Here is a 62,262-nt window from a genome sequence, read left to right on the forward strand (position 1 = left end):
CCCTGTAGCCCACTTTAGAGCCTAGAACGGAGAGGCCCCACCCAGGGCACGCAGGCTGGCAGCCCCGTGCCCACACCCTGCAGGACTTCCGGCCTTGGGTACCGGGAAGTGGCCGGCCCTCCCTCCCCCGCCAGGCGGCTTCCTGCCCACCCTCACCCCAAAGCGGGGAGGGGGCGTGGGAACTGTTCCGGGACGCGCCCCTCCCCCCGCTGGGCGCCCTGGGAGCACGTTCCGCCTCCCACTCCCTGGTGTGGCGGGCTACCCCAGCATCCAACCCGACCCTCCTGAGACAGATCACCCCCTACCGTACTCAGCCCACTCTGTGACAGCCAAGACCACCCCGCCCCCCGAGATGAGCAGGCCGGAGGTTCACTCGTTTCATTTTGTTTATTCCTTGAAATCACGGTGTTTGTGGAGGCTTTTTTCTTTTCCAATTTCATGTTTTCATACAGGAAACTCCCGCAAGGTGCTGGGACACCCCACAGCCCGACCCCCCGAGGGTGGGTAATGCTTTCTTGGGGGGGCCCTGGAGAGGGCAGAGAGGGGTGGGCGGTTCCTGCTTGGGGCCTCCACTCTCAGACCAGTGGAGGCACAGACGTTATTTAAAAATCGTTAAAAAAAAAAACCCCATCAGAACACACATTAAATAGATATCCAAGACAGCGCTTCAAAAACAAACCCGCCCCTTTTTTTCTTTTTTCTTTTTTTTTGGAAAAACGAAAACAAAAACAAAGATCCTTGACCCCTACCCTCTGACCCCTCCCTGCCCACCCCCCCCCCACAAAAAATGTACAGAGCTACAGTTAACACAAGATGTTCACATCTGAAACCATTAACTTTAAACACATAATCGGGGGCAGGGTGAGGACTTGGGGTTCATCTAGGAGGGAGGGGCAGGCAGAGGGCGAGGGGTGTTGCGCAGCACAGAGGGGCGGGGCCAGGACGAGACTGACAGGTGGGGGGGCAGGGCCCAAACATCTCCTTTATCAGTAAAAAATAAAAGTGAATGAAAAAAATCCTCCACCCCACTGAAATGGCCCCAGTAAGGGGGGAGAGGTCTGTCCCTCTGCCCTGGGGGATGCCCCTGGGGCATGGGCATGAGTGGGGAGGGTCCAAATTAGACCAGCAGCGAACCCCCCCCAAGGGGGTTAATGCTACACAGCGTTGCCCCTCCTGGGGTTTCACAGCTCAGCACCCCCTCCCCTCCCCTCCCAGCTGCAGGAGGGCCCCCAGACACAGTCCACAGGCCCAGATCCCTCAGGTTGGGTGGGGAAGGAGGGCTGGGGGCGTCAAGCCCGCCCCCCCAGCCATTGCTCTCCGTATTTTTCAAGAGATTCCCAACCACTATTGGCTCAGTCAGAAAATTAATAGTCTATAAATACCCCAAGCTCAGAAAAACGGGGTGGGGCGGTGGGGTAGCGCTGAAGGAAGTCGCACAGTGCGTGGACGGGGTGCAGGCTGGCGGCGGGCACCACCCCTCCCTCCCTCTCCTTTCCTGGCAGGAAAGGGTCCCCCCCGCCACGCACCCCAGCCCACACCGAAAGGCAGGCTCTGGCCAGCCTCTCCCCTGAAACGGCTTTTCTTTTCTTTCCCAGGAAAAAGAAAAATGGAAAAGGAGAGACCAGGAAGAGAAAAGAGTACGGATGTGGAAGAGAAACAGTCCCTGGTGGTCAAGGTCGCACCTGCCGAGTTGTTTTAGGGCCAGGGTTTGTGGTGGGGGCCTCTCCTCTCCGCGGCCCCCTCCCCTGTCTGTAAAGTGCATAATGAGGCATCTACATTTTTGACTTCAACCTGAAAAGGGTGGGGAGGGCGGCAGAACGGAAGTGGGGGGCGGCTTCCTTGTCTCCGCTCTCAACCATCTGGAAAGACTGCTACATATTTGGAGCTTGGGAAGGTGGGCGGGAGGGACCCGACCAGGTCGGGGATGAGGATGGGAGGTGGAGGGAGGGGCGGGCAGTGTGAGCCAAACCGAGGAGGCAGGAACCCAAGTCCATGGAGAGTTTGGAAAACCACGGTAGGAAGTGAAATTTCAAAAAAAAAAAAAAAAAAAAAAAAAAGGCCGCGTAACCGGGAGGGGGAAGTGCCCCACTGCACCAGCCGGCCGCTGGCCCTCCCGCGTGGGGCCACGCTCACAGGCCACCCTGGGCGAGGGACAGGGTTCCTAGGCCACCACGAACTCTGACTTGATGTCGGGGTTCACTTCTGGCTTCCAGACGGCGTCCTCGAAGTCAAGGCCCAAGCCAGCTGCCTCACTGGGGCCGCCGCCTCCTCCGCCGCCGGTGCTATCGCTGCGGCCGGCCTTGCGGCTGGGCGGCCAGTGGTAGGGGCCCCGGGCGTCACGCCGGGCCTTTCTGCGGAGCCGTTTCTGCTGGAGCAGCAGCTGCAGGCGCTCCACCTTACAGCGGGTGGCTCGGTTTTCTGTCTGCCGCAGCCGGTCCCCTGCAGAGGCGGCAGTGACCATGACCGTGAGGGCCCCTTGGAGGCCAGACCGCCAACCAAACGCGAGGACCCCCAGCAGATGGGCATCAGGCCCGGTCCAGCTCTCGTGGACGCTCCCACCAGCGAGTGAGTGGGTCAAGAGGGTCTGCTGAACCTTTAGGTCATTAATTCCACGTCTGCTGAACAGCAGGCTGTGAGCTCCATGAGGGCAGGGGCTGGCCTGAGCCAGGCACCAGGGACACGGCTAGCATAAAAATGAGCGGGAGCTTGAACCCTTTAGGCTATTTCTGTGACCCAGGGTAGGACTCAGGCTGTGCCTTGGTTTCCCCTTTGAGACCGGGCCTGGGGGCCCACATCACGGTTCTACAGGACTCCGGAGGCGTCTGGAATAACGAGATGGCTGTGGTGGTAGGGCGGCGGAGACCGCCCTTGAGCGGGAGGGGGAAGCTAACCCCCTCCTCAGCCTGACTGGCCCATTCACAGAGGCCCCACGCACCATCTGGAGAAGGTGCCCGAGGGGGGCGAGGAGGAAGTGAGGATGGACTCCCCCCCCGGGGAGGGCACAAAGATGCTGTGTGCCCCCAGCACACACACTCCCTTCTCTACACGCGCCTGCAAAGCAGGGCGAGTGGCAGCTGGCGGCCCCCTCCCCGCCACCAGCGGCTCAGCTGCTCTGAGAGGCGCACAGAGGGGCCTTGAGAGACCCAGGACGGGGTGGGGTGGGGGTGGACACTCACCCGGGGGCTTGCACAGGCGGGCCTGGCTCAGGGAGGCCGGGGCCGCGGCCGCCAGCTTCTCGCAGGAGGTAGTTTTGGGGGCGAGGTCCGGGGCACACTGGGCGTGGCACCGCAGCTGGGTCAGCGATGGGGGCATGCCCTGGTAGTGCCGCGTGGCACTCAGGAGGTCGTTGAGGATCTGCAGGATGGTGCCGATGTCCCGCCTCGGCCGCCCGCTGCTGTCCTGGCAGTTAGGGTGCAGCGTACCTGCGGGAAGGGGTGTGGATGAGGACCCCAGTGGTGGATGTGAGGCCTCGGCAGTGCCTGGGTCCCACATGTGTAGGCAGAACCCCTGGGTGACACAGGCACTCGCACCCACCCATGAGAACACGTGGCCTGCTGTATGGCCGGGCACACGCGTGGGGATCCCGGGGAGTGTGTCCCACGCCTGGCGTGGGTTCACGTGACTGCTCGCAGGGCACGCCACAACACCTACCAGAGAAGGTCCCTGAGAAGACCCCCGGGGCGTGGTTCACGAAGCTCTCGATGACTGCGCCAGGTTTGCGGGAGCGGGACGTGGGGCTGCCCCCAGCGGGGGACGTGGGGCTGGCACCGGTGCTGGCGGGGGGAGAGCAGTCCATCTGCTGATGGGGGAGGGAGGCACATGAGCTTTGGGGTTCAGGGTCAGGGGATCACCCACCAGACCAACACCAGCCCAGGGTCTGGGGATGGCCCTTGATACAAAAGACGTATCCAGGGCTCTGACGTTCTCCCACCACGTCCTCCCCCAGACTCACCTCGGGGCAGGTGGCAGAGGCCGAGTGGGAGCGGAAGGAGCCGGCCGTGACAGGGGAGGACGTGGGCGCAGGGCCGGTGGGCACTGGGGGGACGCGGGTGGCACTGGACACTGGCCGGCAGGGAGAGGACACAGGGGTGGTGGTCACGCTGGGGTCTCCACGGGCGGCAGCAGCGGCGGCAGCCAGCACGTGGCGGTGCTGCAGTGGGGCGTGCTGGGCTGCGAGCTGCAGCTGGACGAACATCATATGGTCACCCACGCGCAGCGCCAGGGTCAGCGGCGAGCGGCCCGACAAGAAGTCACTGACCTGCAGAGAGCGGCCCGTCAGCCCAGGGCTCCAGCCTGTGGTGCCCCCAGCCCGGCCCGGCCCGGCCCCCCGCGCTGCGTGACCTGGGGCCTCTCGCCGCCCCTCTCTGGGCTCTGGGGTCCCTGTCGGTGCCACGGATGCTTAAATAAAATGAATCGGTATTTCCGGAAGCTGCCTCCGCCAGCCCGGCCCGGGCTGGGCGCCGCTGGGGGCTGTGGGGGGACAGAGGCGGGTGAGACGGGGGCCTGGCCCGCCCTGGCCAGCTTGGTTCTTTCAAGGGGAAACCGAGGCCAGAGGGGGCGGGGCCCAGCCAGCAATCACTGTTCTCAAAGAACCCTCACCTCACACCTCTACCCCACCCTCTCTCGCCTGTGAACACTGCAGGGGCCTAGCTCAGGCCCCCTCCCAGCTAAGCCACTGGAACAGCGAGTGGGCGAAATTCCTGGACAAATTCTTGTCCTAACCTTTGCTTTCTCAAGATAAATATTTATCTGTCCTGGGCGGGGCCGAGGCTGAGGGGGAGGCGTTGCCTCCGCGGGCGCTGGGGGGGGACCCTGACCGGTTCCCTGGGGCTCGAGTCTCCCAGGGCTTCAACACAGCCCATTCAAACGTGAACCTTCAGTCTGGCAACCCCTTCGCAGTGGGCGAGGGGTGCATACGACCCCCATCTGCACTGGACCCCTCCTCTGGGGCCCGGCCAGTGCCGTGCTCTCCCCGGGCAGGGATGGGGCGGAGGTTTCTGAGAAGTGACACAGGCCGAGATGACTCAGAACCACCCCCTCCCTGCTGGCAGCGGCTGGCGTAACCTTCCCTGCTTGGGGGCCATGGGGAGAAGGCAAAGGAGGCGGGCCGAGTGCAGCCCCCACCCCGCAGTCCTTGTGCACACGCCCTCCCCAGCCCCAGAGATGCCCTTTGCAGGAAGGGCCTGGGGTGGCTTCCCAAGAGCAGCTAGGGTGTCCCCCCCACACTCCACCCTGCAACTTCCTCCCAGGGGAGGGTGAACGGGCAGGCATGACTCGGTGCCAGGCGGAGAAGCAGCTCTGGGAGCCCAGTCACTCCGCCCAGAGCCTCCCATCTCCCTCCTGACGTAGACACCCTGCAGCGGATGTGAACCAAACACGCCCAGGGGCCCCCTGCCAACCACAGCCCCCCCAGGAGCAGGGAGCTCAGTTCACATCTGCCCCAGGAAAGCACACACTAGCCCCACCCGACTCCAGGGACCCTGGCTCTCCCCCCACCCCACTGCTCCTCCTGACGGCAGACCACCCAGCTCCTGGGTCCCCCCCCCTCCTCCGCGCCAGCTGGCTGGTGAGGGCAGGATGCTAAACGCCGGGAGGGGGCAAGGGCCTCAGGGCAGGAGGAAGGGAAGCCGCTGAGCAGGTTCCTGAGGCCGGGGACCTGCCACCCCCACCCTGGCAGCGGGCAGATAGCTGAGGCCTGTGTCACCCTCCTGGGAGGAGGGCCCTGCTGCCAGAAAAATGAGGAAAGGAGGAGGAAAGAAAAAAGCTGCAACAAAACCGGGAACCCAGTGTGGGCCAGCCCCAGCCTTCCTCCTCATCGCCCTCCCGGGCGCTTACTAAATATTTTCCTAACATCCTGTCTGGTCTGTGCTGGCCCCAGGGGCTGGGCGCCCCCGCCCCCTCCCCCTTTTGGGGCAGAGAACAAAGGGCAGAGGGAGGAGAGGGAGGGGTGACTCCCCACCCCTTGCAATGGGGTCACGGAAGGCGGAAAGAGTATCACCCAGTCCCATCCCTCCCCCCCCATCAGAAATGTTAAAAAGGTCGCTCTGGGGAAACCACAGTGGGGCAGGGGGGAGAGTGCCTCGGCATGGCTGGTGGGGCTGGGGACTGGTGGGGCTGGGGACGCAGGCCCGGTGGTGTGGGAGCATGGGCCAAGGTCACCCCGCAGGCAGGCTTGTGAAAGCTAGGCCCCCTCCCCCATGGTGGCCACCGTGGGAGTGAAGGCTCTCAAGGTCAGGTGGTGAGTGCTGGGGGGGCGGGGAGGAGGAATAGGAAGCTGGGTGACCAGGCCAAGCTGGCACGAAGGCGGAGTGGCGCGTCCCCTCCCCTCCTCACAGGCCTGCTGGGAGCACAAACAACCCCCAGGCTCTCCAGAGTGGCCGGGCACTGGGCCTGCTGCCCCCAAGGGCCAGGAGGGGGCCGGCGCGGGTCTTACCTGGGTCTCAGTCAAGCTCTCGAGGGCCTGCATCACAGACTGTTCTGGCCTGGAGGCCTGAGACTACAGAGAGAGGAAGAAGAGACCCTGAGGGCGCACCCGAGCACCGGGGTTGGGAGGGCCCCGCTTGATGGGTGGGGTGGGTGGCCCTGAGGGGAAGGGGTCCAGTGTGTGATGGGGACTGTGCTTGCAGGGGAGGGGACTGCCTGTCAGTGTGGGGCCTCGAGGCGCACTGCCCCATCCATTTACCATGAGGCCCGCCTCCACGGTGGGCACGAGCGTCAGCTTGCTGCCATCCCCCACGCCGAACTCCTGCAGCTTCCCCGAACTGAGCCGGCTGAGTGGGGAGGAAGGAAGAGGGTGAGGCTACACCGAGACAAGGCAGGGGCTCGGAAGCGGAGTCCGCGGGGGAGGGCTGGGCTCGTGGGGTAGAGACAGGCGTCCATCACCCCCACCCCTTCCTGGTCTCCAGATCCAGAGACCTGAGTGTGTGCGTGGTTGAGGTCAGACCCTGGGAGCCCCTGCTGACGGTGCAGACCCCTTCTTCCAAGGAACCCCAACTCTGGACTGGGGGCACTCCCTCTGCGCCTCAGCGAGGCACGTTTTCACCATCTAGGCCCAGCGAGTCCCTTGGCACCCTCCCCCAACCCTGGGGCCGCCCCCCTGTAATTCAACCACCGGGGCCTGGGCTGTCCCTGCGGGCCAAGCGCTTAGCCTTTCCGGGCTTCGCCGGGCGGGCCTCCCCTCCTCCCTCCCTCCCTCCCTGGCGCAGGCCGCCGCCGCGGCCGCCTCTCAGACAAAGGAGACCCTCCCCCTCCCGCCCCTCCCCCACCGGGGCCCCTCCGCTGGGGATGGACACTGCGTGTCCCCGGAGGCCCGCGGAGGGAGGGCTCCCGGCTTGGAGGCGATTTAAATGGCGGGGGGGGAGGGGGAGACTGCGGGAAGGGCTTGGTGGCGAGAACAAAGGGGGGCAGAGAGACGCAAGTGGGGGGAGAGGCAGCCAGACGCAGAGGGGGCCGCCGAGCAAATGCGGAAGCCGGTGGGTCGCAGGCAGAGGAGGCAGCCGCCGCGCCCCCCACCCCCGTAGCTATGACCCCCGCGCCGCCCGGGACTCCTGCCTTCCGGTGGGGGACGCCGCCTAAGCCCGACCCGAGGCGCCCTCGCAGCCGCCTTTGTGCAGCGACCCCGGGCGGGGGAGGGGGCCAAGACTGGCAGGGCCGAGCAGAGGGCGCCCGAGAGCGCGCGGCGCGCCCCCGCCCCCCGTCTGGCCGCCCCCTTCCTTCCCCGAGCGGCGCGCTCTTTGTTCCCGCCCCGGGGCCGGGGCCAGAGGGGGCGGCGGGCCCGGGGGGCGCGGGGGCTGGGGGCGCGCGGTACCTACGTGTCTTTGTGGAGCAGCGCCAGGCGCTCCTTGGGCACTTTGAGGCGTTGGGACAGCCTCTTGCGCAGCCCCTCCACCGTCTCGTCGGGGGGCACCGACAGCTCGTAGCGGGTGCCCGTCGTGCTGTGGATGGCCAGGCTCATGGGCGCCGTCTCGGCCGCCGGGCCCAGCTCGCAGGCACCGCCGGGGGCACCGCGCCGGCAGCTCCGGGCGCCGCCGGGCTGCGGCTCCATCCCCGGCCCGCGCTGGGGGGCTGGAGTCCGCGGGGCGCCGCCAATTCTTGCCGCGCCTCCGGGCAGGGCGGGGGGGCTCCCCAAACAGGGGTCCTCGGGGCCCCTGAGGGCGGGGGGCAGCGCGCTTTCCCTTCGAGAAGGTCCCAGGAGCGGAAGGCGAATCAAGAATCAAAAATCCGAGTGGCGCTCCGGAGTCGCGTCGGCTCGTCGGGGCACCTTCCTGGGTGGGGACTACACTCTCAGCTCCTTTCAAGGGCGGCGGGCGCGGGAAAGGGTCCCGGAGGAGGGGGCGCCACTCAGCCGGCCGCGCTCAGGGCCGTCTGCCGCTCGGGCCGAGCTTCCCCGCGCGTCCCCTCCCTTAGCAACAGCCGCCGCCGCCGTCGCCGCCGGAGGATCTGGGGGTGAAAGTAACAAGAAAAAAAAGTTATAATGTATCAACGTCCCGAGGGGCGGGGCCTCCGCCCCCTCCCATTCACTACTTACTCCGCCGGCCCGCGCCGACCAATCAGCGCGTGCTGAACGCCCAGTCGGCCACACGGGCCGGCCAATGGGAGCCCCCGCGGCACCGCCCCACGTGGCCGCGCGTACCCGCCCCTCGCTCCGCCCCTGTCCCGTTGGCCAAGCGGAGCGCGGCAGGGGCGGGGCCGGTGCCGCTCTGGCCCGCCTCCGCGCCCCCGCCCCGCCGCGGCCATTCATAAGGCCCGGGCCCGCAACAAAGGGCGGGCGGCCCGGCCCGGGGGGCGCGGGACCCAGGCTTGGGGCGGCGCGCCGTGGGGGAGGGCAGTGGCTGCGCGCCGAAGGAGCAGGAAGCCGGGGCCTTCCCCAAGCGCCGATCCGGGAAGCCGCCGCTAGCGGAAGCTGGACGCTGTCCCCGCGCCTCGTGGCCGAGCCCAGGCTGGGGGGCTCGCGGGAGGGTCGGTCCGGGGTGCCCCCCACCCGTGAGGCGTGAAGCCCCGGCAAAGGGTGGAGCTGCGGGCGGGGCCTGCACCCCCGTGGCCGGTGCCGTGGTGACGTGGCCGGTGCCGGAGAGGCCCTCCCGCGCCGGTGCCACCTCGCGTCCCACCCCCGTCCCGCGGGCCAGGCCCGCTTCCCAACTCGCGCCCGCCCGAGCCGTGACGTGACGCGGCGTCCCCGGCTGCGCCCGCGCGCGCCGCTCGGGGCTGCGGTGAGTCAGCAGCGCCGGCGCGCCCTCTGCCGGCCCCACCTGGGAGCGCTGCCCGGAGACCCGGGGAGGGGTCGCCGAGGCCTCCAGGGACGGGGGCAGTCCGACGGGACTGCGGGCGTTGTGGGAGCCTCGCTAGGGGTATGAAGCCTCCAAGTCAGGAGACTGGGGCCTCACATTCGGGGAAACTGAGGCCGGAAAGGCAACTAGCTCAAGGTCACTCTCGGGGAGGGGGAGTGCCCGGGGGGCGGGGCGGGGGCAGAGGTCCCTCCCGGGCTGTGCTGGCTGCGCCGAGTGCCTCCCACTCCACGTCCCGGGGGGCTTCCCAGGGCTGGAGACACCTTTGAACACTACCTGCTCAAAGAACAAAGAAAAGTGGGGCACCCTCAAGAGCCTAGAGTGAGAACCCCCTTCCTCGGCCCGCGGGGTCCCGCCCCCCACTCACCGGGAGAGGCAAGTCCGAAGTCCCAACTGTCCTGAGTGTACCCACGTCCGGGCCGAGTGCGCGGTGGCGGAGCCGGTCTGGGGCCGAGCGGGCGGCCCCCGAGCCTTTATCCGCACCGCCTTCCCTCGGGGTGGAGTTTGGGCGGCCAGGGGGCGGGGGGCCGGGCAGGCGGTGACGCAGGCCGGCCCCCGCCCCTGCCTGCCGGCCAGGGCCCTGGGGCGCCGTCGGGCCTGGGCCACCCGCCCCCTAAATCTCGCATTTTAAACGGGGAGGGGGTGGCGCTCCTTGAATGCTACGAACCCGGGGTCACGGTCAGCCGCGTTGACGACTCGGGCGCACCGGCACTCCGGCCCGTGCTACGGGGTTTCGGGGTGCACAGCTGGATTCTCTGCCCCGCCCCCTTTCTGGCCGAGTGCTTCCGCCTGGGGGCGCCCGCATGGGGGAGCGGTAAGGGGGGCCCGAGTCAGCGGCCTCGGTCCAGGAAAACAGGCTGGGGTCACCTGCCTGCAGTGGGGGGGCCCCAGCCAGCTGCCCTGGCGGCCCAGCCAACTGCATCCCTTAACGGTGACCTCAGAGGGCATTTATGGAGCGATTCACCAGGGCCAGGCCTGCCTTGTGCATCCAGTCACCACCCGCTGGGCTTTGTGATCCCGTAGGGCACTGACCTTTGTGAGCCTCAGTTTCTGCAGGGTGGCAGTAGAATGAAGTGAGAGAACACAGCGGACCTCACTCTGGAGCCTGGGGATGTGGGGCCCTCACCTAGGCCTGGCAATATTGCCATCATCCCATCAGGCATGCTCACCTGCTGGTATCCTGCCTTTGTGGTGGGCGTAATCACCCTACCCATTTTACAGGTGAGTAAACTGAGGCCACACAGCCATTAACAGGCAGAAGCCTGGCATGTCCTCAGGTGTGTCCCTACAGGTCGCCCTGTGTAAGAGGGCTTTCTAAGAATGACCCTGGCTGAGGGTAGGGCCCTCTCAGTCGTACCTCCCTCTCTGTCCAGAGGAGGGGGACCCCAGGCCACTTGTCCACTTATCTGGTGTCTCCCTTTATCTGACCTGACCACCTCCGCCCCCAGCCTTGCCCTGGGGGCCCCTCCCAGGGCTGTGCTCCTTTCCAGGTCTGCCTCCTGCTCCCACCCAAGGGCTCCTGCAGCCTCTGGCCCCCCACCCTCTCACAGGCACACCCAGACACTCCCAGCCCCATAGGGTCAGGGCTGGGCTTGAGGGAGGGATCAGGAGGCTGGGGTTGAGGCACGGATAGGAGTTTGCCAGACAAACAGAACAGTGCTCAGATGAGAAGCAAGTGAGCGCAAAGCACCGGAGGCTCTCACAAGTGCCCCGAGACCCGGTGATGGGGCCGGGCTGAGGGTCTGCGGGCCCGGCCTGCTCTGCCTGCAGAGAGAGCAGGAAGGCAGCACAGGGGACCGTGCGCTCTGAAGCCGGAGCATCTGAACGCTGGAGGGCTCACGGAGGGACGGGCCAGGTGGGACCCTCAGGTGGGCAGGTGGTGCTGGGTGGGGTGCGGCTGAGACCTCCAACGCGTCTGTGATCTCACTGGGGCTGGTTCGTCTGCCTGCAGGGAAGTGGGCTGTCTCCTGGCATGGGGCCCCTGAGGGTCACACACACAGGAGACCAGTGGCCCCTGCCTGGCTTTGCAAGTCCAAGTTGATAAACATGCCAGATCAGCCTAAGGCCTGTTCTCTCCCACTCATAGCATCCCTGTGCTATGGGGGGCAGTCCCAGGCCGTGAGCGCACTCAAAGCACGAGGGGACCCCTTCCTGGGAAGGAGATGAACCCTTGGGCACCGCCTGCCCCCACAAGGCCCAAGGCCTGCACTCTCAGAAGGGGTCGTGACCCCTGGTTCCTGGCCCCGTGACCCATCCCACCCTGGGTGCCTCCCACCCCAGGATGCAGCCTGGCCAGCACAGGCTGTTCCTGAAGCTGTCAGGGCGCGCAGGTGTCCCCAGGCCGGGCTCTGAGGCGTGCACATCCCCCAGGGGGCCTGCACCATGCTGGGGGGTCCTAGCTGTGTGGCTGTGTCCCATAACCCCGGGCTGTGGCCTCAGGGGGTGATGGTGCAGGCAGGTTCCCTGGTGTGGGGACCACTGGTACAGGGTCTCCTCCCACAAGCCCCCGCCAGCCCCCAGCTGTGTCCTTGCTCTTATTTATAGAACAGATGAGAAGCCAGTCCAGGAACTCGAAGACCTGGGCTCTAAGCCGGGAGACAAGGAGGGGAGGAGTGGGGCTGCACCTGTGACCCCACGGCTGTCCCAGCTTTAGCTGAGCTGGGGTTTCCTGAGGAAGTGGGGGCCGGCTGCTTGGACCTCACCTGCACAGAAGGAGCAAGCCCCAGACGGACACCGCCCAGAGCTGCAAGCTTGCCTGGAGACTCCCCAGACATCGAGCCTCAGAGGCAGCTACGGGACAGTCATTCGCATAAGATCGTGACACAAGACCACACAGCCCACCCGTGCCAATGACAAGCCCGGGAGTGGCCTCTCCGTCACCTTCTGGCTGCCGGTGACACACAGAGAGACCCAAGCTTTCCCACACACTCACCCCCCTGAAAGGCCCCACCAGCTCTGCTCTGACCCAGGGCCGGGGAGGGGGACAAGGAGGTGGCCAGTGCCTGGGTCACCCCCATGGTTGCAAAAGTGAGTTACTGGCTGAAAGAAATAGGACAGCCCTGAAGCTTCAAGGTGCCAGGACCGCCCCCGCCTGGCCACCCCACCCATCTGGGGCCAGTCCAGGGGCCTGGGTGCCACAGAGGTGCCAACACCACCAGGGATCGGGCACCTGGCCAGCTGGGGCCACCCACAGGCCAGGCAGGCACAGGGCAGGGCCTCCGTGGGAGCAGGCAGGACCCACCCCCTCCCAGTGCAGCTGGGGCGGGGCCGGGGAGCCCACGGGACAGGCGTCACAGTCTGGAACCTGGCAGAGCCTCATGTCTGTCCAGCAGCCCAGGCCCAGCCCAGAAGTGGCAGCCACGCTGCTGCCTGCCATCCCCAGCCCTGGCTGGTGACCTTCACCTGTGCCCACCCTCCCGGCGTGACAGCCAACAGCCTTCCCACAACCCAGCCTAGTTTTGCGAGCTGAGCCCGCACCGCCAACACCCCAAGCGGTTCAGACTACAGCCTGCTGAGCTGGGAAGGCTGAGACTGGCTGCCCCACCTCGCTGCGCAGACACAGGACACTGGGGGAGAGGCCGTGCTAGGTCCCAAGCCCACCACCAAGCAGGATAAAGTCAGCGTATGCAAACTGGATTCCAGGTGTTTAATGAGGGTTCGGGCAGGGAGCAGGCTGTCCGTTGCCGGTGGCTGGGAGCAGAGGTCTCTGCGACAGATGCGGCAGAGGAGTGGTGGCCAGCACGTCAGGTTGAGGAGATCTTAGGAGGTGGAAGAGCCTTCCGGGGTGAGAATAATCCTCACGGGTAGGGCAAGTGCCCGACCTTGACGCCAGCCCCCAGGCCTGCCAGAGCTGGCTTGTTTCCCTGGTTTATTCACCACAGAGAGGCAGAGCCCTGAAAGGCGCTCTGGGCAGGCGCCGGCACTGCGCTGCCCCCTGGTGGCTTCCTAGAGAGGATGGCTCCCCCAGGATCACTCCCCCAGCCTTCCAGACATCCTGCACCCACAGGAACTGGGTCCTCACGCCAGGCCATCCCCTGCCCAGCTCTGGTCCAGTCTCCCTGCCGGAGCCAGCATGGGGCATGCACCGCCTACTCTAGGGCCTTCACCAAGGCCTCGTTGGCCTCGATGCGGATTTGGATCTCGGCCCTCATGGCCTCGTCCGTGGCCCCCAACAGCTCCGACTGCGCCTTCTCCAGGTTCGCCTTGGCCACCTGCAGGGGGTGGGTGGCGGGTGAGGGCGAAGCAAGGAGCCCAGCCCGGTACCTGTTCCCTCCCTGCAGTTGGGGATTTCGTGGCAGCTCGGAGCACCAGCTTCCCCTGGGACACTCACCCCCAGATCCAACATGTCCAGTGTGACGGCTTCCTCAGCCAGTAACTGCACCGAAGAGTCAGCGTTCACCGTGACCGAGCCACTGCTCACTGCAGGAGGAGGGGGAGTGAGAGGTCCATGTACGGGCGTGGGGACACAGTCAGCCCCAGAGCCCCTGCAGGGCCAGGAGGGTGACCACACAGCGTGGCTCCAGGATCCAAAGGCCCCAGCACACAAGTGAACAGGGGCCACCAAGTGCATCTACTGTAGACTGGACATGGGGACAGAGCCTCCTCCTTTTGCCCAGCAGCCCAGGAGTTGAGCCAGGGTTAGGAGTGAGCCGAAGCTGATTTCCAGTCTGGGTTGTACCGCTGGGGCCACGCTGTGGAAAACCTCTTCCGAATTGAGGATCCTTTCTCCTCCGATGGGCCCCCGCCCGGCCCACTGCTGACCACTTACATCCCTAACCACACCCAGCCCAGTGCCGGGGAGTTCTATATCCTTGGTGCTCTTCCTGACACTGCCAAATGAAATGAGAACTAGCCCGTTGAGACAAGCATCTCCCACCCAGCCCCTTTCCTCTGCCCTCCCAATCAACTCACCAAAGTATTTGGAGATGGTGCCGTCCTCAGCGTGGACCACAACCAGCCCTGGTCGCAGGACCTGCAGTGTGGGTACGTGGGCTGCCAAGATGCCAAACGCTCCGGTCTGCGTGGGCACGTCCACCTGTCGAACGTTGACGCCGTTGAAGAACACCTAGACAAGATACATAAAGAAAGGGTCACTTCTGGCTAGTCCCTCGGGGAACAGCAGTCAAGTCTCCCCCGCAGTTAAACAGCCAAGGCAAGACTGAAAGCTGACGGGGGACACGGAGGCAGCCGATGCTTCGGTGGGGTCCTCGTGCAGGACTGCAGCGCCTTCGTCTACTTGACAATGGAATCCAGGCACCCTAGCCCTCGGGTAAGGAGGCGCGGTCAAGGCAGAACCAGCGAGCCACCTGGGGAGGAGCGTACAAAAAAGGTGCCCAGGGACTCAGGTTCTGAACCACGTGAGGAAGGGCGCACATCAAAATGGGAGGCTGAGGAGCGACCTGAAAGTTGGGCGGTCTGATCCCGGACCACACGGGGGAGGGGCGCGGGTCGGGAATGGGGGTCGCCGACCTGAGGGTTGGGGGCTCGGATCCTGGGCCACACGGGGGAGGGGCGCGGGGTCCAGAATGGGGTCTCGAGCCCGGCGGACGTCCGAACCTGCGTGGGTGAGGCGAAGGTGAAAGACATCTGTCCCGGGCCCGCGGCGGGGGCCGGGGCAGCGGCGGCCTCGGCGTAGGCGCGGGCCTGGCGCACGAGGCGGCCCAGGCCTGGGCGGCGGAGGAGCGCAGCGGGCAGCATGATGGAGGGCGGACGGCGGAGAGCAGAGCAGGGGCGGGCGGACTCCGGCTGCACGCCAGCGGCCTGGAGGTCGAGGAAGACGACGCTCGAGGACTTCTGGGAGAAGAATCCCGACGAGGGCGCAGGCGCGAACTACGACTACCGGCGCGCTGTGCGCGATGTTGAAGACGGCGAACCGCCTGGACGCGCGGCATGCTGGGGGTTGTAGTTTCCTTCCGGCAAGAGCTCCCAGCCCGGTGGTCAGGTGCGGGGGTCGGTTACACGGCTCTGCACGGGGAGCACCAGAAGCCCGCGCGGAGAAAAAGACACTTAATTCAAGATTTTGGGGGCGCTCATTGGATGTCAGGCGCTGGGGAGACATCAGGGAAATATTAAGATTCCTGCTCTAGTTTGGGGTGGTGGGGGCGTTTAACAGACACTCAACGTAATAAATTGTACAGTATGTTAGGAGGTGACAAATACTTTAAAATGAAAAAGCAGAGTATGGGGGCCGGATGGGGCAGGCAGTGACTGTAGGAGGTGCAGGCGTCCCGGGAACGGTATCCCAGGCGGAGTGTCCAGCTCCCGTAAGCGTCCAGTGGTGTAGGAATCTCTTGGCTGCACCCCTAAGGGCGCCGGCAGAGGGCGCGCCGCGCCCGGAGATGCGCCCCCCGCAGCCCCTCCCGGCCACCGCCTCCGCGCGCTGCTGACGCAGGGGCGCGTGCGCGGGCGGCCCTGGGCTCCGCGGACGTCACCTCGGCCCGCGCAGCCTCGCTCGCGGCGCTGACGTCACCGCTCCGCCCCCGCGCGCGGGCAGGTCGGCACCCCGGGTTGGGCCCCAGCCCCCACCTTGGGCTCCGGGAAAACGTGGAGTCCGGCTAGACCGGGCTGGGGTCCACATCCGGAAGGGCCTTGGGTGAGGAGCGGACGGGTGCAGGGCGCGGGGGGTGGGGGTGGGTCACACCTGGGCTCGTGGCTGGGCAGGTGCTGTGGCCGAAAGAGGTTCCCACACCAGGGAGGCCAGGGGCCTGGCGCCCAGGCCCCCGCACCCTTTCTAGGTCAGCGCTGTGAGAGGTACTCGTGGAATCAGTCCTTATGCGCTGGGCATCCTGGCCCTAGTCAGGTGTGTGCAGAGGGAAGCTCTGCTCCCATTTCTTAGGGGTGCGTCCTGTGCACGGCTTGCTCGTCCCGGAACCCTGGATCCTACTGGAATGGAGGCCTATTCTCATATGCTTCTCAGACCCATCTATTGGACTTGTCTCTAATCCCCGCTCCAGGGTAGCCAAGGGGTCGGCGCATCACCTGTTACTCAGGTCCCCAACCCGGGTTTATCCTGGAATTCTCTGGTGTACCCATCCATCGACAAGCCACCCAGCTCGGCCCCTGCAGCTAACTTTACTGACTTGGATGGCCACAGGCTCCTCCCCTAGCTTCACCAGAGCACCTTCTCCACAAACAGCCAGAGGGACCACATCATTCCCCTGCTGGGAACACAAGCTGCCTCCCCCTGGTCCTCCAACACATTCACCTTCAGCCCACACACTTGGAGACCTCAGGGACTTTGCCCATGCAGTTCCCACACGCCTGGAGCCAGCCTTCCCGGGTAATTGTCCACTTGACTGCCCCTTGCCCTCCTTGGGCAGTGTCACCCTTTCATCCACTGGACACACACCTTCTCTCCAGGGTGCCGCCTCTGTGCTATGCTCTGCTCTCGGACCCAGCTGTAAATGAACTGCTTTTGGAGGTCACCGCAGTGGGGGCAGGGGTGAGGAGGGACACAACGCAGAGGAACAAGTAACAGGCAACGACGTGCAGGGCCTCGGAGAGAAGCAAAGCGCAGCAGAGTTCCGGAATGTGGGGTGGGAGTTGCTTTGTTAGCAAAGGGAGTCAAGAGGAGATGAAGACTTCGTCGTTGGGAAAGAGGTGAAGGAAGCTCCGGAGGGGACAAGCTGTCCGGGCCTGGCACCTGCACGTGCAAAGGCCCTGGGGTTGGACTGGGCCTTCCTCTTTCACTGCAGGCTGGGATGGGACCACGACCTGGCTGGTGGCAGATTGGTGGCCTGAGCACCTAGAAAGATGAGGCACAACTGTCTGAGAAAGAGCAGCTTGGGGTTGACCAGGCATGGGGTTTCTGCAGGGGTAGTCCTGTTGTCACCCCACCCCGGGCAAGCCCTGGTGGCACTCAGAATGCGTTGTGTTCCATTATCTTTGCTGCTCATCCTAACAACAAGACAACCCTGACAGTGCTGCCCACGTAGGGGAAGAAAAGTGGGACATGTGCCCTGGAGTCCCTAGGCTGTGCACCCCGGAGACTCCCAAACCGGGGAAGCGATGGATAGGGAGTCTGGGCACCCCCGGACTCCAGGCTGCGGGGAGTCGTGCGCCCTGGGACCAACACCCCTTTGGTCCCCCGTCCCCGGGGATCCAGGGAAGGTCGGGGAATCGTGCCTCAGGGACCGGGGGCGGAGATTCAGCTGCCTCGGGAGAGGGCGGCTTCGCGTGGGGAGGGGGCGCCCAGGAGCACAGGCTCCGCCCCCCGCCCCCGCCGGAAGGGACGGGGAGGCGGTGGCCGGCGCGGAGCAAGCGAGAAGCGGCGGCGAGCGAGGTGGGGGCGGCCGGCCGGGGACCCGGCAGCACCGGGCGGCACCGAGCGGGTCGGAGCGGGCTGGCCGCCAGCGCGGTCACGTGTGTGACCCCTCCTCTCGCGCCTGCCTCCCCCGCGCGCCGAGCTCTCCATTCATAAATTCTCCGCCTGCTCCGCGGCTACCGGGCGCCGCAGCCCGCCGGGAGCGCCGTGCAGCAGCCCGCCCGCCGCCCATGGGCCGCGCGCCCCGGCGCTGAGGTAGGCGCGCGGGCCTGGGGCTGCACCGGGGCGGGCGGGGGACAGGCCGAGGCCGCACGGCCCGCCCTGGCTAGAGACCACCGGCCCTCTCCCGCGAGGCGGCGAGGCCGGAGGCAGGGAGCGGAGGGGCCAGGGCCGGCGTGGGGGCCAACCTGCCAGGCTCTGCACCCGTCTTCGGCGGCCCGGAGAGGGACCCTCGCCCACGCCCTCCCTCAGCCTCAGTTTCCCCCTGAGAGATTCGGCGAGGGCCGTGGCGTTTCCGCCCCCGGGCTTAGCCCGGGGTTGAGATGTGCCCGAGGTCGGCTTTCTGCATCTCATTGCTCGCCATCCCGGTCCCCCGGGCCGGTTGGGGACGCGGGGGTGGGCGCGGTGGCGAGCCCGATCGGGAGCCGAGGCCCGGCAGGACTTTAGGGTGGCCCGTGGGCAACCTCCGCCCTGGTCTCCCGTCCCCACCTGCTCCCTAGGAGTCCACCTCCCTTCCCCTTCGGCCTCCTGCTGTCTTTCCTGGTCTCCTGTCATCGTCCCTGTGCCTCTGCCCCCTCCCCCCTAACCTGAACTCATTTCCCGACCTACATAGAGGCGCCCCCTCCCCCGAGAATGCAGGGGAGCCGCGGCCAGCCTCTGACCCGAAGTGCCGAGGACACCTGGCTTTTCCCGGACCCTCCCCTGCTATGGGCCTCAGTTTCCCCCGCTGTCGAGGAGGGTGAAAGTCCCAAAGGGTTGGGGGCGCTGGAACCTGTACACAGGCTTTCCCTTTCCTGTGGGGAAGGGCCGCGCGCCGTCCCCACTCAGGGCTGCTGGTCGTCCCGGCCCCGGACTCGGTTTCCTGAGATTCCAGAATGCGGCCACCGGTCCTTCCCGCCGGGAAGAGCCGCGTGTTGGGGAGGGCGGTCAGGTGCAAGGTCCAGGCAGTCCCTCTCCCGAGAGCTGAGACCCTCTCTGCCTCAGTGCCCCCGGCTCCAGGCAGACGTGGAGCCCGGCCGGGTCGGGCGGGGACGGGTGCGGCGGGGGCGCGCGGCCGACCGGGCACCGGCGGGCGGCGGCGGCAGCAGCCATCTTGCCGCCCGGGGCTGGCTCCAGCCGCCCCTGCAGGAGGCCTCCCTCCCCCGCGCCCCCTCCCCTCCCCAGTGCTCCCTGGCAACCCGCCCCCCCCCCCAGCTTGGCCTGCTAGCTCAGTCGCCATGGGAACCAGATTCTTGAGGGTTGGGAACAGATGCGCCTCCTTTGGCCTTTTCACTCCCACCGGTACTGGGCGGAGGGGGAACCTGTACATCCACCAGTCGTAACCTGGAGTCCCGGCGCTCAGCCCCTCCGCCCCCTCCCCGGGCTGGCCAGCCCCAGGGATGGCCCGAGTCCCCGCTATTCTGGAACCAGTCTCCTGGGGCCGAGGCGGCCCCTCCCGCTCTCTGATGGTGCAGGCAGGGCCCCTGGGGTCTGGCGGGAGTGAGTTGACGGCCTCAGTTTGCCTATTCCTCGCAGAGGCACTTCTCCTTTCCTGGGCAGGGCTCCGGCCCCATGCCACCTTGCCGGGCCGGCCCCACCGGCTGGGGAAGCTGTTGATACGCACGCGCCTCTCCCTTTTCAAAGATGGGGACATGGATGTCTGATCTGACCCGGGTGGGGGCTGCCTCGGGGCTCCCCCCACCTCTTCGTGAGTCACCGCCCTGTGTGGTCCCCTGCTCGAGCTCCCGGGAAAGCGGGAGGAGGGACAGAGGAGCTGGAGCTGAGCAGGCCCTGCCCCTCCAGGCCCCTCCTCCTAGCCTCAGAATGCAGCCCACGGCCACCATGGCCACGGCCGCCACCACCTCCACCACGGTCGCCCTGACCACGACGTGGGACAACGCCACGGGCCGCCCCACCGTGAGTGAGGGGGGGGTGGGGGGCGGGGCCGCCAGAGTCCACGCCCACAGGCCCTGACCCTTGACGCTGGCCCCGCAGGGGGAGCCCGACCCTGTCCTGGACAACTACATGCTGCTGGTGGTGGTGATGGCGCTCTTCGTTGGGGGCACCCTCGTGGTGCTGTCGGGCGCGCTGCTGCTCTGCAGGCGCTGCTGGGAAGTCCACAGGCGCGTCCACAGGTGCGCGGGCCCCCAGCCCCACGCCCCAACCCGCAGGGGAGCTGGGACAGGTCAGCCTGAGAGCCCGCGCCGCAGGGGCGCTGGGCCCGCTTCTGAGTGACGGTGTCCACGTGTCTGCACAGGAGTCTGGGAGAATGGGGTGGGTCCGAGGGAGTGGGCTCCCGTGAGCTCAGGATGCCCCGGTGGCCATGAGCCCTGCGGGGGACCCCGTGGGCAGCGCCCTGGGTCCTCTGGCCCACTTTGCTCTCCTGCTGCCCCTCCCCAGAGCCACAGAGGAAGCAGAGAAGACCACCACCAGCTACCTGGACAACGGCGCCCGCCCTGCCCAAGGTGAGGAGCCCTGCCAGGCCTGTCGCCGCCCGTCTGTCCCCCGCCCCCCGCCCCCGGGCCGCCTGACCATCTGTGTCTGTCTGTCTCCCCCACCAGACTGGGCGCAGCTCGAGTCCGACTCATCTCTGTTTCCTTAAGCCCACGCGTAGGTGCTCACAGGCGCGTGCTGCGTGAGTGAGTGTGTGAGCGGATGAGCGAGTGCCCCCCACCCCCCCCCCCCGCCCCCGGTGGTCAGTCGGGCCCTCGGCGCTCCCTTCCCGACCCGGCCCTGCAGCCCAGCCGCCCGCCGGCGCCCGGCGCGGCCCACCCGGGGCCCACCCTCTCTTGGCTCTCCTCGCAGACCCCGAGTTCAGGGGGGAGGAGCCCGAGGGCCAGGACGCCGAGACCGAGCGCTTCCTGTCCACCAGCTCCACCGGCCGCCGGGTGTCCTTCAACGAGGCGGCCCTGTTTGAGCAGAGCCGGAAGGCGCAGGACAAGGGCCGCCGGTAAGGAGGGCCCAGTGCCGGGGCTCACCTGGGAGGTCACCTTGCTGCGCTGGGCTTGTGGGGCGGAGCTGGCCCCCGCCGGTGCCTGGCTGTCCCCCACTCCCGGCGGGCAGGGTGACGGTGGGGCCAGGGAGGACGCTGGGGTGTGGGCAGAGGGACCCAGCTCGCCCAAGGTGACGGGCAGGCGCGCTGGGCGCAGGTACACCCTGACCGAGGGGGACTTCCACCACCTGAAGAACGCCCGCCTCACCCACCTGCACCTGCCGCCCCTCAAGATCGTCACCATCCATGAGTGTGACTCAGGCGAGGCCAGTGCAGCCGCCACACCACACCCCACGGCCGCCCTCAAGGCCAGCCTTGCCATATTCCAGGTGAGTTGGGGGTGGCAGCTGGCCCGGAGCTCAGGGGCGGCCCACCCTCCCCCAGCAGGCACCACTTTTCCCACCCTCTGGCTGCGCCCTTCACCTCCGGGTGGGGAGTGGGGCCTGGTCGGGTCCAGCGGGTGGCGGGTCCAGCACGCACCCCCCCCACCCGTGCTCTTTGACCTGTCACTGCTTCCTCCCCACCCCGGCTCTGTCCCACAGCCCCCGGGGAAGGCCCTCACCGGCCGCTCTGTGGGCCCCAGCTCCGCCCTGCCAGGTGACCCCTACAACTCGGCCGTGGGCCCTGCCGACTTCGAGATCAGCCCCTCGGCTTCCAGTGACTCTGGGGAAGGCACCTCGGTGAGGCCCCCGCGCATGCATCCCCCGTCCCACTCCAGGACGGGGCAGCCTGTGGCCCCCTGCCTGGTCCCCGAGCTTGGGAGGAAGAGGGGCAGGTGGCACACAGGGCACATGCACGGCTTGGCTCACCTGCACACAGGGCAGTCCAACAGCTGCAGAGGGTGTGGTCAGGGACCCATCTCAGCCCAGGGGACGGGACCCCCTGTGTCCAGGGCTGGGGGAACAGAGTGGCCAGCGCCTGGCTGAGCCCTGGGGAGCCTCTCAGGCAGGGTCTCGGGGGGAGGAGGCCCCAGCCCACCCCCAGCCCCCTGTTCTTCCTCTGCCTTCTGTGTGAGTGCCGGGTGGCCTGGGCTGGGCTGGCACTAGTGCAGCAGGGAGAGGCTGGGGGGTCTGAGAGCATCCCTCTTCCCTCACAGTTGGACGCAGGGGCCAGGAGTGCCAAGCCTGGTGGGCCGGGGGCCGCAGCAGGGCCTGGGGAGGCGGGCCCAGCCTCTGGGGCAGGCCCCGTCCTGCAGTTCTTCACCCGCCTGAGGCGCCACGCCAGTCTGGACGGGGCCAGCCCCTACTTCAAGGTCAAGAAATGGAAGCTGGAGCCCAGCCAGCGGGCGTCCAGTCTGGACACGAGAGGTGAGCTGTGGTCCCTGGTGGGGAGTGAGGCCCAGGGGCGGCCCCAGGAGAATGTGGAGCAGGCGGCTCTGCACCCTGGGAGGGGTCCCCAGCGCCCACCCCATGCTGGCCGGCATCGCCCGCTTACCAGCGGGCATCTCGCCCAAGGTCAGAGCTGGTCAGGAGGAAGAGCCAGGGCTGCACGCTGAGCCCCGGTAAAACAAGGGGTTGTCAGGCTAGAGCGGGCATCAGCGAGCGTCACCTACGAGGCACTGCATGGTGTGTTTCTGGCTCTGCGGTCAGTGTTTCTGCTGCGGTGGCATGAAAGCAGCCCTAGATGGCGTGTAAAAGAGTACAGCTTTGACCAATAAAACTTTATTTACAACTACAGGTGGTGGGCCTTCGATCCTGCAGACCCCTGGTACGGGGCCCTGGATACAGGGCTTCCAAACCTCAACCCAAGGACCATGCATGTGTGTCTTGGGGGGGGAGGTGGCACCAACAGCTACAACCATCCCTGCTCATGGGAGCTCAGTGGGGCCAGGCGCTGGGGTGCCTGCTGCCCTGTGGCGGAGGTGGTGGGTCCCACTGCCAGGAAAGGCGGGGCGAGGGGACGAGCAGTGTTGGAGGCCAGGGAAGGTGCGTGGCCCCTTGTTGGGGCCCGACTCCAGCTGCTGTGGGGTGGGGGAGGGGTGAGTTCTGGCTGAAGTGCTCCTGGCCGGGGAGGGGAGGGGAGGGGAGGGCTCGTCCCACTGTGCCATTGGGAGCCCAGACAGAGCCTGTGATTCGGGAGGTTGATTATAGGCAAATGCAGGCACAGAAGCACCCAGAACCTGTTTGCTGGGTGACTGTCATCCCCACCCCTGAGGCTTTCCCACTGAGGCCTCCCTTGTGGGAGGGTCCTGGCCCTGGGCCGGCAGGGCTGGAACTGGCAGGAGAGGGCGTCACCTCTCCCCGCTCACCTGTCCCTCACTCTCCCCCACCTTCGGCCTTCTTCGGCACTCTAGCCGGGCTGTGTCTGTTACCTGGTGTCCAGGACAAGGCTGTGCTCTGACCACACCTGCCTGCCAGGGCCACTCGGACCAATGCTGCCACCTTGGCACCTCCAGTCCCGCCCGCCCTGGCTGCTGGGCTTTCGGTCCTGGTCTTTCTGCCCTGGGTGCCTTGGTTTCCCCACCTGCACGGCTGGGTACATGCTCACCTGGTCCAGGCTGGCTCTGTTGGCTCAGGGGTCAGGGGGTGGGGCCCGCGGTGGGAGGGGCCCAGGCAGGCTGCTGTACCTTCCTCTGCACAGGCTCCCCCAAGCGACACCACTTCCAGCGGCAGCGGGCAGCCAGCGAGAGCATGGAGCACAAGGAGGGGGACGCCCCCCACGTGGACTTCATCCAGTACATCGCCAGCGCTGGCGACACTGTGGCCTTCCCGAGCCCCCGCCCCTTTCTGGCCAGCCCCACCAGCCCCGCCAGCCCGCCCCCCACTCTCGGCAGGTATTTTTCAGTAGATAGAGGTGCTAGGGGTGGGCCCCTGCCCCACCCCATCCCCCATAGGTGGCCCAGGGAGCGCTCTCCCCGCCCTTCGGACAGGCGGTCGTGTTCGTGTTCCTCTGGCTCCACCGTCCTTCCCGGAGGCTGCCTTGCTGGGGCCACCTCTCCAGCACGGACCAGAGGAGGGAAGCAGGGGGAGACTGGGTAAGGGTAGAGGGGCGGGCGGGGCCTCCAAAACAGAATGCCTGCTCAAGTAGGACCGCTGTGGGTATGTGCCCGCGTGGGTATCGCTGCTTCCTGGTGGAGCCTGAAGGGCTCCGCTGTGGCCCCAGGGTCCCTCTTGCCTGTCCATGCTCCTGAGGGCTGGAGGCCGCTACTCAGAAACTGCTGTGACCACTTCTGCCAGCGGTACCCCCTCCCCCAGCCCAAGGACAACTCTGCTGAAGCTCTGGGCCTACGTCAGTGGGATGGGGAACTGGATCCCGGGAGCAGGGCTCCCGACTCTTGGGCATTTCCTGGTCTGGGTAGTTAACACTTCCTTTGTGTGTATCTTCCTCCTGGCTACTTGTCAGTCTATGGTGGGGGGCTGAGGCGACACACCCAGAGTCACCCAGGCGTAGGGGCTGAGCTGGACCCTGCTTGGTCCAGTCCATCCCCAGCCACCCCTTGGTACACAAAGCTCTTAGTCAAAGAAGGCCATCTCTCGAGAACAGCCTTCACTCTTTCTGGGCGAGGGGCCAACCTCCTGCAGTGGCAGCAGATGCTCTGGTCACATTTTGTAAGAGGCCCTGGTTGAACGGCAGGCGCCAGGATGGCTCTGGGTTTACTCGAAAAGCATCCAGTGCAGAGTGAACAGGCAGCATGCAAATACATCATCTTCCACAGGGCCTGGCCAACCCTAGAGGGTTCCCACCCGTGCCCACCCTCCCGGACCCAGAGGCAGGGTGGCCGGGGAGGGGGTGCGGGGGGCCTGGGCTGCCTCCTGACGGCTGCGGCCTGGTTTGCAGGCTAGAGGCAGCCGAGGAGGTGGGCGCCGCAGGAGGAGCGAGCCCCGAGTTTCCCCCGGAGTGCGGCGTCAGCGCGGGGCCTGAGCAGCAGCAAGACTCAGATGGTGAGCGAGACGCGGAGCCAGAGCAGGCCCAGACCATCTACCGCGACATCTGGAGCCTGCGCGCCTCGCTCGAGCTGCACGCGGCCGCCGCCTCAGACCACAGCAGCAGCGGCAACGACCGCGACTCGGTGCGCAGCGGCGACAGCTCGGGCTCCGGGGGCGCCGCACCCGCCTTCCCGCCACCCTCGCCGCCGCCCACACCACGGACGGCGGACGGCGAGGCGGGCGGGCCGCGCAAGCTGCTGCAGATGGACAGCGGCTACGCCAGCATCGAGGGCCGCGGCGCGGGCGACGACGGGCCCCCCAGCGCGCCCGAGAAGCGCTCCTCCTTCACGAGCTCGGGCCGCGAAGCCACCGTGGGCTGCAGCTTCGAGGGTCCCGCGCCCGAGGCGCCTGCCCGGCCTGGCAGCCCGCGCGCCTGGCCTCGCCGCGCCCCGCGCCGCGACTACAGCATCGATGAGAAGACAGACGCGCTGTTCCACGAGTTCCTGCGCCACGACCCGCACTTCGACGACGCCCCTCCCGCCGCAGCGCGCCACCGCGCGCGCGCACACCCGCACCCCCACACGCGCAAGCAGTGGCAGCAGCGCGGCCGGCAGCACAGCGACCCAGGCGCGCGTGCCGCACCCTCCGCCCCACCCGCAGCCCAGCCCGGCGCCCCCCGCCCCGCACGCGCACCCCTGCGCCGCGGAGACAGCGTCGACTGCCCACCCGACATCCGTGTGGGCGACGACCCGGCCGCGCCTCCCATCCCCGTCATCGAGGAGGAGCCCGGCGGCGGCTGCCCTGGCTCCGGCTTGTGCGCCGGGTCCCCGGGCGCGCTGCTGGATAAGCTGGCGGCCAGCCTCGACGACAGGCTCTTCCCGCCACGCCTGGCCCAGCCTGTCGCCGTGGCCCCTGCGCTGGTCGTGGCCGCGCCCACGTCCCCCGACCACAGCCCGGTCTAAGCCTGCACCCCGCGCCCACCTCGTCAGCTTAGTCGGCACCGGCGGGGCCTCGGCGCTGGACACACCTGAAGTGCGACGCCCCGGCGCGCCTGCGCTGGGACCGCGGGCCTCGAGCACGCACGCAGTGCCCCAGGCACCCTGCGCCAGCCCAAAGTGCGCACGCACACAGTCCCCTCCGGGCACTTCATCGGGTCGACTAAAGGGAGTGTGGCGGATTCTCAACTTAGGGGTTCCGAGGACCACATTCAACTTCCCTTGGCCCCAGACAGCGGCCTCGGTCTAGTGACCGGGGCCGCCGCGTCCACTGCACGACGCAACGGGAAGCGCATGCGTAGGGCTTGCATCCTGGAGGGGCAGTGCGAGCCGACTGCGCGAGACGCATGCGCAGAGCGCCCCTCCCAACACCAATCGAGCCTAGCGACGCGTCCGCTTAGCACGCGTCCGCTTAGCACGCGCCGGAGTTCGCGCTAAGGCGCACGCGCAGGGACCAAGGGGCGCCGAGGCTCCGCGAAGAGAGGGCGCGCGGGCCCGGGCTGTGAGGTTAGCTCGAGGCCGTGGCCTCCAAGCCCCCGAAGCCGTTTACCTCACCGCGGCGAGTGCTCGCGGCAGTCCGCGCCCCCTCCGAGCAATAACCGTACTCGCCGCCGCCGCCCCCAGCCCTGTACACGCCCCCCGGTCCCCTCCCTCCTGGTGTCTGCACCCTGAACCCGCCCTCCGCATGTTGAGCGGGCCGCACTTCCCGTAACCACACCGTCCAAAGAGCAGCCAGGACTCACCAGTGTTTGAGACACAAAACCCAAACGGTCAAGGTTTCAAGTTTCCCAAGCTTTATTTATTGCCAAAAGATGGGGCAGCCCTCGCCAGCGGCCGCGTCGCCCTGCCCCGCTCCTCGAAGCTTCGTGCTGTCTGTGTACCATCCAGTGATGGAGTTTGTGTTCTGTTTTCTGATTGATTATATTTACTGCATACTCTTGCTTGCTCTGGGTTTTCTCTGGGGACCCAGGAGTACAGAGGCCTTGGGCGAAAGGGGATCAGGCCCCCCTGGCCACTGCACTGTGGAGCTGTGGCCCCTGGGCTGAGCAGAGGGGCCTGTGGAGCTCTGGGGAAGCCGGGTCACCAGAGAGCACAGAGATCCAGCATGGCCAGAGGCAGACACGCGTGGGAGGCCCACGTTTCCACCCGGCATCACCAGCAAGACCTGCAGACCCGGGCCAGCCCGTCCACTGTGGGGTCCACAAAGGGCCCCAGGCTCAGGCTCAGACCGCCCCCCCCCACCTGACAGCACGTCCTGCCACCCACAGTTCCCAAACATCCCTCACAACCACAGCTCAAATCCACCTGTTTTATTTTTTCTTAAAAAAGAAGAAAAAAGAACCAACCAAACAATGAAAACAAGGCAGCCGCCGGGCTCCCCTGGGCACTGGGCATGCATCTCGGTCGACAGGCCCACTTGTCCTGCCCGTCCCGCTGAGGCTGTGGTTGGTGGGAACACATCACCAGGTGTGGGAGGCGCTAACGAGCGGCAGAGTAAAAAGAGGGGTCGGGGCGGGCGAGAACCAGTAGTCTCAACGTAAAGTGCATGGCGAGGGCTGGCGTGGGGCCGCGCCGGGCCCACTCCCTCCTCCCCCGGCGGGGGGAAGGGGCTCAGCACAGGATTGCAGTCAGCAGGAGGTCGTGTCCACCGGCCACCAAGGGAGGGCGGACCCCAGTCCCTGCTGTCCCCCAACCACAGCCCTCCAGGACCCTCCGGCTTCCGGAGGGGCAGTCAGCACGAAGGGTGCAGCGGCGGCCTTCCTGGGCAGTGAGCAGCAGGCCAGCAGTCGGCGGGAAGACTGAGCAGGACCTGGCCGGGGCTCCTGGAGACAGGCTGAGACCAGAACAGAAGGTGGGTCACTTTTGGGTCAACGAAAGGCCCTGCATCCCAGGAAGCAGGCCCCCCTGGGGCCGCCCAGAGGGTGGGGAAACTGAGGCCTGGTCATGCCTCAGTGCTGTCAGACGCCTCAGGAGGCTAGGGAGGGCTGCGCTGCCTCAAGAGCCACCCCGGGCATCTCTGGCCACACCTGGTGGGATTAAGCACGGCCTTTCTGCCACGGAACCGGGCCTCCCTCCAAAGAGTTCCTACCCCACCTGGCTGGTTCTGCTGCTGGCATACAAATTCCTTGGGAGGTGTTTCAGGGGCAGCTCCCTGGGAGAGGGAACATGGCTGGACAGGGGCTGTGTAGCCTCAGGCCCCTACCCCACTGCTCACAACCTGAGCAGGCGATGGGGTCTCCAGTGCCTCTGGGACCCAATCACCCTTTGTGGACTGGGCGGTCAGGGCTGGGAAGAGGAAGCACGGAGGGGAGATGACGGCCTCAGTCAGAGCCCAGCCCCTCCTGGCCTGCTCACCCCCCAACCCCCAGCCTGGTCTGATGTCAGCATCGCCCTGTTGCAGAAGCAGCCTGGCGGGGTGGGGGTGAGCCCCGCAGGTCTGCAAGACAGGCTGCCGGCTTAGGGGCCCTGATCCTGCACACGCCGCCCCCCGACCCCAGTGTGTGGCCAATGCCCTGATGAAAGTGACCTCCAACCCAGACCCTGGGGGTGACAGGCACAGGCCGTGACAGTGACACCAGCCAAGCAGGGCAGTGCCCACGGCACACCCCCAACCCATTCCTCCGGTCCCCGCCACTTCCCACCTGCAGGCGGCCACCCTCACTGCTGCTTGCAGGCTGACAGCCGGCGAATCTTGCTGCTGGCCGAGCAGGCCTTGCGGGCGGGGTTGGAGGCGGCACTGGCCCGGCGCTCTGCCCTCGACCTGGCGCTCAACTGGGCTGACTCGGTGCCATTCACACACATGGCTTTGGGCGGGCCCCGGCTCTGTGCGCTCCGCCCAGCCTCCTCCTCCGGGACCTGTCCTAGGAGGGAGAAGGCAAACTTGTGCTGACTGGGGGTTCCCGACCAACACGCCCCCAGCGCCCCGCCTGCCCGGGCCCAGGGCACCTCCACCACCTGTCCCACCAGGTCCTGCCAGTGGGGCCCCCATCCAGGGAGCAGCGGGGCTGGCCTTCGAGCCGGCTGGGGGGGGGCCCAGCCTACACTCACCTGCCTGTTCAGGTGTGAGTGGAGCCCTGCACTCAGGTGGGTGGGAACATGGTGGACATCAGGGACCTGGGGCCCGAGCCTTGGCTCTCTCACCTGTGCGATGGCCAGACCTCGCTGGGCCCCGTGGGACTCGGAGGGGCTGGGCTCGGGCCGGGTGTCCGGACTCGCCGTCTCTCCCACAAGAGCCCGCCCTGGCTCTCCACGCCGGGCACAAACGGAAAGGCCGTCACAGGTGCCTGCCATGCCCTGGCCCCGACTGTGTGGGCTGCCAGCGCTCACCGGGTCCCAGGGCCACTGGCCCGGGGCCGCCCGCCCCACTCTGTCCCCACTGAGGCGTGGGGGGAGGGAAGGGTGCGGGAAGCCCGTGCTGCCCACGGTGCACCCCCCTCCCATGGATGTCGGCAGGAAACTGCCCTCAGCTGCCTCAAGCCCATCTCCTCTGCACACGGAGCCCCGTCTCCACCAACGGCGTCCTGTGCCTGACTCAGCCTCTGAACCTAGCCGGGAGGCACCGGCCCGTGACGGGGAAGCGTCTCAGGTCAGAACCCAGAGCGTGGGGCAGTGTCAGCTGCCTGCTCTGAAGGGGGAGGGGGGCTGGAGGGGCGCCGAGCACCGAAACTCTGCGCAGATCACCTGGGGCCCAGCCTCTGGCACAGTGACCACGGTCGGAGGGTGGCTGGAGAGCACGGGATCTGCTCCACATGCCCTCAAGGCACTGGGGCCACTGGCCCCGACCAACCAACACCCGGCCCAAGGCCCAGCACCAGCCCTCAGGGTGGATGGCAGGACCAGGGACCCAGGGGAGCAGCTGAGAGCCTCTGACCGTGACCACACGACAGGACCAGAACGGGAGAAGCCCCAACACGGCCCGCTGCCGGCCCACGGGCAGGTCAGCGAGAAGCGGCTGCCCGACCTCAGCACAGGACCGTCCGTCCCCATGTCTCATGTGGAGGACGTTCCCAGGCCAGGGATCTGGCTCCGGCCCAGAGAGCCGCTCTTGAACAAGGCCTCCCCCACCCAGGCAAAGCAGCCCCAAGCCTCTGGAACAGGCCTGAAGAGACGGTGTGTGGTCAGTGCCTCTACAGGCCGGCTGACCAGCAAGGCTCACGCCCAGGCACCTGTCCCGGGGCCCTAGTGCCTCTGAGAGACAGGACACCTTGCTTCTATCCTGTGGAAAGGATGGAGGATCCAGGAGGCCTCAGGACTGGACCGTGGCCAGGGTTCCCAGGGCGGGGCATCCCACCTGACCCCAGGACCCCATGGGGAACAGCTGCAGTCAGATGCACCAGAGGCCTGAGTGTGCCCCCAGGAGAGTGGGACACGCGGACCCACCCTGGGGCTGCTCCCTGGAGGCCCCACTGGCCACCCTGCACACGGGCTCTTTCTACAGTAAACGCCTAAGCCCTGGCCGGCGAGCCGGAAGGAAACAAGCATGACCCGCACACGCTCAGTGGGGCAGACCTTTATGCAGGAGCCTGCGGAACCAGCCCCGGGACAGCACAGCACCGCGGGGAGGCGGGTGGGACAGCGCTACACTAGGGCCCGGGCTCTGCCCGGAGCTCCTCGGCGGCCCTGGCCTCAGCTTCCTCTCCAGAAAGGTCTGAGCACTGGCTCTCCTGCGGGTCTCTCTCTCTAAGCCCTGCCTCAGACGCCTCCTCGCCACCTGGGGAAGAAGGCCACTCGTCAGAAGGGTGGCCACTGCGGGGAGGGCCACCGGACCCTCGGGCTGGGGGCGGGGCCTCCCCACTTCTCCCGTGACCCCCGGGGACTCACCGGGCACCGTGAAGTCCTGAGTGTAGATGATGTCGTCCTCAATGTCGAAGAGCTCGTCATCCGCAGCGTCGGCACAGCCGTGCAAGTCCTCCAGGTAGGGTACCACTGTCATGCCGCGCCACCGGTCCTTGCAGTCCGCACTCGGCGGGATGGGCACCGGCTCCTCGGCTGGCGGGTGCTTCTTCCGGAACCAGCTACGGAAGCCGGCGGGTCAGGGCAGCCGGAGGCTTGCCTGGCTTACCACATGGGCCCACCCCCAATTCCCTCTGAGAACCACGCGGGGTGGGGGAGGGAGAAGGGGCCCAACGGGAGAGACTGAGCCAGCAAGACCCCCGCAGCCCTGACCTCCCCCTCCCCTGCCCCCACTCGCTCTCACCACATGGGCCCCCAAGTGGGGGAGCCCCACAGGGACTCACCTGTGCTGCCGGATCTGCTGTATGGAAAACCGCTTGGCCGGCTCGTATTCCAGCATCCCTGCCGGGGAGACCAGCGGTGGGTGCAGGGGCTAGCACGGGCCGAGGGCCCTCCCCTGCCTGGGAGAGGTGGGGACGCCCGTGGGTGCCCGTACAGGGGAGGGGGTGGCGTGAGTGAACGGAGCCCCCTCCCCCACAGGCCTGGCCTCTACAGCCGGGCGCCCAGCATGGGGGCAGATGCTAAGCCCCCAGCTGAACGGAGAAGGACACAGCTGGGGCCATCTCCCTGTCTTGACACGAGGGGCTGCCCGGCAGACACTGCAAAGCCAGGTTGGGAGGACCAAGACCAGAAAAGGCTGGGACGCAGGATGGACAGCCCACCCCAGTGACCCTGAACCTGTCCACACGCCCTAAGGAGACAAAGCACATGGCTCGCCCCTGCTGGTGCCCACCGGCTTTGGCCAGCAAAGCCTGTGACTGGCCATTCTAGCCAGGACACCAAAGCCCCCCGAGGCGGCGGCAGGAGAACCGGAGGCCTCGAGGGCAACACACCGTATGTAGACACTGGTGTGAGAGCCTTTTGCCCGGCACCCGGACACTCAGAAGGGGCAAAGCTGACCTGCAGGCTGTGCTGGGCTGGCCCGAAGCAGCAAAGGGCGGCACCCCCCCCCGCAGGGCTGCAGGGGGCCCAGGGCCCGAGGTCCCCAGCCCCCACCATGCTCAAGTGCCCACCCCCTTCCCCACGGGAGGACCAAGCGTGACGCAGAGAGGGGGATGGGGGCAGCAGGGCTCTGCACACCACCTCTTGGAGGTGCCTTTGTTCTCAGGAAACGAGAGGCCATTTCAGAAGCTGGGGCTCAGAGAGCTGAGTGTCTGAGTGGTGTGAGAGAGGAGGAAAGGTCAGGGTCGCGGGCTCGCTGCAGGAGGACAGGGCCAGCGCGGTGTTCCAGAGACTCACGGGGGAGGCGGCTCAACAGCCCAGTGGCCGGGAGGAGCCTGCATGCGGAGTGCAGTGCAAAGGCCCCGAGGCAGGCCTGGGCGGAGGAAGCGAGAATGGGACACCCTGCCTGGATCTGGGGACAGGGACACGGGTGCCCTCTGCCATCTCGTCGGCCCCTCTTGGGGCTGTTTTGAGCGTTTACGAGAGCGAGGGTAGCAACAGATCATCATCTGTGTCACTGGAGCAAAGAAAGCTCCGTACAGAGGAAACTCCAACCCACCAGCCCCTGGCGAGGGAAGGAGAGTCCAAAACAACAGCTCACCGCCTCCAACAGCCCTCGGCCCTCAGTGGAGCTGGGGGAGCCAGGGGGCACGCTCCGGGCACCCCCAAGGACGGGGCCCACGAGCTGCTAAGGAGCGCTCAGGTGGGGAGGGCTGGGACCGAGCCAGCCGGGCCACCGCCTCCCGCTTGCTGGCTCCTCCCACATTCCAAGAAGACCCCAGGCAGGCGGTATGCCCACCCCTCTGAGGGTCCTGGGGCAGCTGGCAATGCAGGCCTGGACTGCGGTGGGGGGGGGGGGGCCGCAGAGCACTGGGAACGCGGCTGCCCAGCTTCATTTCACCTTCACTAACAAGCCAAAGAACCGGCGAGACTCAGTCATCAGAAAGCTCAGGCGCCACGCAGGACTGTAAAGATCCTCTTGGCTGTGCATCACACGAAGGCCGGGCACTGGCCCAGCATCCAGCACAAGCCGAGGGTCAGGCCAGTTACACAGAGCCTGGGGACTGTGGGCAGGGAACCTAGGACGGTGCCGGTCACACAGGGCGATACCCTGCATGTGCTGCGTCATCAAAACTAACTTCAGGCAAGCCCCAGGATGCTGGTGTGGCTCCCACCCATCCACACCTAGACAAGCCCCTGCCATACACAGACAGCGCCACCTGCTGTACAGGCCGGGAACTGCAGCAGGAAGAGCCCCCCCCCCGCCCCCCGCAGGAGACCCCCACTCAGCAGGCAGACTGGGGTCCCCGCTGCTACTTCACTGTAGGGATGGGGGATCAGAACAGGGTGGAATGAAGGCCCAGGGCAGGCAGTGGAGCCCAGAGGAGCCAGCGGCCCCTCGCAGGCGCCCCCGCGCCCACTGCTCTCCACACCCGACTAGGCTCTGCACCACCCCGCCCCGCCCCATGTCGGGGAACTGCACAGAGAAGGGCCGGCCAACGGGAAACCCACGGGGGCCCCAGTACCCGCCGCCAGCCCACCCACCCCACCCACCCCTACAGCCCAGCCTCCTGCCTCGAGGGCCTCACCTTTGAGCAGGTCTGAGAGTGGGGGGCCACAATCCCCCGGGATGGTGTAGTCCCCCTTCCCGATGTTCTCAAACAGCTTGTAGATATTGTCCCCCTCGAATGGGTACAGGCCTGTCGTGATGTTGTAGCTGTGGCCCCGGGAAGGACACACCAGTCAGGAGGGCCTGCCTCGCGCCCCAGCCTGGAGCCAGCCTGGTCCCGAACCTTAACCACCCCCACCTGTGGGGACTTGGACTTGGTGAGGAGAATGTTCTGGAACACATGGTGGTGGCGGCTCACTAGGAAGATATGGAAAGCCACCGGATGGCACGCTCTGACATGGTGGGTCAACGGTATATGAGTCAGCTCTCAGTAACATGAAACGGGACACCCACGCCACCGGCTGCGCGCACAGGGGGCTGCAGCATGAACTCGCCTCGGGCAGGGGAGGCTTCCAGAGAACACAGGCCCACTCAGTGCCGCCTGAGCTCATGGAGGAACAGACGACCACGTGGCGGCGTCTGGGTCAGGGGTACGCAGCGGTGGGCCGAGCATCGCCGGCGACTCATGGTGTCTGAGAATTCTCAGCCCCAGGAGTCAGGACAGAAACACCCACCCAACAGCGACTGTGGCCGGTGTGGGAAGCAGTGCAGGTGGAGACCAGCACAAGCCCAAGGTGGGCGGGGGCCAGGAGGACGGCTGGTCCCAGTGCCTGTCCCCCCACCCATGGGGGCTCCTGACCCCGGTTCTGTGGCCTTCACAGACTCTAGGGGGCGGCAGCAGCTGGGGGACCTGCCAGGAGGGGCAGGTCAGGGAAGCCTGGAGCCCAGACAGGGTACCTGGGGCCAGGCGGGGTGAGGGAGGACCCCTGGGGTGGAGGGACCCAGGCCCAGGGGCACTTACAGTGTGACCCCAGCTGACCAGATGTCCACCTTGAAGCCAGAGAAGGTGTCCAGGCCATTGGCGATCTCGGGCGGCTGGAACGCGGGGGAACCCTGGCTCGTCCGGCACGTGTCGTCCTCGGCAAACGGGTGCAGGGCCTGTAGCAGCGTCAGACAGCCCTCAGGGAGCGGCCCTCGGCGGGGCCGGGACCCCACCCCGGGTCTGGCTTGGGGGTGGGGGGCACCTACCTCGGCCACGCCCAGGTCGGAGATCTTGAGCGTGCCACCCGTGGTGAGCAACCCTGGGCCCGGCTTGGGGGTGGGGGCACCTACCTCGGCCACGCCCAGGTCGGAGATCTTGAGCGTGCCACCCGTGGTGAGCAGCAGGTTGCCGGGCTTGATGTCCTTGTGCACGATGCCCTGGCTGTGCAGGTACTCCAGGCCGTCCACCAGCTGGCAGAAGTACCTGCAGGGCACAACCTCTGTGACCCACCGCACCAAGAGGCGCGGCCCCACCTGTCGGGAACCTCAGCTGCCTGGAATGGCTGTCTGCAGCGACCCAGCGGGACCAAGGATGGGAGCCTGAGGCTCAGGGGCCGTCGGTGCCGGGCAGCCCATCAGGGAACCAGAGGGCCAGTGGCTGGGCTGAGCCACTCCTGGGCCCCCGCTGCAGTAGCTCCCACCACGGGCACCTGCCCCAGCTGCCCCCCCAGCCCGGGCAGCCCAGGGGCCCTGCTATCACCCCAACCTCTGTGGCCTGGATACAGCCCTGCTGCACCCCGTCCCCCCTGGGGCCAGGGACCCAGGCCAACCCACTGACCCCTCACGCCACAGGCCAGCTGGTCCTACAGCAATTGGGTGTTAGGGGTTGACTGCCCAGGAGAACTAGCCAGCTGGGGCAGTACAGGCCGCTGTCAGCAGCTTCCCAAGCACAGGAGGCCCCAAAGCCTCGGTGGCAGCCACAGTGGGGCAGGGAGGTGCATAGAGAGGAGCTTGTGGGGCTGCGGGACTGCATACTGAGCCCCAAAGCCCTGAGTTTTGAAACATACTTGAGCTTTCATTTCACTGATGATCAGAATTAAGTTGTTCGAACGCTTGGACCCGTGAGTGACCGGGCGGGGGCGGAGGGGGCAGCAGTGGGGTCCGCACGCTCACCCGTGGGCCTGGCACACGGGGAAGCGCTTCTCGGGCACGCTGTCCAGCATCTCCTGCATGCCGCACACGCAGTACTCCATCACCATATACGTGCAGCAGCGGCAGTGCTAAGGAAAGCACGCTCAGCCAAGACCCTGCCCCAGATGGGCCATCCCCAGGGAACAGACAGGTGCTAGGGGGTGAAGGCTGAACTAGTGCAGTGAGCTGGAGACCCCAGAAGGATCACAGGTGCTGCAGGAAGCCCCCCGGTCATTCCACACCCCAAGGAGGAGCTCAAGCCCCAGCCCTGGCCCCCAAAGGAGGGAGGGGCGTGTTGGCCCTGTGAAGAGAAGGCCTGAGCAGGGGCGGGAGGCCAGGGAGAGACGAGGGCAGCACAGGGGTGGGGCTGCGGAGCAGGGGTGGGGAGCCCAGGGCCAGGCTGAAGCCCCCCAGCCGCATCTACACCGTGGAGGGGCAGCCCTGCGACTAGGATGGAGAGGACCCCCATCACCCTGCAACCAGCAAGTCAGTGACAGGCCCCTCTGCGACACAGGCCCCTCAGCAGGCCCCCGGGCCCCCTATACCCTGCTTCTCGGAGCTGCAGTCCAGGAGTAAAGGGCGAAGGCCGAGGACACTCCCAGTACACCGTTGCCGCAGTGACACACTCCCCATCCCTTCCCCCATGCATCCACCACAGGCCAGGGCGCACAGCCCCCCAAACAGAAGCCAGGAAAGCGTCCCGCTCCAGGGACCAGGCTGACAGCAGGGCCCCAGCTCCACATGAGAACAGGAGGTCTCAGCAGAGAACCAGCCTGCATCCTGCAGCGCCCCCCGTGGGCACTCACTGGAGAGGGGCCCCAGCCCCAAGGTCGGCAGCGCTCAGGGAACACCTGGCACCCCGAGCCCCAAAAGGATATATCTTCTGCTTCTCCTCGTTGTACAGCACGTCCACCAGCTGGATGACGTTTTTGTGCCGTAACCTCCTCAGCAGCTGGATTTCCCTGAAGACAGAGGACGGAGGCGTCAGCCAAGCCCCGCGGCCCAGCAGTGCCGCCAGCCCCCAGGAACCGTGCAGAGGGCAGCACCGGAGTGAGCAGCTCCGCACAGGGGCAGCTAGTCCTGGGCATGCCCCCGAGCCCAGCAACACGACCAGGCCCCGTACCCGCATTTTAACTGAAGATGCACAGAGACCACAGCGAAGGCCACGAGGGGACAGCAGGAGAGCACGCGGGAGTTGGGGCTCCAGCCAGGTCCCCGCATCCCCCCACCCACTCCTCCCTCTGGAACTGAAGCCCAGGCTCCCCGCCGCTGTCAGGGCAGCTCCACGAGGACTCCCTGCAGGAGCTGGGGGAGGGGGGGGGAGGGCGGGCAGCTCCACAGAAGGTTGAACAGTCACCAACTGACCCAGCACCTCCAATCAGGGCACGTGCCCGGGAGGACCGAGAGCACGGCGACCCGGTCACACGTGCTCATGGCGGCACTGTCCACGGGAGCCCAAGGGCGGATACAACTCCAGTGTCCCTCCACACACGGGCACATCACTCAACCCTGAGAAGGGGTGAAAGCCTGACACTCGCTACAGCGTGGACGGACACTGAGGACACGATGCTCAGTGAGAGAAGCCAGACACAGAAGGACACACAGCGTGTGATTCCACTGATGGGAAACGTCCAGAACAGGCCAGTCTACAGACAGAGAGTGGGTTCCTGGCTGTCAGGGACTGGGGATGGGATGGGGTGACTGCTGACAAGGACAGGACTTCCTTTTGGGGTAACGGAATGTTCTGGAACTAGACAAAGATGAGAGTTGCTATGAAGATACTAAATGTCACCGAATTGCATGGTATGTGAATAATACGTCAATAAAGATTTTTTAAAGTCCTCACCGGGAAGCCCAACCATGAAACATAAGACCAGCCGGGCAGGTGAGGGGTCCCCAACGTCATGAGACCCGAGGCGCATGCCTCCCACTGTCCACATTCCATGAAGAGGTCGCCTATTCCAGGAAGCCGTTCCTGACCACACCCCACCCTCGCACACCAGCGCGGATCCTGTGCCTTTGACACCACCCACCCTCCCCAGCGTAGGTCCTCCTCCCATGCAGATTCCCCGGCCCGGCACTCATGCAGCCTCTGAAGGGAGGGTGCCCCGGAAACAGCATTTCTGTGTAGCACCCACTCCCCAGACCCATAGCACAGGAGGCCACCGACTTGCTGGAGGAAACACAGCTTTACAGCTGCTTCCCGTGAGCTCACTGCCTGTCTGCCCCCCACCCCACTCCCACCCTCACCAGAGGGTTGCGGGTCACAGCAGTAACTCTGCCCTCATTCCCCCCATCATTCCGCGCTTATCCCTAACCACCTGACCTCTGAGGTCTGGGATGCTGCACACATTTCAATCCACACCTGAGTGGGAGGGAGGGGAGGAGACTCACAGACGTTGGGGTCACCCTGGTTTACACCGCCTGACCTTTGGGATTTAGCCTGGTGTCCAGTGTGAACAGGGATCACACTCAATTTTCCCCCAAATAAATGACACACAGTAGCTCCGCCTCAGCACTGTGACGTTGGGGTGTCCTGGGCTCTATGGGGTGTGGAGCAGCATCTGACCTCCACCCCTTTGATGCCAGGAGCCCCCCTCCCTCATCGTGACAACCACAGATGTCCCCAGGTATCGCCAGGTATCCCTGGGGGCAAGACGGCCCAGGTGAGAGTCCTGCTATAAAGGACCAGGAACGTCCTGGGGTGTGGGGAGCAGACTCTGTACCGCCCCTTCTGGCCTGTGAGCCCCTCCTGACCTCTGGCAAGTGCTCCCTGAACCTTCCCACCTCGGGCCCCAGTGCTGGTCCCCCAGAGCCCACTCACTCACTCAGTCCTGCAACGGACGGGCCTTACCAGGCCCCTGTGGGTCAGGCCCCGGTCAGGTGGGTGCCCTGTCCGTGGGGGCTTGGGTGCACCTCTGACGCTCCGGGTCCACCACCACTTATCAGGGAGCAGCGCTGTGCCCCCAGGCATCCGTCCCGCTCTCGCCCAGACCACCCCACAGCTCTGACTCCCAGCCTTGCTTGCTGCCAGCTCTCCGGGGCCAGAGCTCGGCTCTGGTGACTCAAGGACCCTCCCCCGCGGGCAAGTCCCCTCCCTTTCTGACAGTCGAGGGCTGGTGGCTGCCCCGGGCCACACGGTACAGCAGCCTTTGTCATGACAGTGGTGACCAGGCCTTTGGGGTCCCTGCCAGGACTGAGTACAGAACTCCTCCTCGCAGGGGTCCCAGGGGCAGGGGTTCCAGGGGCAGGTGCAGAGCCGGCTCCCCTCAGAGACCAGTGTTTGGCACCTGCCGTCCACCCAGCCAGCCAAGTACCCGCTGAGCTACCTGGCCAGAGCCGCCATGGGGTCTGAGGCCCAGAAGAGAAGGGTGTCACATGGGGAGCAAGCTGTCACGAGCTACAAGCTGGGGGTGCTGAGGGAGGGCCCAGCGTAGACTCTGACCCTGTGCCAGCCTCCCCGGGAAGCTGGCTCCGGGCACTCTCCCTCTCGTCTCCATCCAGAGGCGCTGCAGGGGCTAACTAAACCGCACGTGTGGACACCAGAAGGCCCTTCGTACCTGGAGCCAACACGTGGCCACCACCTGGAGCGCTTACAGCCAGGCTTCAAGCAGCGTCTGCCGACCCAAGTGTGGGAACCCGCCTGAACGCAGACGCAGGCTGCCAATAACATGCGTGGCAGCTCCGGGAGGGGGGCCCGCGGCTAGTCCAGGGGCCCCGGGGAGCTCACCCCAGGCCTTCCAAAGCGAGGACAAGCCCCACGGCTCTGCCTTCTGTGCCGTGAGATACCTGGGCCTGGAACCATCTTCCGGGCCGCGCCTCCCCATCCGCCCACTGCCTTTGGGGCAAACTTCTGTGCGGGAGGAGGCGGACGGCAGCACCCCTCCCTCCACAATTAAACAGCTCACCCCCTACTCCGACGCCGACAAAGCCAGCCCTGAAGGGAGGTCCCCGCGCTGTGGGTGCGTCGAGCGCTCATGTGGTCAGTTAACCGTGATGGAAACCTCCTGGAGAAAAATGTGTAAGTTCCAGTATGGATACCAGAGAAGTGGCTACAGTGTCCAGCTCCTCCGAAAGAGGAGAACCACACCCACAGGCGGCATGGAGATGTGCGCTCCGAGCGGGTAAAAGGGGCGTGCAGGAGGACCCCCGAGACATTCACTGCAGAGACCCGGCCAGGGAGGAGCTGCTACATCTTCTCTGAGTTCTCCGTCTCCTACAAGGCACACCACTGACCGGAAAATAGAAAAACAGTATTTAAAGAAAGAGGAAAAGCCAGGCGCTCAGCCAGGATGCAGGAAGTAAAGTGACAGGAAGCCGAGCCTTCCGGCCCGGCCGCAGCTGCTCAGGGCGGGTGTCACAGGGACCTGCCTGCAGTGCCGCCTGAGCAGAGCAGACTGCTGGGGATGGACTCGCTGACTACCCAGGAGGGAAACGGAAGAGCCCCTGGAGCTCACAGAGGAATGGAAAGGAGCTGCCACCACGGTCGCCCATCCCACAGCCGCCGGGGATGCACCCACCTCATTCCCTCCAGACAGGGATGGTGACAGGCATGGGTCCACAGACAACAGGGGAGGGGACGATGGCAGCTCTGGACGAGGGACACTGAGCAAGACCCCCCTCACCCCTTGGCCTCTCTGCTGATGCTTCTAATCATATGGCAAGAGGCCATCGGGGATCTGGGAGAGAGACTAAAATGAGGAGGAATTCACTAAAAGTGAAGTTCAACACAATCGCTCACGCAGCTTCCCAGAAGCACAATTCCTAACGGGCACCAAGTGGGGACAACCCGAATGTCCACTGACGGTTGAGTGGATACACCACATCCCTCCACACCCGGGAACATCACCTGAAAAGGGGTGAAGCACTGACACTCGCTACCGCGTGGACGGACCCTGAGAACACGATGCTCAGTGAGAGAAGCCAGACACAGAAGGACCCACGGTGTGTGATTCCACTGGTGGGAAACGTCCAGAACAGGCAGATCCACAGAGACCGGGAGTGGGTTCCTGGCTGTCAGGGGCTGGGGGAGTGGATGCTGATGGGGGCGGGGTTCCTGCTGAGGGGATGGGAGGGATGTCCTGGAATTAGAGGTTATGGTTGCACTCTCTGCAAATGCTAAACGACACTGAGTTACCCGCTAATAGGTGAATTCTACGTCACGTAAATTATGTCTCATTAAAGCCATTAAAAGAACAAATCGCCGTGCAGCACGAGGTCAACATGGGATAAAGGCCAGCTTTGCTGTGATTCCCAACACACTCCTGAGTGAGGAGCCAGTGTCCCCCCCCACCCGCTGCGCCACAGCCTGGGGTGTATCCCAATGGCCCCTGAGCTCCCACTGCACCTCACAGTCACCCCCCTTGGCCAGGGAAGGACCAGACAGGGAGGCCGCGAGGACGTTCAGTGCGGGGCGCCTCAGTGGACCAGCCGTGCCCTATCGCTGCCAGCCTGGCCTCAAGGCAGAATCCTTCCCAATGGGGGGTGGGGGGCAGGTGCCCCAGCAGATGCCAGGACCTGGCAGAGGCCACTCAGGACGGGAACAAAGGCCAGCAAAGTCCAGGCTCTGCTGCACGTGCTAAAATCCCAACCACTCACCCCCCAGGTTTAAGTACCTGCCAGTCGCTACTGGCCTGGCCGAGGGAGGCCCAGCCTAGAGACTGGCGTCGGCCTGCTGGGCCCCAGCCACACGGGCAGGGACGCCGATGAAGGAGGCTGGCAGGGCCGCGAGCCGCCCAGCGCCGGCCCCGCATGGCTAAGTGCCCACACCCCGCATACACTGGGTACAGACCCTGACCTGCCCTCACACAGACGGGCCGTGGGGCACACAGACTGCCCTGGCCGCTGTACGCTTCTAAACAGCTGATGAAAGCCCACAAAGAACAGTATCTTGGGACAGGTGAGAATCCCGTGAGCGGGGCCCATCTGCCACCCAACTTCCCCGGGGGGTTGCGTCAGAGGGGCGTGTGCCCACCGTCTGTATGGGTGCGAAACCCCACGGCTGCCCCCAGCCAAGGAGGCGCCAGCGCGGCTTCTGCTGCCAACCGGGAAAGCAAGCAGGTACAACTTACTGTTGAAAATGATCTTTAGAGGAGTTTAATTTTTCATTAAAAAGTGCTTGGATAGGTAACGAAAACATGCTAAAGAAAGGCTCAAAGGGAGTGTGGCAAAGGCATTAGTATTAAAACGATGAGTAATTTCTGTCTTACTTCTCGGTGGTTTTCAGAACTTTCGTGTTTTACAATAAGAGCAAATTAGTCTTTGTGAGCAAGAGGGGGACAAGCACAGACCCACAGCAGCCCTCCTGGGAGGAGCCACAAGGGGGGAGGACCTCCTTTAACACAAAGTGCATTCTTTAAGGAAAAGCTTCCCATCCCAACTGGAGCTGGAGGACTCCTGAGGCTTGTCTGGAAAATTCTGGATGCTTCACTCCAAGAGAAGAGTCTGGAGTTGAGTTCATTAAGTCTCTCCAAGACAAAGGAGCCTTTTTTCCCTGCAGCCGCCTGGCGGCAAGGCTGACCCAGAAGCCTGGATCTCTGGGCCAGGGAGTGGACACCCAGCCCTTGCTTGAGCCCAGGGCCTCACCTCCTCCGGCCTCCAAACCGGGGCACTCTGTCAGGACTCAGAACAAGGGGACAGGGTGCCTCCGAGCAGGGCGCGCCCCCTCACAGCACCCAAGGAAGGAGGCGCGGTGGGTTTTAACCCGCAGCCGCATATCCAGCAAGTCCTCACGCCACACGCTGCAGACGGCAGACGAACGCACAGGGCCAGCGCTGCGCTCCAAGGGGCCTCAGAGAGGTGAAGACCTGCGCTTCTAGGGCTAAGCTGGAGGAACCTGCCCAGGCCCTGCAGCTGTGACACCTCGTGTTGACTGCCAGGCCGGCTGTGGACCGCCAACCACTCTGCCTCCTGGGCCTCAGTTTCCCCTCCGGTTCTTCGGATGGACACTGTGTCTCCACAGCTCCTGGGACCATGGCTGACCGCTCAGGAAACGAGGACTGGGAGCCAGCAGGCTGCGACCCTCCAGTGGGGCAGCAGAGCGCGAGGGTACGCTTTGGGTGGTGAACGAATGTCCCCTAACTTGACCTTGAGCATGTGCATTTGCATGTGGGAAGGGCCTTTATCACGTGTACATCATGCTTTGGCAGAAGTGGGCGCTCGACACCTCCATCGCGTCTGCGGATGTGCTGGGACCCACTCAGCTCTGCTGCCCCCAGTCCACGCCCCTGGACGCGTGCACTCCCTGAAGCCCCAGGGATGGCCAGCAGGGTGGGCTTGGGCGACTCTAGCCAGACAGATCAGTTGGGGCTGGAAAGCAGCCTGGCCCCTTGGGGACGGGCTCTGGGAACCCCTCCTACCTCGGGGTGCTACTCCCAAGAGGCTGGGGCCTGGGGTGCCAAAGCAGCCCAGCATAAAGCACCGGCACCAGAACACCTCCACGGACCCAGGCTGACCTCAGGCGGAGGGAGGGTGCATCCAGTCTGCAAGAGCACAGCACCGCGTTCCCTGGACAGATCCAGGGATGAGGCCGAAGAGGAGCCAGGAGGACGAGGACCAGCCCTGGAGAGCGGGGGGGCCCAACTCGGAGCAACGGCCAACTGGCATCCCGAGGGCCACGTCTCCCCCACACGCTTCTGCCTTAATGAGAAAATGTGACTTAGAAGCAGGGAGTGGGGATCTGATCAGAGGCGTGGCCTCGCTTGGCCCACAGGAGGGCATCCGCTGTCTCCTGGCCTGTCTCCCCGGGACACCGGTGGCCCCTGCCCCACCCCCACCCTGCAGGTAAGAGACGGGCACAGAGAACTGAACAACTGGCCCTGGGGCACCCGGCCCCACCTTCGCTGGGGGTCCACAGCTGGGGCACTGACCACAGCCAATCAGGTCTCAGCACCATGCTCCCCGACTTGACCACCCTAGGCAGCCCAGAGCAGGCGAAAACAGCTGGGCAGCGCGCTGTCACACTACATGAGAGCAGGGGGGCCAGGAGGAGGGAATGAAAGTGGATCTGGGAGCAGCACTCCCAGTACCGGCCAAGGTCACCAACCAGCCAGTCCCGCTGCCGCCTGGCCCGTGAGATAAACCCCTCGGCTCGGGCAGGGCAGCAGCGATAAGTAGGGGTGGCCCCTCCTGAAACCAGCAAGAGGGATGGAGGCAGGGCTCCCACTGTCCTGGCGGCGGTGGGGTCTGCACATAAACCCCACCATCTCTGGGATGTCAAGGGGCAGACGGGTGCCTGAAAAAATACGTGAAAAAGTTTGCGGGGTCACAAGTCGACCCCCTTCTCAGGAGTCACCGGGCCTGCGAATCGCCAAAGTGTCCTGTGTCACATCCCAGGAAAGTGAGAAAGGGCGAAGTTCCCCCCTGCTGACTGATAAGCCGGTGCAAACAATTATTTTTGGCAACCGCAAGGTCCCCCTCCAACAGGATAAACAAACCGCGTGTCCCCTGCCCTACTAAGAGCCGCGCGCTGCGCGGAAACCTGCCGGAGGCGGGCAGGCCCCTTTCCGAGCCCAACTGCTCTCAGCCAAACCAACGCCGGCCGCTTCCGCCGGGCACCTCAGCCCTCCGGACAGCCGGGAGGGCAGAGGGGGTGAGGGGCGCCCCCTTCCGAGGAGGGTTCCGCATCGGCCGAGAGCACAGGACGCCCAACCGCAACAAGCTAGCCTGACTTCACCAAAGTACCCTAGCGAATTGCCCACGACCTTCCCCGGCTGGTCGGCTCGGGTGCTTAAGGAAAGAGAGAACGAAAGGAAGAAAGCGAGAAATGGAGGGAGAAGAAAGGGAGGAAAGGAGGAAGGAGGGGGCCGCCCAGCGGGCCGCGCCCCCACCCAGGAAGCCCGCACTTACTTCTTTACGTTGGCCTCCCCGTTGGGGATCCTCCGCAACTTCTTCTTCTTGAGAATTTTGACGGCTCTCCGGCACAGCGTCTCCGAGTCCAGCACCTCCTTCACCTTGCCGTACGACCCCTCCCCCAGCAGGTCCCCCATCAGGTACTTGCCGATGAGCTTGGCCCGCTTGCGGCGGGGCTGGTAGATGACCTCGGTGGAGTCGATGCGGTGGATGAACGTGTCCATCCCCACCGACATCAGCTCGCCCTCTGTAAACATGCCCAGCTGCTGCGGGTCCGCCACCTCCATCCTAGACCCCAGGCCTCCGACTCCCGCCGGCGGTCCCTTATCCCCTTTCTGAGCTTCGCGGTGGACGGTTCTTCCGTTTGTCACCCCCCCCCAAATTCCCTTCTTCAAAAATAAAAGTCAACAAAATCTCAAAAAAAGGAAAAAAAAAAAAAAAAAGGAAAACCCTTCTTGGAAAAGAAACGATTGTACTGAACGTGAGTTCAAGAGGCGCGCCTGGTCCAGAGCCCGGGCAACCGGGCGTGCGCAGCGTCCCAAGTTTGGGGGCCGCCCGGCCTCGCAGCTTCGAGGCGGGCCGGCGCGTCCACGGGGGCCCTCGAGAGGCCGGTGGGGCCGGGAAGTGCTAGGTCATTCTCCAGGGACTTTAGACCCTCGAACGAACACGGACGCGGCAGGGTCGAGTCTTCTCCGCGCCGTCCATTACCAGCGGCCCATGGCGCGCGCCGGGGGCCCCGCACAGGCCGGCCCCGGGGCCCCCAGAGCTGGGCAGGCGAGCTTAGCCGGGGGCCGGGCGCGCCTCTCGGGGGCGTCTCCCGCCGGCCTCGCCGTCCGGGGAGCACGAGACGCCGGCAGGTGCGTGTCCTGAGCGCGCGGGGCACCTCCGTCCGGCCCAGCCGGCTCCCGCCAGCGCCGGGGCTGCCCGGGGCCCGCCGGCCGCAGGGAACAAGCCCCGTCCGAGCCGCCCACTGCCCGGGCGCCCGCACACAGGCCCGGGACCCCGAGCGGCCGCGCGGGCCCGGCGGGCGCCCCTCCCCAAACGGCAGCCCGCGCTCGCTCTCCGCCCGAACGCCGTCGGCCGCGGGCCGCGGGCCGCGCGGGGCTCCGGGCGGCCGAGGCGGCGCAGGCCGCAGGCCCCGGGCCGGGGTTCCGGAGGCCGCCGGAGCCCGGGAGGCGCGTCCCCCGCCGCGGCCGCCGCGCGCGTGGAGCAGGCGGGGCGGCGCGGGGACCCAGCCCATGCAAGGCGGCCGCACTGCCGGCCGGCGCCCGCCGCCGCTGCCGCCGCGCCCCGCCTCACTCGCGGGGGCCCCGGGCCGCCTCCCCCTTCCGCGCCCGACACGCCGCCGCCATCTTGTTTACCTCCTCCCCCGCCCTGGGCCGCCGCGCCGCCGCACGCCCGCCGCGGGCCCGCCCCTCGCGGCACCGACGTGCACGCCCGTTGGCCGAGCCGGCCTGCCCCGCCCCCTAAGCGAGCCCCGCCGCCGCCCCCCATTGGGCCGTTTGGACCCAGGCGGGCGCCCGAGCGGGGATTGGCTCGAGCCCGGCCCCGCCCCAGGGGTGGATACTCCTTGATCACTGGTCCGCGGGGGCGACCGTCAATGGGAGGGGGCGGGAAACAGGCGTGCGGAGGCGAGGCCACGACGCTGACCTGGGAGGGGTTGGGGGCTGGGAGGCGGAGGTCGCTAGTGCCAACGGCGTCCTCGGAACTGGCGGGGTCGGAGCGCAGCTCTCGCGGCCGGGACGCGGCTCGGGGACCCTGGTGGGTGCCTACCAGGGCCTCTCCCCCGAAACCCCGTTTGAGGCTAGGTCAAGGGTCAAAAAGTAGCCGAAAGTGGCCAATTCGAGGCAAAAAGCCTTTAAGAATCTCTCGGCCCAGATCGGGAGAGAAGTGCGCTGGGCGGAGTCTGCCCAAAGAAACTCACGGGCTAAAATTCAGAACCCAGCTGGGATGGTGCCAGCAAAGTGCTTTGGATGAAAAACAAACAGTTGGCAAAATACTACGCCTTAATGAAACTGAAAATACCTCCAGGCCTGTGTTGTTTTTTTTTTTTTACCTTTCTGTTTTTTATCACTAGATTCTTACTTTGCCGGAACAAACTGCTTGTCTTGAGTGGAAACGTTGGGAGCTGACACCATCGGATTTGAGCTCCAGGTTGGTGGTTCTGAGCCTGACACCTGTGAACTACCTAAACCTATGTGCAAAATTGAGTGTGCCCATGTGCTTGTTCTTGGGGACATCCGTGAGTTTCATCAGATTCTCAAATGACCCACAGAAGAGGGATTGCTGTGGCTTTGGGGGTGGGGGCCACAAGTCACACCAACATACCAACAAGTCCTAATCAGAACATGTGGATTAGCCCGAGATTTCTAAATCATAAAGATCAGAGCAGAAACCACTGAAACAGAATAGAAAAAGAATAGCGAAAATTGATGAAGCCAAAAGATCGGTCTTTGAAAAGATCAAAACAATTGATAAAACTCTAGCCAGACTGACCAAGAAAAAAGGATGACCAGTATCAGGAATTAAAGAGGGGATATCACTACAGACCCTGCAGATATTACAAGGATTAGATATAGGAACAACTCTATGCCCATAAAGTCAACATGAAATGGACCGACACCTGAAAAGGCACTAAAATGAAAGCTTACTCAAGAAGAAATAGATAATTTACATCATTTTATATCTATTAGAGAAATTAAATCTGTAGAGAAAAACCTTTCTTATTTTGGCTGCACAGCTTGTAGGATCTTAGCTCCCCCATCAGGGATTGAACCCAGGCCCATAGCAGTGAAAGCACAGAGTCCTAACCACTGGACTGCCAGAGAATTCCTGGGAAAAACCTTTGAACAAAGACAATTAAGGCCCAGATGGTTTCATTCGTGAATGTCCATCAAACATTTTGGGAAGAAATAACATTGGTTTAAAACAATCTCTTCCAGAAAACTGAAGAAGAAGGAACATTGCCCAACTCCAATTCCTTTTGGTATTTTCTATGTTTTTGACTGCTGGCTTACGCCCAAATTTCTTGGAATCTGGGGTATTTGATAATTTTGGCATCTGTAGGCCTCACTCTTCTTCACTCCACCCCTCTCCTGATGTTCAGGACACATGGAAGGGACTCGGGAAATGTTTGGTGACCATTGCAGAAAGAGTCCATGAAGGTGAATCTCAGTTCAGCCGCCACCTTTTCTGAGAAGTCCTCCTGATCATTCCCTTGAATGTAACCCCTTTCCAGTTTGATTTTCTTCTTAACACTTGTCACCAGCAGAAACTCTCATTTATACATTCCGTTACCCGTTTTTCTTCGGTGTCTGGAACTACACTGGGAACTCTCTGAGGCAGAGGCTGGGTATGTCTTGGCCACTGCTGCATCCTCTGCAGTTTGAGCTGTGCTGTCCAGTACGGCAGCCACTGGCCACATGTGTCTGTTAAGCTCCTGTAATGTGGCTGCTGGAATTGAGATGTGCTGTGGGTGTAACCGCACACCAGAATTTGAAGCCTTAACGTGAAAACATGTTAACATAATATATGTGTATATACATATATATGTGTATATATGTATATCTTAATAATTGCAATGTGAAAACACCCAATAACTTACATTGATTACATGTTGAAATGATAAATTTTGGATATGTTAAGTTAAAATAAATGTTATTAAAATTAATCACTTCAGGGAATTCCCTGGCAGTACAGTGATTAGGACTCTACACTTCCACTGCTGGGAGCCCAGGTTCGATCCCTGGTCAGGGATCCCACAAGCTGTGTGGCACAGCAAAAAAATTAATTAATTAAATTCAATTAGGTTAACCACTTCATACCCACTAGGATGACTATGGTCAAAAAAAAAAAAAAAGAAAGGATGATAACAAGTATTGGCAAGGATGTGGACAAACTGGAACTTTCATATAGTTGGTGCAGCCACTTTGGAAAAAAAGTTGAAAGTTTGACATTGAGTGACCACGTGGCCCAGTAATTCCACTCCTAGGTGTCTGCCCAAGAGAAATGGAAGCATAACGTCCACACAAAAACTTGTACACAGATACTTGCAGGAGCATGATTCACAGTAGTCCAAAAGTGGAAACAACTCAAATGTCCGTCAACAGATGATGGATAGACAGAATATGACATATCCACACACTGGAATAATATTCAGCCATGAAAAGGAATGAGTCATTGACACACATGGATGAACTTGAAAACACGGTGCTCAGTGAGAGAAGCCAGACACAGAAGGCCACCCAGTGTGATTCTGTTGATGGGAAACATCCAAAACAGGCAAATCTGCAGAGACAGAGAGTGGATTCATGGTTGTCAAGGGCTGGGGGAGGGGCTGGGGGTGTTTGACTGCTGATGAGGATGGGGTTTCCTTTCCAGGTGATAGAATGTTCTAGAATCCTCCTTCCAGCCTCCTTACAGGTGACTGAGGTTTGCAGAGGCGAAGCCCCCGACCAGGTGCCTGGTGGAGCGGGCACTCACATCTCAGTGCCCAGCCTGGGAGCCCCCAGGAGCCCAGTAAGAATTCTAGCATCATCCTCTGCGGGTGATGCAGGCCTTGGAGCTGCCCAGCTGTCGTGCTTATGTAAGGTTCATAGCAAGCATCAAACCCAAGCCAGGCTAGCACAGAGCCAGTTTTGGGGGACCTTCCCAAGCACGATGAGGTTGAGACCCCTGTGAGGGCTGCTCTAAGCCTCAGCTGCGGAGCTGGTGGGGGGGAGGCGGGTTGGGGGGTGGTGGAGTGCTGGGGGTGTTCCTGGCTTCTATACCATTTCTCTGAGTGGGGGAGTAACAATACCGTATGTCATCAAATATAAGAGCCATGGGAAGTGAGATATACTTTTACTTTATGAATCACCACAAAAAGAAAAGACTTAGCAGCCAGGGATGACACTTCGGACCTAGAGAGGCAGCATGACCTCTGGGACAGTAAACTGTGACAAATGGGATTAGTAATAGGCCTAAGCCATAGTTACAAATATTTACGGGAGCCCTGGGAAAAATGCTTTGCCAGCATGCTCTCACCCTCACCATTCTTCGGGTTCTGTTAAGGACCCTGGGTTACAGGTGGGGCCCAGGTTATATAGGTGGGGGGCCCCAGGATGGGGTCTCAGGTTACCATTGAGGGGCTCCAGTTTCTAGGTGGGGTCCCCAGGTTATGCGTGGAGGCTCTAGGTTTAGGTGTGGGGCCCAGGTTACAGATGGGAGCCCCAGATTACAGGTAAGGGGCCCCAGGTTACAATGGGAGGCCTCAGGTTATAGACGGGGGCCGCAGGTTGTAGTGGGGGACCCAAGGTTATAGGTAGGGGGGCTCATGTTACAAGTGAGGGGCCCAAGGTTTGAGGTGGGGACCCCAAGTTATAAGTAGGAGCACCAGGTAATAGCAGGGGGCCCCAGGTTATAGGTGGGTGGCCTCAGATTATAAATAGAAGTCTCCAGGTTACAGGTGGGAGTCCCAGATTACAGGTAGGGGACTCCTGGTTATATGTTGGGGCCCCAGGTCATAGCAGGGGGCCCCAGGTTATACATGGAGCCCTCTAGGGCTCAGGACTTTCCTCTGCCCCTGTCTCCTCCTGTGTACCCCATCCCTCTCACCTCTCACTTCTCCCAATCCCGCACAACTGTCACACACAGACACGCATGCTCAGCAGGGCCCCAGACTTGCTCGCTCCCTCGCAGCCCCCTCGCTGACCCCCTTGCTTCCCTCAGCTCTGATAGCAAGACCCCTTCACCCCTTCCGTGAGGACCGAGGAGGCAAAGGTCCTCCTGGACCCTCTCCTGGCCAGCTGCCCCACCCTGGGTCTCCTCCCACTTGGCGGGTCTCTTAAATGTTGGGCTCTGGGCCCCAGGACCACCCCTCTCCAGAGGCCCAGCTAAGCCCCCCACCTGCGGAGTGGGGCTCCCAGGAGCCAGAGGTGTCGTTTCAAAAACGGGGTCAGCCTCTGCCAGAAATCCAGCCATGGTTAGATTAGGGGCTGCGTCTGTGTGGGCCAGCGTGGCCGCCAGGGGGCGAGTGGGGATCGTGGCCGAGGTTAGCCGGGTACGGGCGTGAGCATGTGAATGTGTGCGTGAGTGTGTGTGTGTGTTGCCAACACGAAAAGCCACCTCAATGAGAAGCCCGCGCACCGCAACGAAGAGTAGCCCCCGCTCGCCGCAACTAGAGAAAGCCCCTGTGCAGCAATGAAGACCCAACGCAGACAAAATTAAATAAATAAGTTTATCAAAATAAGAAAAAAAAAAAGGTCCCGTTCCCCCCTGTAGTTACATCCCTCCCCCAGCCCTTCTCAAGTGCGGATCAAGTTTTGGCCTCTTAGTTTGATCTTCTCTGGGATGTCACGCGGTGGAATCAGACAGTAGGAACCTGCTCTCTTTCTTTTTTTTTTTTTTTTTGCGTTACGCGGGCCTCTCACTGTGTGGCCTCTCCGTTGCGGAGCACAGGCTCCGGACGCGCAGGCTCAGCGGCCATGGCTCACGGGCCCAGCTGCTCTGCGGCATGTGGGATCTTCCCGGACCGGGGCACGAACCCGCGTCCCCTGACTCAGCAGAAGGACTCTCAACCACTGCGCCACCAGGGAAGCCCGCATCAACATTCTTGAGAGCACTGACTACTTGTTAGGTCTGGATGATGTTCCTTCGTACGGACATCCTGTAGGGTTGTTTCTCATCCTTTGACCAGTTGAGAACCATTTGGGTTGTCTTCAGTTTTTGGTGATTACAAGTCATGCTACTATGAACACGTGTGTGCAGCTTTTTCTGTGGACAGAAGACGTCATTTCTCTTGGGTTAACACCCAGGAGTGGAACAGCTGGATCATCTGGCAATTCTGCATTTCACATTTTGAGGAACCGCTGAGCTGTCTTCCAAAGTGGCTGCATCCCTGCTGGCAACATCTGAGGGTTCTGATGGTTCTGCATCCTTGCCAGCACTTCGTTTTGTCTAAATTTTTTTGGTTTTGGTTTTGCCATTCAAATAGGTGGCACGTTAACACACAGGCATGCACAAAAATGTGGCCACATAGAGGAAAGGATGGATGTTCAGTTATGTGCTAAATAAATATAGTAGAATGTTAATCGTAGGAGATAGGTTTTGAGTTTTTAACCACAAAATCCTTCCAACTCTTCTCCACACTTGAAAATATTCATAATAAAAAGTTGGAAGAAATAATCCAAGGGACTTCCATGGTGGCGCAGTGCTTAAGACTCCTCCTGCCAATGCAGGGGACACGGGTTCGAGCCCTGGTACGGGAAAATGCCATATGTCGCGGAGCAACTAAGCCCGTGTGCCACAACTACTGAGCCTGCGCTCCAGAGCCTGCGAGCCACAACTGCTGAGCCCGCGTGCCACAGCTACTGAAGCCCGCGCGCCTAGAGCCTGTGCTCTGCAACAAGAGAAGCCACCGCAATGAGAAGCCCGCGCACCGCAACGAAGAGTAGCCCCCGCTCGCCGCAACTCGAGAAACTCTGCGCGCAGCAATGAAGACCCAACGCAGCCAAAAATAAATAAATACATTTATAAAAGAAATAATAATCATCCAAGGGTGAACTGGAGAAAAAACAAGGGGTGGGTACTGGTTGAGGCTGGATGCGGGGGTGCGGGGGGTCCATATACTTCCTCCTCTCCTGTGTGTTTGAAATACTCCATAACAAAGAGTTAGGGGGCTCATACCTCACGCCCCTTAGGATGGCTATGAAGGAAAAAAAACAGAAATAACAGGCTTTGGTGAGGATGTAGAGAAATTTTTGGAAGCCTTGTGGACAGCTGGAGGGAACGTAAGAGGGTGCAGCTGCCATGGAAAACTGCCTGGAGGTTGCTCAAAAAATTAAACATAGAATCACCATATGACCCAGCAATCCCACTCCAGCGTACATACCCAAAAGAATTTAAAGCAGGGACTCGAAGAGATATTTGCACACCCGTGTTCACAGCAGCATGATTCACAACAGCTGAAAGGTTAAAGCAACCCTAGTGTCCATCGACATATGATGGATAAACACAGTGTGGTCCATCCACACCACGTGGTCCATCCATGGTCATCCTCAGCCATGAAAAGGAGAGAAGCACTGATACTCGTTACCACGTGGATGGACCTTGAGAACACAAATGCTGAGTAAGAGAAGCAAGGCATAGAAGAACACACAGTGTGTGATTCCACTCATAGGAGGTCCTTACGGTTAAGATGCTGAAATTTATGTTATGTGTTATGCTATTTTATGTTACGTTACCCCTAAAACGTACGTTACATTACGTTCTCTAAAAATTTGGAGGTCCAGGAAACAGTCTCTGGTCTTCGCTGGTGGGACAAAATGGTCCCCCCAAGGGCAGTGAGGCCACATCTTCTGAAATGACAGACAGCGGCCAGGGCTTGCTCCCTGGTTCACTTGCCCACGTGGAGGAGTCGGGACCACGTGGCTGCCCCTGGCAACCCCAGGGGGCTAGGTCAGGATATTGTCTGGCTGAGATTCCTCTGGAAGGACACCCAGGGCACCGTGAGAGGGGGATGTTCATCTGGGCACACCTTTTTGTGGTAAAATACACATAATATAAAATTAACCATCTTCCCCATTTTTAAGCTGACAGCTCAGTGGCATTGAGCACCTTCACACTGTTGGGCAACCATCCCCACCATCCATCTCCAGAGCTTTCTCATCTTCCTAAATTGAAACTCTGTCCCCATTGAAACCCTGACTCACCACCCCTCCCCCAGCCCCTGGCCTCCACCATCTACTTCCTGTCTCTGTGGATGTGACACCTCTGGGGACGTCATGTGAATGGAATCAGACAGTATTTGCCCTTCTGTGTCTGACGTATTTCACTGAGCATCATGTCCTCAAGGTTCATCCACAGTGAAGCAGGAAATCTCCTTCCTTTTTAAGGCTGAGCAATATTCCACTGTGTGGATGGATCATGTGTGTTTATCCCTCATCCGTCGATGGACACTTGGGTTGCTTGCACCTTTGGCCATTGTGAATCCGCTACTGTGAACATTCACACACAGGCAGGTACCTGTTTGGGTCTCTGCTTGCAGGTCTTCTAGTTCACACCTGGTAGAAGAGCTGGTGGGTCAGGTGGCAATTCTGTTCAACTTTTTGAGGAGCCACAGACTCTCCCACAGCAGCTGCCTTCTGGATGTCCTTTTGACTCTTGAATTTTGAAACGAGGGAATGAACTACCTATTCAAAAACTTAAATCATCACAGGGAAACAAATCAGCAAGTTCTAGACTGTGGGAAACTTAACAGGAAAAACAACCGGGTTTCATGCATAAAAACACAAAGAACAAAAAAACCCACCAAACCACAGAAAAAAAAAAAATGAGGGGGGAGGCGAAGCTATAAATTAAGATGTGAGCGGCATCAGCTACATTTTGTTTATTTGTTTATCCATCGATGGGCATGAAGTGACCAGGTTGGACTGGGTCACCAAGGCCAGCATCTGCTGAGATGCTGTGGGCACCAAAAACCTTGGGTGAAAGAATGAGTGAGTGAATGAATGAATGAGTGAATGAGTGAGTGAATAAATGAGTGAGCGAATGAATGGAGTGAGTGAATGAAGGAAGGAAGGAGTGAGTGAATGAATGAGTGAGTGAATGAAGGAAGGAAGGAGTGAGTGAATGAATGAATGAGTGAAGGAAGGAGTGAGTGAATGAATGAATGAGTGAGCGAATGAATGAATGAGGAGTGAGTGAATAAATGAGTGAGTGTGTGAATGGAGTGAGTGAATGAATGAGTGAGTGAGTGAGCGAATGAGTGAGCAACTGGGGTGATGAAGGAGGAGAAAGCCTGCCCATGACCACTCCAGCTTGCTTAGGACTCCAGGTTCCCAGCCCCAGCTCTGGGTTTCCAGACCTACCTTGAGCCTCTGTGGGCCCACCTCTGAGATAAGCTTCTCATTCAGATCCAGGATCCCTGGGTGGCCAGGGAAGCGCCAAGGAAGGGGCAAGGATGATGGCCAGCCCTGTGGGAGCAGGGTCCTGGCAGATGAGCGTCCCTGGGGTATCTGTCCCCACCGTGCCCAGGGCTCTGCTCTCCCTGACAACCGCACCCTCACATTGATCCTTCTTGGCCTTAATGGCAGGGTTGGGGCTTGAGGGCAGCACTTACTAGAATCGGACACCTGTGGGGTGGGAGAGACATCTGTCAGTATTACCCTCCCTCCCGGGACCATTAGCGCATCAGCCCATTGTTGGGCTTTGGGAGCCAGAGATGTGGTGGCCAGCTTGACACACAGCCAGGCCAGCACAGACCTGAAATTCCGGGACATCATTGGGTACTAGCCCCCATTCTACAGTTGGGGAAAATGAGGCTTGGGAGGGGAAGGCTGGATTGGGGGTGGATGAGGGACCCACCAGCCCAGTGTGCCTGGTGGTATGGGGCATGTGGCTTTGGCTAGGGGTCATTTTGTTCCAGTCACGTTGTCCTTTCATCTCCAGTCACCGGAGCAGCTTCTGTCTTACCCCGGGGCCTTTGCAATTGCTTTTCCCCCAAGTGTCCACACAACTCCTTCCTTCACTCATTCAGGTTGTGGTTTCAGGTCCCCTGACCCTCCTGGCTAAGCCCCCACCCTGACACACACACACACACACACACACGCGCGCACGCTGCCCCCATCAACCCAGGCTGCAGGATCCTGTTGCCCTATTCGACATGATCTCACAAGGTTGTGCTGTGGTTCTAAGGCACAAGCATGTGCAGGTGCACAGGATTCAGGTGTGGCTTCTTCTCCCACCTGCTGCCTGGGAGAGCTGGAGGCCTCATGCTCCAGGCCACCTAAAGAGTGACAGTTATCATCATAGTGCTGACCCGGAGTTCACCTCTTGCTGGCTTGGAGGCCAAGGTCCTTCCTCCCTCTCACCAACCCCCTTTTTTTTTTTTTTTTTTCCGGTACGTGGGCCTCTCACTGTTGTGGCCTCTCCCGTTGCGGAGCACAGGCTCCGGACGCGCAGGCTCAGCGGCCATGGCTCATGGGCCTAGCCGCTCCGCGGCATGTGGGATCTTCCCAGACCGGGGCACGAACCTGTGTCCCTTGCATCGGCAGGCGGACTCCCAACCACTGCGCCACCAGGGAAGCCCTCACCAACCCCTTTTGACAGAGGGGACTCCTGGGCTCAGAGAGGTCCCTGCATCCTTGCCCAGGGACGTACATCCATGTAGAGCAGGGCTCAGCCAATCCTTTGCGTCAAGGGCCAGAGAACAAACATTTTCAGCTTTGCGGCTGGATGAACTCTCGTAACTGCTCAGCTCGGTCCGTTGTGTCACCGAAGTGGCCACAGATGATGCTTAATGGAAGGTGTGTGTCCGTGCCAGTGAAACTTTGTTCGTGGACAGTAAAATGTGCATTTCATGTCATTTTCATGTGTCACAAGAGAAGTCTTCTGATTTTTTTCACCCATTTCAAAATGTAAACATCACTCTTAGGGTGATAGAGTCCTCATACAGATGGACGGTGGCTGGACCAGGCCTGCAGACCAGAGTCTGCAGACTCCTTCAGGCAACCTCACTCTATTGCACTCAAGCACTGAGCTGCAAGACGGTGGTCCTTCTTTGCTAAGGCTGGAGGCTGTGTGGAGGACAGACCCTTAAGTGGCCTGTGATTCCACCTCCTGCTGGTCATGACTTGGTGTCGTCCACTCCCCTTGAGGTGGGCGGGACAAACAGGCTGTGGATGAGGTGACATCATACATGACCAGACCTACATCCCCTCCCTGTGGGTTTGACAAAGTGAGAAGCTGAGTTGGAGAAGCCCACGTGCAGCCGAGGGCAGCCTCCAGCCAACAGCTAGCAAGAAACAGGACCCTCAGTCTTAAAACAGCAAGGAAATAAATCCTGCAACAACGTGAGTGGGTTGGAAAGCAGCCCCCTCCATGGTGGAGCCTCCGGGTCAGCCCCCAGCCCTGGCCAACACCAGTGATGCAGCCTGAGCAGAGGACCCAGCTCCACCAGCCTTGGAAACTGTGAGATAATCAATGCGTGTGTTGTTTTAAGCCTCTGTGTTTGGAGAAATTTGTTATGCAGCAGCAGCTAACTAATACAAGCTATATGTGGGGACCATCCCAGCTTCCACCACTTGTCAGTCCATTCATTACTTTACATCCAGCATGTATTTATTGAGCACTACTGTATACCACTCATTCATTTATTGATGCTGCCCCCCCAAAGCCCAGAGCGGGATGACTGGCCAACCTTGCCCAGCAGGGGTCTCTGCTGCCCAGGGCTACTCCTCCTGTTTCCAATCCAGTCCAGAGGGTCCTTATCCCACTGGCTGACTTTATACACCCCACTAGCTGACATCATGGAGTTCTTACCCCATTGGCTGACTCCATACAACCATGTGATCCCAGCTCGGCCAATCAGGGCTTTCCCTTACCTGGCCACAGAGATTGGTTCAACAAGGACATATGACTAAAGTTGGGCCCCAGAGATTGGTTCAACAAGGACATGTGACTAAAGTTGGGCCAGTCAAAACCTTCCCTGTGACTTTTGCTGCTTTTCTTGAGGAAGAAGTGCTGACCTTCTTCTGGGGCTGTTAGGCTGATGGGGGGATTTGGTCTGGGGCTGCCGGCACCATCTTTGTCCCCTCAAAGGGGGAGACTGTTGAGGAAAAAAGCCAAGAAAGAGGATGGCAGAACTGAGAGATGGAGAGGTAGACAAATCTTTGCAACACTGTTTGAGGGTCCTGGATCCAGCTGAGCCTGAAACTGGCTGGACCAGGGACGGTTCTGCCCCCAGGGGACACTGAGCAACACCTGGGGCGTCTGCGGTTGTCAAGACTGTGGGGCTCCTGGCATCAAGTGGATGGGGGGCAAGGAGGCTGCTCCACACCCCACAGTGCCCAGGATAGCTGCAAAACACAAAGAGCCATCTGGTCCCAAATGTCAGCAGTGCTGAGGGGGAGAACTCTGAGTTAAATCTATCCCTGGACCTTTCAGTTCCATGAGCAAAATTTCCCATTTAAAAGAAGAAAGTGCCAGTTTCAGTTGCAGTTTCTGTCACTTGCAACCAAAAGATTCTAATCAAACTGGAGTTAAGACTCATGCAGGGGGTTTTGGATATGGAAGCTACGGTGGCCAGCCTGGGTGGGCTTCATTCCACAGGGCGGGGTGGGAGGACAGGTCAGTCCTTACACTTTCATTATTTTTAATAGGCTTATTTTAGATTTATAGAAAAGTTGCAAAGATGGTACAGGGAGTTCCTGTATCCTGGCACCCACTTTGTCCTGTCGTTAACATCTTCCACGAGTGACAATGACATTTGTCATTGATACATAGTTATCAACTAAAGCCCTCATTTTTTTTCCAGATTTCTTTAGTTTTTTCCCTAATGTCCCTTTTTTGTCCCCAAGACTCCATCAGGATCCCACATGACATTTAGTTGTCACATCTCCTTAGGTCCCTCTGGGCTGTGACAGTTTCTCAGACTTCCCTTGTTTTTGATGACTGGACAACTTTGGAAAGGGTTTGTCTGGTGTTGTTCTCAGGGTTCAACCGGGATGATGGGCTTGGGGAGGAAGACCATAGAGGGGAGGGGGCTTCTGATGCCATCACTTCAAGGGTCCATGCTGTGCACACCGATGATCACAGTCAGGGGCCACGGAACTTCTTGAGTGTGTTTGCAACTATTTTTTTTGTTTTTTTGGAGGCTTTACTGGGATTTGAATGCAACTTTAGTTTAGGATTTGATGACCACCTGGCTGTGACATCTATTACCCCTTTGATTGCCTTTTGCTTCTTCTTCTTTTTTTTAAATTTTGGTGAAATTCGCATGACATACAACGAAGGATTTTTTTTAATGTTATTTATTTATTTATTTATTTTATTTATTTTTAGCTGCGTTGAGTCCTCATTGATGGGCACGGGCTTTCTCTAGCTGCAGCGAGGAGGGGCTACTCTTCTTTGCAGTGCACAGGCTTCTCATCGCGGTGGCTTCTCTTGCTGTGGAGCATAGGCTCTAGGCACCTGGCCTTCAGTAGTTGTGGCACGCGGGCTCAGTAGTTGTGGCTCGTGGGCTCTAGAGTGCAGGCTCAGTAGTTGCAGCACACGGGTTTAGTTGCTCTGTGGCATGTGGGATCTTCCCGGACCAGGGCTCAAACCCATGTCCCCTGCATTGGCAGGCGGATTCTTAACCACTGCGCCACCAGGAAAGCCCCATGGACATGGGCTCGAGCCCTAGTCCGGGAAGATCCCACGTGCCGCGGAGCAACTAAGCCCCTGCACCGCAACTACTGAGCCTGCACTCTACAGCCCGCGAACCACAACTACTGAGGCTTCGTGCCACAACTACTGAAGCCTGCGTACCTAGAGCCCGTGCTCCGAAACAAGGGAAGCCAGTGCAATGAGAAACCCGCGCACTGCAACAAAGAGTAGCCGCTGCTCGCCCCAACTAGAGGAAAGCCCGCACGCAGCAATGAAGACCCAACACAGCCAAAAATAATTAAATAAATTTTTAAAAATAAATAAATAAAAAATAAAGTGTACAGGACAGTGGCTTTTAGCACATTCACCTTGTACAATCATCATCTCTCTCTAGTTTCAAAATATTGTCATCACCCCCTAAAAACATCAAGTGCCCAATAGCACCCACCCCCACCCGCCTTCCCAGCCCCGAAAACCACGAACCCACGCTCTGTGTCTGTGGATCTGCCTGTTCTGGACGTTTCCCGTCAATGGAATCACACCCTGTGTGTCCTTCTGTGTCTGGCTTCTCTCACTGAGCATCGTGTTCTCATGGTCCGTCCACGTTGTAGCGAGTGTCGGGGCTTCACCCCTTTTCAGGGCTGAGTGATGGTCCCGTGTGTGGAGGGACACATCATGTGTATCCGTTCATCAGCTGAAGTACATTGGGTTTGTTTCCACTTCTTGACTGTGAGGAATCGTGTTGCTGTGAGTTTGTTTTTTTAAACAATTTTTACCATAAAGTCCCCAAGCTCATACTGGTTCATGACAAATTCTCACAAAAACCCTCCAAGGGAGGTACCATGATTTTTCCCATTTTATAGGTGGGGAAACGGAAGCATGTAGAGATTAAGTAACCTGCCTGGGGTGACCCAGCCACTGGCAGAGCTGGATTTGAACCCAGGAAGTGTTAACCTCATGGTCTGCTGCTGGACCTCCACTCCATTCTGCTGGTCATTTTTGCAGCGCTGGGGACATGACACGACCATCAGAGAAGGACAAACACCCCAGACCAGCTCCAATAGCCACCCCCAAATTCTCACCCATTGGAACCCAGATTCCTGGCCTCACCCTGCAGATTCTGATGGGGACACCTGACCCAGGGCTGGGGAGTTTGGCTTCTCCCTCAACTTAGGGGATGCAGGAGGGTGGGATTCCACAAAGTTTTACAAATGCCCCCAGTGCCCCTCAGGAGCCTGGCAGCTCACGTGCCACTGGGGCCCGGACGTGAGTCAGCTTGGCCCCGGCTGGTTTGGAATTTCCCCGTGGGTCCGGGCAGATCCAAGGTGAAGGTTCAGGAAGTTCCAGCGCAGGTGACATCAGTGTGCAGGGCTGGCTGTGGTCTACACCCGAGAGGACAGGCCGGGGCAAGGAGAGGTTTGGTCCACCTGCTCAGACCCTCCTCTGGCCCTTGTGTTGCAAGGACTTGCCGGGAAAGGCCAGCATAGCCGTGCCCTGTGCTGCAAGGGTGTCCTGTTCCCTTGTGACCCAGGAGCATAACGGGTGTGCCCTGCTCTCTGTTCCATCCATTGTGCCTGGCCCAGGATGACAAATGTTTCATGGGTGAACATGTGGCCTCAAACTTGCGGTCAGCCTCGTCTCTGTCCCCTGCGGCAGCCCACCCACCTCCCTCCCGGGGCCCTCTCCCCCTCCTATGCCCACCCTTGCCCTAGCTGCCTTTCTGCTGGTGCTCTAAATCCTCCCTATTTTCCTACTGCCCTGGGGATAAAGCCAAGCCGAGTCCCCCTCTGAAGTGGGGTTGGGGGTGAGGGCACATCCTGAGGGTCCTCACCCCTCTCCAGCTCAGGCCTAGCTCACTGCTGGCCTTTGATAAAAAGAAATTCAAAGTTTGGCTCCTTTGGCTTTGGGACAGCAGCTGCACCTCCTCCAGTCTCCATCTTTCCACCAGATGAGCTTTGGAGAGGTGGCCCCTCTGTGCCACCCTGTCCAACATATGTGGCAGATGGAGTGACCTCCAGCCCCACCCTGACCATACCACGCCATTGCTCCATAACCTTCAATAGCTCCCTAGTGTCCCCAGGATAAAGGCCTCGTCCTAGCTTTCCACGCCCCCCACCATGCTACCTCTCCCTTCCCAGCCTCGCTGCCTGTCCCCCGCCCCCCCCCCACCGGGGGGGGGGGGTTCCTAGTCAGGTGTCACATTTAACCCCTGCTGCTCTTGTGTCCCAGACTCTGTGCAGAGGCGGGAAGGCCTGTCTGGGGCGGATCTCAAACCCGTTAGACAGGTTTGCTGTTCCCTGAAGTGGCTCTGGCTCAGAGGCAGCCCTGCCCAGGCCTGGCAGGATCCCGCTCTGGGCTCAGGCCAGGCAGGAGGGAGCTGTAGGGCCCTGGAACCCGCCAGCCGGCGCCACCTGAGGACACCTCCGGGCAAGTGGCAGGTGGGCCGGGTACAGGGAGGGCGTGGTGGCTGGACTGGAATAGGCTCTAGGCTGGAGGGCTAGTGAGAGCCGGAGATAGAGGTGGGGACAGCGACAGAGACAGACAGAAAGACAGAGAGAGAGGGGGCAAAAAAGAAGGAAAGTGACCAGAGACAGAGGCCGGGGAGGGCACAGACGTGGCTTGTGGGACCTTGCTGCCTCTGCCTCAGTTTTCTCTTCCACACCCTGGGGAGGCCTGACTGGGACTTGAGAAGGAGAGAAAAGAGGGGAGTGGGAGAAGGGATGGGAAAAGAGGGGGAGGAGGGGGAGAGGGGAGGGGTGGGGTAGGTGAGAACCCAACCCGCTGAGCCGGGGGGGGGGGGGGGGGGGGTGGGGGGGAAGTGGGTGTGGAAAGGAGAAGTGGTGAGGGACCCAGGCCCTGAGGAACAGGGAGGGAGGAGGTGCTCCGTGGCCCGGGAACGCCGGGGCTTTCCAGAACGTGGAGAAACAGGAAGTGGCTAGTCTCTGCCCCCGCTGGCTGGATGGGCCAGGCAGGGCCCACCTGCCCCGCCTCACCTGCCCGATCCCCCAGGGTTCCTCCTCCCTGGATGGGCCTGGCCCAGGAGTCCTTCCCAGGAGGGAAACAGAGGCTGGCGGGTGGGTGGGGGGGTTTCTCCTAACTGAGGGTTAGCCCAAGAATCTCCTGACTCACAAGGAAGCCCCCAGGGATCTGACCTCTGTCAATCTGAAGTTTTCTGCTCTTTAAAATAATGACCTGCACAGTAAGCTTGCCTGTATGTTGGTGCTAGCATCTTGCCCATTTAGCAGGCGGGAACACCAAGGCTCGGAGAGAGGGAGCTGCTCGCCCGGCCCCCTCCTGGCTTGGCTCATGGGCCCCATTTCTCTCTGTGGTCTCCCCATGTCGGGTCCCTTAATTTCACCGATAAAAACACTGGACTCCCAAACCAGTTAGATGTGAATTTCAGATACATGGAGGCTACTTCTTTAGTATAAGTATATCCCAAATATTGCCTGGGATATACTTGCACTAAAAAATTATTCTCCGTGTACCTGAAATTCACATTTAAGTGGGTGTCCTGCATTTTATCTGGCGACCCTACTTCCTCGAGCCTGGTCAACGTGCCTGGGGTACAGTTAGGGGGCCCCTGTGTGGGGCGGGGGCAGAGGGAGGGCTTGAAGAGGAGGCTCTTTGACCTCAAACAGCGCTTCACCAGAAAGACCTGTGGCCTTCTGTGAGCCCTGTCCTCACCGGACGAGGAGCCTTGGGCATTTCTGACTATTGAGTGTTCACTTAGGTGATCAGATCCAGATGTTCACCTGGAAATATTCATAATGGCTTAATACTAGGCACTGTTCATTTAGCTGTCTGAACAGCCTTGGAGATAGATACTATTATCCGTAGGAAACGGAGACACAGAGAAGTTAACTCACTTTTCAGGGGTCACACAGAACCCAGCCCAGAGCCATGCCTCGAGTTCCAGAGCTGCATCCTTTCTGCTCTCCCAGGCCTCCTCTTGCGATTCCCTGGAAATCCCCAAATCTGACTAATTCCCTAGACATCCCCAAACTTGGCAGTTTCCTCCATGCTGAGATGGCTGGACCCACCCCGGCCTGGGCAAACTGCCCCCATTTCAGGCAGAGTTACCCCTAGAGACCCTGTGTTTACCCGAGGTGGACGTGGTGGAGGTCGAGTCCACGCCTCCCTGCAGCTTGCTCCCTGACCTGGGCCAGC

The 62,262-nt window shown here is 62.2% G+C and overlaps 5 protein-coding genes across 24 annotated transcripts; 2 read left to right on the forward strand and 3 right to left on the reverse strand.

The window, feature by feature from the left end:
- Nucleotides 1-372: 372 nt before the first annotated feature.
- Nucleotides 373-9,770, reverse strand: MIDN (midnolin). 6 transcript variants are annotated; one of them, XM_089905811.1, is made up of 9 exons: nt 9,652-9,770; nt 7,812-8,439; nt 6,683-6,770; nt 6,434-6,496; nt 4,342-4,398; nt 3,953-4,258; nt 3,652-3,799; nt 3,177-3,422; nt 373-2,439 (listed from the first exon to the last, which is right to left on the reverse strand). In XM_089905811.1, the coding sequence occupies exons 2-9, from the start codon at nt 8,042-8,044 to the stop codon at nt 2,162-2,164; spliced, it is 1,419 nt and encodes a 472-aa protein (XP_089761937.1). In that variant the 5' UTR covers nt 8,045-8,439; nt 9,652-9,770; the 3' UTR covers nt 373-2,161. The 6 variants fall into 6 exon arrangements, with proteins under 6 accessions (XP_089761937.1, XP_022421440.1, XP_022421439.1 ...); XM_022565732.3 differs by having other exon boundaries at nt 3,652-3,796; nt 4,342-4,470; XM_022565731.3 differs by having other exon boundaries at nt 4,342-4,470.
- Nucleotides 9,771-12,916: 3,146 nt separating this feature from the next.
- ATP5F1D (ATP synthase F1 subunit delta) lies at nt 12,917-15,395 on the reverse strand. Of its 2 annotated transcripts, none has more exons than XM_089905816.1 (4): nt 14,754-15,395; nt 14,196-14,349; nt 13,615-13,703; nt 12,917-13,495 (listed from the first exon to the last, which is right to left on the reverse strand). In XM_089905816.1, exons 1-4 carry the CDS (start codon nt 14,979-14,981, stop codon nt 13,373-13,375), a joined length of 594 nt encoding a protein of 197 aa, XP_089761942.1. In that variant the 5' UTR covers nt 14,982-15,395; the 3' UTR covers nt 12,917-13,372. The 2 variants fall into 2 exon arrangements, with proteins under 2 accessions (XP_089761942.1, XP_022421443.1); XM_022565735.3 differs by having other exon boundaries at nt 14,841-15,125.
- A 512-nt stretch (nt 15,396-15,907) lies between these two features.
- Nucleotides 15,908-26,536, forward strand: CBARP (CACN subunit beta associated regulatory protein). Of its 2 annotated transcripts, XM_089905797.1 has the most exons (10): nt 15,908-17,802; nt 19,549-19,662; nt 19,741-19,880; nt 20,146-20,210; nt 20,551-20,695; nt 20,895-21,066; nt 21,280-21,417; nt 21,834-22,044; nt 23,318-23,510; nt 24,515-26,536. In XM_089905797.1, exons 2-10 carry the CDS (start codon nt 19,570-19,572, stop codon nt 25,563-25,565), a joined length of 2,208 nt encoding a protein of 735 aa, XP_089761923.1. In that variant the 5' UTR covers nt 15,908-17,802; nt 19,549-19,569; the 3' UTR covers nt 25,566-26,536. The 2 variants fall into 2 exon arrangements, with proteins under 2 accessions (XP_089761923.1, XP_022421438.2); XM_022565730.3 differs by lacking the exon at nt 15,908-17,802 and having other exon boundaries at nt 18,837-19,662.
- A 357-nt stretch (nt 26,537-26,893) lies between these two features.
- STK11 (serine/threonine kinase 11) lies at nt 26,894-45,296 on the reverse strand. 13 transcript variants are annotated; one of them, XM_089905804.1, is made up of 12 exons: nt 43,963-45,290; nt 39,024-39,122; nt 35,994-36,077; nt 35,098-35,187; nt 34,192-34,408; nt 33,965-34,101; nt 33,083-33,210; nt 30,836-30,893; nt 30,420-30,613; nt 28,740-28,843; nt 28,241-28,454; nt 27,322-27,432 (listed from the first exon to the last, which is right to left on the reverse strand). In XM_089905804.1, the coding sequence occupies exons 1-11, from the start codon at nt 44,250-44,252 to the stop codon at nt 28,257-28,259; spliced, it is 1,599 nt and encodes a 532-aa protein (XP_089761930.1). In that variant the 5' UTR covers nt 44,253-45,290; the 3' UTR covers nt 27,322-27,432; nt 28,241-28,256. The 13 variants fall into 13 exon arrangements, with proteins under 13 accessions (XP_089761928.1, XP_089761929.1, XP_022421428.1 ...); XM_089905802.1 differs by lacking the exon at nt 28,740-28,843 and having other exon boundaries at nt 26,894-27,432; nt 43,963-45,287; XM_089905803.1 differs by lacking the exon at nt 28,740-28,843 and having other exon boundaries at nt 26,894-27,432; nt 34,276-34,408; nt 43,963-45,285.
- LOC115802303 (uncharacterized) lies at nt 44,683-55,220 on the forward strand. Its single transcript, XM_089905032.1, has 3 exons — nt 44,683-44,703; nt 44,750-45,726; nt 46,043-55,220. Coding segments are annotated over exons 1-3 (999 nt in total). The 3' UTR covers nt 46,044-55,220.
- The last annotated feature ends 7,042 nt before the right edge of the window (nt 55,221-62,262 follow it).

Source organism: Delphinapterus leucas, unplaced genomic scaffold (assembly GCF_059928025.1).
Source record: "Delphinapterus leucas isolate spDelLeu-1000000601 "Yukka" unplaced genomic scaffold, BTC_Dleu_Yukka2 spDelLeu_asBTCV2_sq25, whole genome shotgun sequence".
In the NCBI taxonomy this organism is placed as follows: Eukaryota; Metazoa; Chordata; class Mammalia; order Artiodactyla; family Monodontidae; genus Delphinapterus; species Delphinapterus leucas.

What these genes read in the sequence shown, in the direction of transcription:
- MIDN (XM_022565731.3), bottom strand. Translation starts at nt 8,044, where the DNA reads ATGGAGCCGCAGCCCGGCGGCGCCCGGAGCTGCCGGCGCGGTGCCCCC. An exon ending in GGGGCGGCGAGAGGCCCCAG is followed by an intron (nt 4,259 to 4,341) that starts GTCACGCAGCGC and finishes CGCTCTCTGCAG; the next exon opens with GTCAGTGACTTCTTGTCGGG. An exon ending in CCGCCTGTGCAAGCCCCCGG is followed by an intron (nt 2,440 to 3,176) that starts GTGAGTGTCCAC and finishes CCGCCTCTGCAG; the next exon opens with GGGACCGGCTGCGGCAGACA.
- ATP5F1D (XM_089905816.1), bottom strand. Translation starts at nt 14,981, where the DNA reads ATGCTGCCCGCTGCGCTCCTCCGCCGCCCAGGCCTGGGCCGCCTCGTG. An exon ending in CACCATCTCCAAATACTTTG is followed by an intron (nt 13,704 to 14,195) that starts GTGAGTTGATTG and finishes CTCCTCCTGCAG; the next exon opens with TGAGCAGTGGCTCGGTCACG. An exon ending in TGGACATGTTGGATCTGGGG is followed by an intron (nt 13,496 to 13,614) that starts GTGAGTGTCCCA and finishes CACCCCCTGCAG; the next exon opens with GTGGCCAAGGCGAACCTGGA.
- CBARP (XM_022565730.3), top strand. Translation starts at nt 19,390, where the DNA reads ATGGGGACATGGATGTCTGATCTGACCCGGGTGGGGGCTGCCTCGGGG. An exon ending in GCGCAGGACAAGGGCCGCCG is followed by an intron (nt 20,696 to 20,894) that starts GTAAGGAGGGCC and finishes CGCTGGGCGCAG; the next exon opens with GTACACCCTGACCGAGGGGG. An exon ending in GTCCAGTCTGGACACGAGAG is followed by an intron (nt 22,045 to 23,317) that starts GTGAGCTGTGGT and finishes TCCTCTGCACAG; the next exon opens with GCTCCCCCAAGCGACACCAC.
- STK11 (XM_089905802.1), bottom strand. Translation starts at nt 44,252, where the DNA reads ATGGAGGTGGCGGACCCGCAGCAGCTGGGCATGTTTACAGAGGGCGAG. An exon ending in TGGTCAGCTGGGGTCACACT is followed by an intron (nt 33,211 to 33,964) that starts GTAAGTGCCCCT and finishes CCGGGGCCACAG; the next exon opens with CTACAACATCACGACAGGCC. An exon ending in GTGAGGGTGGCCGCCTGCAG is followed by an intron (nt 27,433 to 28,240) that starts GTGGGAAGTGGC and finishes TTCTGGTCTCAG; the next exon opens with CCTGTCTCCAGGAGCCCCGG.
- LOC115802303 (XM_089905032.1), top strand. Translation starts at nt 44,683, where the DNA reads ATGGCGCGCGCCGGGGGCCCC. An exon ending in TGGCGCGCGCCGGGGGCCCC is followed by an intron (nt 44,704 to 44,749) that starts GCACAGGCCGGC and finishes AGGCGAGCTTAG; the next exon opens with CCGGGGGCCGGGCGCGCCTC.